This window comes from Podarcis pityusensis, assembly GCF_964106645.2.
Source record: "Podarcis pityusensis genome assembly, chromosome: 15".
Taxonomy (NCBI): Eukaryota; Metazoa; Chordata; class Lepidosauria; order Squamata; family Lacertidae; genus Podarcis; species Podarcis pityusensis.
This window is the reverse complement of record NC_138040.1, coordinates 14,797,675-14,867,140: the sequence shown is the minus strand read 5'-3', so window position 1 is coordinate 14,867,140 and position 69,466 is coordinate 14,797,675. Positions and strand designations below refer to the sequence as shown.

Here is a 69,466-nt window from a genome sequence, read left to right as displayed (position 1 = left end):
TTAAATAAAAATATGGTTTTTCCATAAATGGACGCTGTGCATTATTCCACACATAGTATCCTAGAATTGTCGAGTTGGAAAGGGACCTTAAGGGTCATTTAGTCCAACCCCCTGCAATGCAGGAATCTTAGGTAGAGAATCCATGACAGATGACCACCCAACCTCTGCTTAAAAACCTCCCGTGAAAGGGAGTCTGCTTCCTTCAGAGGTAGTCCTCTAGGGATATCCGATCCTCTCCCATGAATTTCTTTGAGCTGCGTTTAGTTAATGGAGCCTCCATGTGCAGAGATGGTGTACCTCTGCATACAGTGCACTTGGGGACAAAGAGACATCTGCCTTGCCACCGCTGGGAGCAACATGGTGATGGGCCTTTGGCCTCACCCAGCAAAAGCAGCTGTCAAAGCAAGATGGAATTAATTTGTCAAAATAGTCAGAACCTCAGCTGTTGGAGGCATCCGTCCCTCGAGGGGCAGCTTGGCAGTGCTTTTGGCTGCCTCTGCTTCTTAGACGGGCAGGTCCAAACCTGTGTTTCCTCTCCACCTGCTGCTGTTGTGGAAATGAGTTATGGTAGTTCAGCACCAAACAGCTGCTGGAGCAAGCTGGGGGTGGGGACAGGTGAGAGGGTAGAAGAGGCATAAAGTGAGGGGCTTGGTCAGGTGTGGAAGAAGCGTAAAGAGGGGGAGGTGGGGATGACGAACAGCAGAGCAAGTGGGGGAGGCAGACCCTAATATAGTGGTACCTCGGGTTAAGTACTTAATTCGTTCCGGAGGTACGTTCTTAACGTGAAACTGTTCTTAACCTGAAGCACCACTTTAGCTAATGGGGCTTCCTGCCGCCGCCGCACGCTTTCTGTTCTCATCCTGAAGCAAAGTTCTTAACCCGAGGTACTATTTCTGGGTTAGCGGAGTCTGTGACCTGAAGCGTATGTAACCTGAAGCGTATGTAACCTGAGGTACCACTGTATATATATTATTATATGGCAACAGGGACTTAAAACAGTATCTGGGCACCCTGCAATGGGCTGCGCTGGTGACGTCAGCCCTTCATCTTAATTCCCCAGAGGCATCCGTACATATAAATGAACACCCTCAAATCTTAGGCTAATTTGTCTCATGGGCCTATGGCCCCAAGATGTTGGAAGTGCCAAGGAGCACCCTTGTTTCAGTGTTAGAAACTCAGATCAATAATTTAATCGTCAAATGGCACCTTAAACCTTGGTTACGGTTGCCACAACAGAATGTCTGGGTGCCATTTTTTCTCCATTGATCTTTGTTGTTCATTTCATTTCTATACTGCTTTATATTTTGAAGAATGAATTTCAGAGTAATTTACAACACATTAAAACCATGCAGAATAAAACAAATTCAAGTTTCACAGAAAATATTTCAGATCCTTCCCTAAGTGACATTTTACTTACCCCAGCTGCCAAACTGGCACCCAGAGATCTCCCATGTGGTCACAATTAGACCTGTGCCAGACGCAAAAATGTGCCTTGTTAATTTCGAACACTGCCTTGCTCCTCCTGGGGCAAACGGTACCGTTACCTGGGTGCGGCTGTTTCTGAGAACTGTGTCATTTTGACCATGAGAAGAGGCTGCTAGATCACCGGCCAGTGTCCCAACTAGTCCAGCATCCTGTTCTCACAGTGGCCAACCAGATGCCCTTAATGGGAAACCCGCAAGTGAGACCCGTGCAGAAGAACGCTGGCACAGACAAGCCTTATTGCCTCTAGCCACGGAGGGAGAACACAGCCTTTGATAGTCCTCCATGAATGTGTGTTGTTACGGCTGGAGGAGGTTGTATGTAGATTGTCCTGACCGCAATTTCTTTCGCTTTCAGATTTAGCTTCTTCATGGTCTGATTCATTGACGTGGCCCAAGCGATCTGCTTCAGTCGTGTGAGGCACTGTTCTGCAGGAAGATGGTTGGCAAACTCAAGCAGAACCTGCTGCTGGCATGCCTGGTGGTCAGCTCAGTGACAGTCTTCTACCTGGGCCAGCACGCCATGGAGTGCCACCACCAGATGGAGGAGCGCAGGCAGATAGTCCGCCCGGAGCCGGTCAGGGCCACTTTGAGAGCTGGTTTGGGTTCGCCAGAGAACGCCACCTTGGCCTACCACAAAGACATGCCCTTGATCTTCATCGGAGGGGTCCCTCGAAGTGGCACCACCTTGATGCGGGCGATGCTGGACGCTCACCCGGACATCCGCTGCGGGGAAGAGACGCGGGTGATCCCCCGGATCCTGGCCGTCAAGCAGATGTGGGCTCGGTCGAGCAAGGAGAAGATCCGGCTCGATGAGGCCGGCGTCACGGACGAGGTCTTGGATTCGGCTATGAGGGCGTTCTTACTGGAGATCATTGTGAAGCATGGGGAGCCAGCCCCGTACCTGTGCAATAAGGACCCCTTTGCCCTCAAGTCCCTGGCGTACCTCGCCCGGATCTTCCCCAATGCCAAGTTCGTCTTGATGGTGCGGGACGGCCGGGCCTCCGTCCACTCCATGATCTCCAGGAAGGTCACCATCGCTGGCTTTGACCTCAGCAGCTACAGGGACTGCTTGACCAAGTGGAATCGGGCCATAGAGACCATGTATAACCAGTGCCTGGAGGCTGGCTTGGACCGTTGCATGATGGTCCATTACGAGCAGCTTGTCTTGCACCCCGAGAGGTGGCTACAAACACTCCTCAAGTTCCTCCACATCCCGTGGGACCCTGCTGTTTTGCACCACGAAGAAATGATTGGGAAAGCCGGGGGCGTCTCCCTCTCAAAGTGAGTCGGTTCCTCCCTGGGGTGGGGCATCCCTTGAGGGTTTTCCTGAAAATCTTTGTAGGGAGAAAATTATCTTAAGGTGGTGTAGGGGTCCTTTTGGAGCCACTTTTTCTTGGAGGGAATCTTCTGTGGGGCACATAGGGGTAGCAAAATTTTCGCATCTGGCAACCAATGCTGGTTTCAGATAGTACATGGGTAGATGAGTCTAAATAGCTCTGGACACAAATATTCATGCCCCCCTAGCAGTTATGGTGGCTCATTTACCAGACGTAATGTGTTTAGCATTAACTCTGGAAGTGTATAGTTTGGTCAGAATCGAGTGGCATTTTTAGAGTTCTTCAAAAACATGCATACTTCGTGCCTGACTGACCATCCACTGTATTGTGTGTATCGTAGCTATAAAGTCTGCACACCAGGGTGAATCGTTATTGCTAACACTCCTGAAATACTTGCAACCCTACACAGACTATGAATCCCACCAAGCTAGTTCTAACACAGATGCATCCATTTCCCTCATAAACCACTATTAAACTAAACTCTTTCCTAGCACTAACAGAACATAAGATGTATTGAGACTGCGCTCCTTTCGCACAACATCTAATGCATGTGCTCCATTCACACAGCCCTAAAATCTGCCCCTGCTGGGGATAGTTTTAGGGGGCAGGGGGGGCATTCAGCTATTGGGCCTGAACTTCCCCACGCCGCTGCTGCAGATAGTTTGGTTCTACAATATACAATATCTTTATTGTCATTGTCCCATACAGAACAATGAAATTGAAAATATAAGCATTTTAATTTTGCTTACATTTCGTAAGTAAGTACCATTTTACGTTCTGTATAAATCTCCACCCCCGCCCTGCTTTACTTCGGTCATATTTGATTAGGAAAAAGAAACTTAAAATGTGGTTTCCGTAGTAGTCTGAAAGGGCAGGGGAAAGACTTTTGAGATGGGCTTGTCTGAAAGGCTTTTTGAGGTTGGTTCTGGCGTTGAGCACAAATCCCCATGCTCGGTGTATGCTCAGAGGCATGCTGTTCACATGTGTGCCTGGCTGAGTTAATGATATTATACTTGGTTCTGAGTGGTGGGCACTGGGGTTCCAGTAAAGGCTGAAGGAGGAGGTCCCGCGGGCTGGAAATCTGACCTCCCCTGATGATTGTGATTGGCACTCTTGAGACACGCCCCCTAGCAGTGAGGACTTCCAGGCCAAGGTTTGGAACTTCTTTTGGCTTGGGATGCTTCACCACGAAGCTGTCTTTGATACTTCTCTGTCTGCAGCCCTTGTAGGCTGCTAAATCCCACCTTTGAAGAGGTGGAAGGGTCCTCTCTTTGTAGGGTTCCAGCCTGTTTTGGAGCCATGCATGAACAGCACAGTTGGCTCAGTGGCACGGCATCTCCTTTGCATATGGACAGGGCATTCTCATTCTCCTGCCCTGCCACCTGCATGTGATAAAAATAGATCTCTTTGGGTGCCTCTCATCTTAGCTGGGGGCTGGCAGGATTGGGAGGAAAAGGAACTTCTCTTGATCAGCCTTGCAGAGACCCAGATCTCAATCAAGTGGCTTGAGGCGGTACTTAAAAGCAGTTTCCATGGGCTAATCAAGCTCATTAAGACAGTTTGCAAAATATACGTGTGTCTCTTTTGGGGTAGAAGAACAGGGGAAGAGTTAAAAGAGGGAAAAGGGAGCCCAGTTCATTCCTCCCTTCTCTCTCTAATGATTCCATCCATCTCCCATTACGAAACAATATTTACTTTAGCTCAGTGGCCTTTGCTGGCGTGTTCCAGCCTGAGCTGTTTTCTGGCCTCTGGATAACCAGGCCTTCTTGCATTTGTCGCTCTGGGCGACTCCGTAGCCCTCTAGCAATTTCCGGGCGTGTTTTTCCTATCTCCCACGAGCTTGCTTCGAAAGCTGGCGCAAGGGCGTCCAAAAGGAGGCTTTTCACAGGGAAGGGGTTGGCACCAGCGCGGATCAGCACGGGACTCTCTGTGGCTTGGGGGCATCGCCAGCGTGGCTGCTGGCAGGCTGTCTTGCCATAGCTGAGTGCTGAAAAATTCTGGCATTTGCCCTCTCCTTGATGGAAAACATCTGTGTCTGCAGCAGCCTCTGAAGGGGGGGGGGGAGCTGTCATTTCCCCCGGAGAGGATCTGGGCCAAGTTTCCTTTTCATTACTGTAAGCAAAACCCACAAATCTGCAAGAAGGAATGTGCAACGTTTGTGTATGTGTGTGTGTGTGTTGGTTTCTTCACTTGCTTATCTTCTCTTAGGATGTGGCGATGGGGGTGTGTGGTGTCTGGATTTTAGTCTGTTCATCTATTATTATAAGAAGAACTCTTGCTTCCTACATCAGACTGACCAGATGCTACCAGGAAACCTACTAGCCAGAATCATCTCCTGCTCTCGCTCATTCATTCTAGGACGGGGATGGAGAGAGACTCTGCTCCCATCCTCCTTTTTGAGTTTTGCATTTGTTCCCCCACTCAGCCTGGGCTGCTGTGAAAGTGTAGCACCATATTGACAATCCATTAAGGGAGCTCTGTGTCCAAGATCATCAGAATGCCTGGGATTCTATTTTAATCTGCTGTGAAATCCAAAGATTGGCAGTTTCTGTCTGGAGCAGTGCTTTACCTTGGCAGATGCAAGTTCCCAAAGCTGACGTTGGCTGAGTAGTGAGAGGGAGAGTGGTGTCTGTAGGCAGGGCTGGGAGGGAACCCTGTCTAAACCCTGGGGAACCATGCTGCCAGTCCGTGTAGGCACGACTGAGCTGGATGGGTCCAATAAGGCAGTTTCCTGTGTTTGGAAAGGAAGGCAACTCCAACCCCCTCCAAATTCTCCTGCTCCTAGCTGTGGTCTCCCTCTTTGCTGGGTTTATCTCTGGCCTCTTAAGTCATCCATAGAAGAAATTGTGATGTGTGAGCCTTCCCCTGCCCTGGAAAAGTGTGTGTGGTTTAAACTAATTCATGGAGGGAAAAGCTGTGATAAGTGGCTGCTAGCCATGATGTCTATGTTCTGCCTTCGCTGTCAGAGGCTTCTGAATGTCAGCTGCTGGAAACTACAGGAGGAGAAAGGGCTCTTGTGCTCAGGTCATGCTTGTGGGTTTCCCTTTGAGGCACCTGGTTGGCCACTGTGAGAACAGGGTGTGGACCAGATGGACCTGATCCAGCAGCCTCTTCTTATGCACCTTTGGGAAAGCTTCCAAGCCACTGTATTCTCCAGAATATACAGAGCAAATCTATGGGCTCTGGGTTGCTGTGGTTTTTTTTGTAGCTGCCTTGATGTATTTTTCCCCAGCAGGCTTCTCTTAAGTGTGCAAATAAAATCCAGTGTTTTGATCAATACAGTCATACCTCGGGTTACAGCCGCTTTAGGTTGCGTTTTTTTAGGTTGTGGACCACCGAAACCCGGAAGTACAGGAAAGGGTTACTTCCAGGTTTCAGCGGTCGCACATACGCAGAAGCACCGAATCGCAACCCGTGCGTGTGCACACACGGGTTGCAAACGCTGCAGGTCGCAAATGTGCATCCCGCACAGATCATGTTCGCAACCCGAGCGTCCACTGCACCTGGAAATACATTTACGTATTGCATGTATATCCCACCTTTTCTTCCAAGGATCACAGGGTGGTGTACAGGTGTTCTCCCTCTCATTCAACCCTCACAACACCCCTGTGAGGTAGGTTAGGCTGAGAGGCAGTGAGTGGCCCAAGGTCACCCAGCTGAGCATTGTGGCCAAATTTGGGAGGTGGAGGTGGGGTTGAAACCTGGTCTCCTGGGTCCTAGTGCAACACACCAACCACAGCACCATACTGGCTTTAAATGCGATCATTTTTTTTTTAAAAATCCTTTCTTTTGCAGAGTTGAAAGATCTACCGACCAAGTAATCAAGCCAGTGAACGTGGAAGCTTTGTCAAAATGGGTGGGGAAGATCCCCGATGATGTCCTTCATGACATGCCTGTGATCGCTCCGATGCTGGCGAAACTTGGCTATGACCCCTATGCCAACCCCCCTAACTACGGGAAGCCGGATCAGAAAGTTTTGGAAAACACCAGAAGGGTAACAGACAAGGCTTATTGTTACTATAATACTGTTATTTACCTAGAATGATACACTGCACTGTTGGCAAAACTGAAGCATTTGCCCCAAGGAGCATGCAGTTAGCATTTGACGTTTATCTTCATAGTCTTCCACACTCCCCTGCCCCCTCAAAAAAGAGAAAGTGCTTGTGTCAATTTTTATGGTCTTTAAATTCATTAAAGCTTTTCAAGTTTCAAGTGGCTTTTAAACAGGCTTATTTTTTCTGTTTCTTGATTTTTTTTTTAGCTTGATGCTTTGTTTCGCTGCTGATATTTGTTATCTGAGTTGAGCATCTTTGTAATAGTTTTTGTTCCTTTGTTAAGTTGCCACATTCATCCTGTCTGAAAGGTACTTGAGAGAAACACATATTTCCCAAGGAGCTTACAGCAGCCTCCATTTTAGCTCCATAAAAACCCCGTAAAGTCAATATGGTGAGAGGTAGTGACTGGGCCAGAGGGACACGGGTGGCGCGTAGTCCAGAGCCTAGGACTTGCCGATCAAAAGGTCGGCGGTTCGAATCCCCGCGACGGGGTGAGCTCCCGTTGCTCAGTCCCTGCTCCTGCCCACCTAGCAGTTCGAAAGCACGTCAAAGTGCAAGTAGATAAATAGGTACCACTCCGACGGGAAGGTAAACGGCGTTTCTGTGTGCTGCTCTGGTTCACCAGAAGCGGCTTAGTCATGCTGGCCACATGACCCGGAAGCTGTACGCCGGCTCCCTCGGCCAATAAAGCGAGATGAGCACTGCAACCCCAGAGTCGTCCGCTACTGGACCTAACGGTCAGGGGCCCCTTTACCTAGTGACTGGGCCAAGGTCACTCAGTGAACACCGTGGCTTGTGGGGGGCTATGAACCCGCATTTAACCATATCACTGCACCGGCTCTTAATTAAATCAAAACTTGTGTTTAAAAAGGTTTAAAAGCGTGCTTGTTTTCTTTGAAGGTCTACAAAGGAGAATTTCAACTTCCTGACTTTCTCAAAGGAGTGCCACAGGTAAGGCGCCTTGGAAGCATTCGTCTTGCCTGTTGCACCATAAATATTTTTGGCCCTGTCCATCAACTCATTTGGAGGACCTTTCTTCACCTTAATTGAATTTGAGCTAATGGAGAATTTAAAAAGACATGACACATGAGGTTGGGGGGGGGGAGCAACAGGAGGGCAGAGGAAAAAGCAAGCTCGGGTACAAATTCTTTTAAAGGTTTACAGTTCAGATTACCAACCCGCCTTTGGAAATATAACACACAATACTATTCTCCTGTGAAATGAACTCCTTTTTTTAAAACCACTTGGTCAAACTTGAGGTGAGAGCTTTCATTCCATCCTTAAATGAGTCGTGGCCCTTTCTTCTCATTGCAGCTGCGGAAGACTGTAGAAAGGAAGCCCCAGGCCAAGATAAAATGATTGAGGAGCTGATGTGAAAGTATAGTAGTGTGTGGTGTCTGTCTTGTGTTTCCCCAAACACGGACCCCCGCCCCCCATTTTTGGCTGCAGGCACTGGAATTCTTCGCCCCCAGCTCCTTTCATTCATGTGCATGTATGTGTGTGTCTCTGTGTTCCACCTGCTTGGTACACACAGGGAGGTAGTTCCTTTGGTCTCTGCTGTCCCTCTGGGCCTCCCTGCCTTGGCTGGCTGTTTCTAACCTGAAGCTGTAGAGGAGCTGCCCCGTTTGGCTTCATATGCTGCCTTGGCTCTGCTCCGCTCCAAACTTTGTGTGCTCATCACCCCCATAAAATAAAGTGTTGCAGAAGCTGTGTATTTTCATTAGAATTGGCATCTAAGTAAAGTCTCTTTCTCTCTTTTTTTTTAGTTCATCTGTCCCCTATAGTCTCATTCAACAAATCCTGTCTCTTATGGAGCCAAAAATAACTATTATTTACGGCAGCCTTTGGCAAATGGGGGCACTCCAGACGTTGTTGTTGGACTACAACTCCCATCAGCCCCCAGACAGGAACTGTGGCAAAACAGTATGCTGGTCTAGACAGAACTGGCAGAGCCCTTTGTATGCTCTTATTAACAGACCTTTTTTGTTCCCGTCTGCTTTTAAGTAAGATGGTTCATAAGGAGCTCTTGCACTGATTGTTCCCCAGCACCTGCTCTTCTGGGGTAGACTGTCTTCAGTGGGATGTTCCATTTAGTCACCTAAACCCCAAACCACCAATAGACTACTTCCCCCTCATTTCCATGCATTTCTATTGTCCTGTTATTTACCGTATTTTTCGCCCCATAGGACGCACCTAGTTTTTTTGGGGGGGAAATAAAGAAAAAAAAATTTATTTCCCCTCCAGGCACGGGGGAAGCCTGAGCTTCCCCCGACCCCAGCCCCCAGAACAGGCTGCTGCCTGCAAGCCTTGCGAGCCCGGCGCACAAGGCTTGCTGACATCTGCCCGAAGCATGGGGCTGGCTCCGCAGCTCGCCCCGTGCTTCGGGATGCAGGCTGCCGCCCCAAGGCTTGCGCGCCTGGCGGGACCTCCCACCGGGCGCGCGAGGCTTGTGGACATCTGCCCGAAGCACGGGGCGGGCTCCACAGCTCGCCCCGTGCTTCGGGCTGCAGGCTGCCGCCCCAAGCCTTGTGCGCCTGGCGGGACCTCCCGCTGGGCGCGCAAGGCTTGCGGATAGCTTCCTGATAGCTTGCGGTGCGCACCGACGCCTCTCGCTCTCCAGGCTTCAGCGAAAGCCTGCATTCGCCCCATAGGACGCACACACATTTCCCCTTCATTTTTGGAGGGGGAAAAGTGCGTCCTACAGGGCGAAAAATACGGTACATTGCTGGCCGTCACTAAACTTTGCGGCAGTGAGTTTCATAAACTCATTCTGCGTGAAAAGCATAATTGAATTGTTACCGGTCAGTTTTATGGGGTGACGACCCCCTCACTGGTATTTGCCTTTTTCCTTTTCCTGTTTACTAACAAGCATAATTGATTTTAATGGACAGCTGGTATTTACTTGTGAAATTAATGTGCCTTCCATCTCTCTCTCTCTCTCTCTCTCTCTAGGCTGATGTGCTGAAATAGAAGTCCTGGTGGAGTTAATTGTGCTTAATTGGTAATAAAAGGAAACATCCTGTCTTTCAACCTTTGTTTGTTAACACACAGTATATGGCTGGGGTGGGGGAAGGTTTATTCTTGCTTTCTGCTTTGAGCCCACCTTCATTGGGCTGTGTTCTCCACAAGCACTCTTGAGATGAGCATGGTAATAAGTGTAAATGTCTGGTGCGTTGTCTCCAGCGAGGGTGAAAACCTTGCAAGTTGTGCTTGAATGTGATGGGCCCCTCTTGGGAGGAAAGCCGCCTGCTGATCACCATACTCTGAGTAGACCCATTGAAATCCACACTATGCAATTAAAGCACTCTCGTGCCATTTAATGCAATTAAAGCACTATAAACTCATGGCTTTCCACAAAGTATCCTGGGATCTACGGTTCCCAGATTTCTCTTGGAAGAGGAATTGATTGTTAAACCACTCTAGAAACTATATGCAGCATTTAGCATTAGCTGAAAAAAGTAACTCATAGATTATGTGATGCCAAAGGCTCGGAGGACCTTGAAAAATTTTGTTCTGCTTAATGGGATTTTAACAAATACAGACACTCTGAACTCCCTCTCCACAGCACAACTTAAAATTAGGCTTTCCTAACAGTCTTAAGTACTCTACCATCCCAATATTAAGACTTTTATGGATATACTGTGCTGCTTTTGTGGATTTTTGATATATTGATTTTAATTTTTTGTTGTTGTTTAGTCGTGTCCGACTCTTTGTGACCCCATGGACCAGAGCACGCCAGGCACTTCTGATTTTAATTTAGATATATACAAAAAGTATTAGTAGGTTCTGGCTGTCATTGACTCTGGCGCCACCTACTGTTTGGCTCCCTGCCTTCTGCCCTACCAGCCACAATAGGCAGCTGCATCAGTCACTGAGCAGAGGTGCTTGTTCCACGTGTTTGCATGCTGAGCTCCTGTCAATAGCCCAGAGTTGTGTTAACGTATGGAGCTGCCATACACTGAGTCAGGCCATTGGACAATCTAGCCTTGGTATTATCTACATGGACTGGCAGCGTTTCACCAGGGTTTCTGGCAGGAGTCCTTCTCCCTGCCCTACTTGGAGATACCAAGGATTGGAACCTGGGACCTTCTGCATGCAAAAAGGAATGAGTCACTTCCCCAAAGCTGCTGCAGGTTGCCCACCCTTGAGTTGCACTTGCTGAAATCTTTTTTTTCCTCTTTTGACCAGGGACGTCAGCTGCCTTTTTGAGGAAAGCATTGGGGTGGAATCGTCAAGATCCTGCTGAGCTGTTCTGTTTGTTCAGAATTTTTTTTTCATCCTGTGGTTTTTGTTTTGCTTTTTAAAAAGGGGGTATATTTGTGGGAGGGGAAGGGGGTTGTGCACACATGTTAACCCTCTGTGGCTTAGTCCTCGTGCCATTGACTCCATAGCGGCCCCTCTGAAATGCTGGAGCTTTTTTGAGTGAGTGATTCCAGGATCACTGCACCAGAGAGGGTGCACTGCAGCTGGAGATCTCGTCTGTGCAAACCTCTTCAGAACGAGTGGGCAGCGAGCAAAAGTGCTTTCCTGTGCACACATGCCATTTGATATCCACCGTGCTTGTGCAGGAGACATTCTCCGTGAATTCATCCCATGGCCAAATTCTTAAGACTCGTTGCTGGAATTCCAGGACTGTCTTTCTCCATTTACACAGCTCCTCTGAAAGCCATAGGAGCAGAGATTGTTTGGACTGAGACTGGAGATGCCTAGGCTGCCTGTCTTTTCTCTCTTGTTCTTGCACCTTAGTTTTTACCAGAGCGGGTTTTTGTAAAAACAAAACAAAACACAGATTTGGAATGTCAAATATGTGATTTTTTTAGGGGGAAAGGTGTTTCTCTGCTGGTTTGAAGATATTTACCTGTGGCCTGCAAGTGTGTGAGCAGCGGGCTGTGACCACACTGGTGAATGTTGGTTTATCTGCATGCGTATCCACTGGGCTGACAATAGGCGGTCGTTGCTTGATGGGGGTGGAGGAAGGGAGACTTGGACTGCATCCCCCTTGCCCCATCATCCCAAACAGGACATGGACAATGTCAAGGTCAAGTGTACAGAGTATCTGTGAGGCAATTATTCCCATGAATGTCATTAGGGGCAAAGATCATGCCACACCAGGAGTGCCACCACTAAGAATGCCCTGCTATGGCTGCCACCTGCCTCACCTCTAAAGACATTGGCATCCGGAGCAGGGCTTTCTGACACAGATCCTAAAGAAAAGGTGTGTTAAGACCATAAGAAGAGCCTGCTGGATCAGGCCAATGGCCCATCTAGTCCAACATCTTGGCCAACTAGATGCCCCAATGGGAAACCCGCAAGCAGGACTCGAACACAAGCCTGTGGCTTCCAGCAACTGCACCACTGCCTCCGACCATGGAGGCAGAGCATAGCCATTGATCACCCTCTCCCCATGAATTTGCTCAGTATTCTTTTAAAGTCATCTAGGTTGGTGGCCACCACTGCCTCCTTTGTGGTGGAGTTCAATATGTGCTGCATGAGCCAGTGCTTTCTTTGATCTGTCCATAAATTTGCAAGGGAGCAGATGGTCCTTTGGATAACAAGTGTGGCTTGGCATGCCAGATCAAAACTTTAAAATGTTTTCTTTACCTTCAACTCTCAGGGACTGGTGTAGAGTGGACCAAGACCCCGTGGTGGCTGAGCATGGGGAATTGGGAATGGCAGCAAATACGATCTCACTGCTGAAAGCTTCCCATGCCAAATTCCCCCTCTGCCACCCATGTTTACATTTCAGAATTGCTGAGCCCTTGGGCCTCAGTGGTACAGCATCTGCTTTGCACGCTGGAGGTCCTAGGTTCAATCCCCAATGGCAGCATAGAATCATAGAATCCTATTCCAGGTAGGGTTTGAAATCTCCTGAAAGCCCAGGGGAGCCACAGCCAGTCAGCGTAGATAGTGGCTGGACTCTGCTTGGTGGAAGGTCAGATTTCAGTCAGGGTGCAAAGCCCTGCTCACCTCTATAAGCAAAGTAGCCATTTCCCAGGTCAGCCCAAGCTCATCATTCGGGATTCTTAAGAATATGGAATAAGGGTAATCCCACATTCACCACCTCTCAGATGCTATAAAAAATAATAAAAGTGCCTCTTTTCCTGTTTTCCAAATTGACATACTAGAAGGCTTAAGGTCAAGTCTGTAAAGGGTGTCAAAACCCAGAACTATTGGAAGACAAAAAAATTATAAAATGCAATAGACAAGCTGAGGGTAACCTCTGCTGAAGGAAGGAGAAAAAGCTGCTTTGGAAATCCTGAGTTGCAGGAACACCCAACATAACAGAAAACTGGCCAGTATTTTCCTTAACATTTAAAGGCTTATAGCTGGTAGACAAGCTTTTGCCAACCTGGTGCCCTCCAGCTATTTTGGGCTATAATTCTTATCAGCCTCAGTTGTAGTCCAGAACATGTGGAGGACATGAAGCTGGTGATGGCTGTTCTAATTTGTCAAAATATCACTTTTTGGCAATCCCTATTTAAAGTTTCGAAACCAGTTTCATTGAGGTATCGACAGACACTCAAGATTATGAAAGTGTCCTTCACAGGTTACACTTGTTCCTTATCATTCAGCTGTGAATTAAAAGGCCAGGAGAAGAAGACTCTTCTCCCCAAATGCACAGAGTTTACAATTCGACTGATCTAAACATCTTTTCATCTTCTGGTTACTCTTCAGAGCAACCAAGAGACTGGACAGGGCAATATAAAACACAGGTGCAATGCAAGACTCTTTCTCAGACACTGTAGCCATAACCCTGCCATGCCCTCTTCTGTTTGACAGTTCCACAGCTTGAGCTGTAGACTACTCACAACTCCCTCCTGGAATAAGGAAAGCTGTAATTTTACCTTGCAGTGGGTGTCAGGCCCATAAAAAAAGAAGCTGGCAACCTTGTCCCTGCCTTTTTCTCCCCCCAATAATATTTAATGTACAGGTGGACGTTGTTTTAACATTGTTTCAGCCAAAGATTTGTATTCTTAGTGTTCGGCACATTGAGAGCAAAAGCAGTCAAAGTAATGCATACAATATTTACCTTTCCTTAGTAGGTTATTTTCCAGCTAGATAAAAGTCAGAGTTTGTTCTACAGCTACACCTCTTCAGAACAATCAAGATGCATCATTGCAGTGCAAGAAAACATTCCACCCAGGCAAAACCACCTAAAGGGTGCACAGCAGGGTTGGCAAGGGTGTGTGGCTCGACAAGGCAAAACTCGTTCTGGGGGAAACTGCTGAAACAAAAAGGCTGAAGATCTCTCACCCCATTTTTACACAACAATGAAAGGGCCAGTAAGCCACTCATCAGCTACACCTTTTAATGTCAGATAGGGAGAATGATCTTTCAAGAGCCATAAAATATGCTTCTCCTAAATAAGACGTTCATTGTTAGCAAAGCTGTCAATCTTATACTAGGTTTTTCTGAATGTGTTGTGTGGTTATAAACTGCAGCAGGGGAGGGTGCTCTTGTGGTTGAATCCTGCTTTCAGGTTTCCCACTGAGGCACCTGCTTGGCCACAGTAAGAAGAGGATGCTGGACTAGATTGGCAGCTGCCCTAATTCAGGAGGCTGTTACGTTCTTAAATTCTTAACTGGCATATGCCTTGGTAATGCTGCTGCCATTTATAAATAACAGTTTTTAAAAAGCATTGTTGTATGACCCCAGCACCAATAATCATTATCTCTTTATCCAGGGAATGTGAATGAAACAAACCAGATTAATTTTGTGTGCGTGTGTTTAATTCTAGTTTTCTTTCATTTGTTGTTTTTCTTTCATTTTTTCGTTCTTGTGTGTTTTTGAAGTGTATGTTCTTGTTTAAATAAGTAAAAAATGTTTTTTAAAAAATACTGCTGCCATTACCAGTATTTCAGGAGCGCTGTATGTATTGTTTTTGTGCTATTGCAAAACTGACAAAGTTTCAGGAAGCATATGTAATTCTAGTCATGTGTATTTAAAAAAAAAAGTTTTGCTGATTTATTCGAAAGTCATTGGTAATTCTTTTAAGTACACAGTTTAGGGAATTTTCTGATTAAGTGGCCTATAATTTGTTTTCAAAATAAAAAACTGGTTTGTGTGGACTATGCCCATAAATGTGTCCTATAAATGAATATAATTCAGCAGGGGAAGATTTTCCCCATTTGCCGTGGGGAAGAGGATGAAGATTTGGTCGCTTCTCCATCATTATGGAAGGCTGAAGACAAAAGAGGCCTGCATCCCGTTGCTATGGAGACGGGATGAGTCAAGATGGTACCCGCTCAGACAGTAGGCCGAAAGAAGAAAGCGACCCTCTCTGTCTCTATGGCAGCAAGAAAGCCGCAGGCTCACCGCTTCTCGTCGCTATGGGAGACAGAGAGCGTTCCCTCTCCCCGCGTATTTTGGACTGAACCAATAGGATGTGGGGGTTCCTTACGCCCCTTCCATTGCAACGCCTACTTTCCCCCGCTCTGCCTCCTCCCCTCCTAGGTCCCGTTAGTTCGGGAGGTACCCGGATGGAGTGGCACGCATGCGCATAAGCTGACAGGCGCGACGCTGACAGGCACTGAGGAGGTGCTGGTGGGCCTCGCGTGAGGGGGTCGGGGGTGGGGAATAAATATATATACTTAAGGTGGGACGCGCTGAGGAGGAGTGAAGCGCCGTCATTTCCCCACGGAGGGAAAACCAGACAGGTGAGGGCGAAGGCGGGGCTGGAGGGGAGGTTGCTGTGGCAACATGGCCCCTCCCCTTCTTCGAAGAGGGCGGGGACAGAGGGCGAGGTGTGATGGCCACGCCCCCTCTCTTTAAATGAGTCCATCTGGAGGTACATATTAGTAGATCGCCCCTTTTGCGGGTGGGGCATTGTTGCCTGTTATTAAGTGGGGGAGAATCTGCTGGTGACTCCCCCTTTTTGGCGTCCGACCCAGAAAGGAAGCCCATTAACTATGGGTGGGTGGAGAGAGGGCAGAAGAAAGGAGGGCGAAGCATTTGCCACCCCACTCCCCACTGGACCACCTCCTGGGCGCCACTGGCTCAAACTTGGGTCTGCATATGTAACTGGTCTCCAGCTCCCATTAGCCCCAGCCACTAAGGCTGATGGTTAGAGGACTATTTGAGTTGTAGTTAAGCAAATAATCAGCCAGGGTGGCATAGTGATTTTGTGTGGGCTATTGGTGTAGTGGTTAGAGTGTTGGAGCAGGACCCGGGAGGCCAGGGTTCAAACTCCCTCTGCTTGGCCCTGATGCTCCACTGGGTGACCTTAGACAGCCACTGCCTCACAGGGTTGCTGTGGGGATTAAATGACGGAGAGAACCACATACGCTGCATTAAGCTCTTTGGAGAAAAAAGTGGGAAATATTTTTTTTTCTTTCCCACCCCTTTTTAAAAGAAAACAGTATCTAAAAACGACTAAACCACAATAAAGAAATATACTCATTAAAACCAGCATAAAAACAATGCAGAGAAAAATCTAAAACAATCTCCTGGATCCAGATTTGGAAAAGGGTGGTCCATTTTGTGGCCCCTCCCTTTTGTTTGTGTGGCATCTCTCTGCCCTTTATCATCTAAAGCCAGAGAAACAGAGGCTATACATAGCTTGATCTTTTAGATCTGTGAGTGTGGGTTGAGTGTGGCATGTTTCTCTGGGCAGAGGGATTTTTTTCTTTTTAATTTTATTTATTGCATTTATAGCCCATCTTTCCTTCAAGGAGCTCAAAGTGGCAAAGCGGCCTGTCCCCATTTTATTTGTGCAGTGGCCCAGTGAGGTACAATAGGCTGAAAGATAGTGGTTGGCCAAAGTTGCCTAGTAGAGTGTTGTGGCTGTATGGGCATTTGAACTTCGGTTGCTGTAGTCTGATGTCAATCAAGTTGGCAGTTTTCAAATTGTCCCTTGGGTGGGGGAGAGAAGAAGTTTGGGAACCACTGGCCTATATGCATGCAGTTTTGCGGGGCGTATACATTCTGCTGGCTATTCTGCTGGCACAGGCTGCGTGGCTTAATCACAACTTTAGTGGCTCTGATACACAACAAGTCTGTCTAGCACAGTGGCACACTACACCTGTTGCGATACCTAGCTGAAAAACAGCCTGGAGCCGCCTTGCCTCTCATCATCCATATAATTGGTGCACCTGCGTCCAGGACCCTGTGGGCAGGACTGGTGTTGTGATCTGCACTCTGCTCCCCCTGGACAGCAGAGGAGGGAGAAAAGTGGCTCCTTTGGTCCCTTATGGCTGAAGCAAAAAAGAGCCATAAACTAAACCGGCTCTGCTTCACTTTTGTTGAGCCTCCTGAGCAGCCCTTTCTGCTAATCCACTCAGATGGAATGACTGTGGATTCCCATTGTGAGAACTTTACTAACAGTGGCAGGTGGTGCCCATTGGGGCTGATGGGGCGGAAGGCAGGCAGCCCAATAGAAGGTGCAGCCAGAACCAATAACAGGCAGGGCCAACTCATCCTATTTTTGTCCCCATTCTCTTCCTCCCTGCTGGGTTTGACAAGGGCAACACTGAGATTAAGGAAGAAGAGGAGGCTGCCAGCTAGGCCACTTCCTGGGCTGGTTGTAAGTAAGAAGACAGGCAGATCAGGGCTGGATGAGGACAGACAGAGAATGGTGAGGTGCTGCTCCATTTGCCCTAATGGACCAGCCTCCACTGTCTTTATGTAAGAACTTTAAACTGATCTATAGGTGGTGGGCAACAGCAGAGTAGAAGACTTTAAAGACCACTGTGTAAGAAAGTTATACACCGAAAGTTGTTGAGCTTTTCTTTTAGGAGGCCACCGGATCTAAGGTCCAGAACAAAGTGCCACCTTTTGGAAATTTCCCCAGGCGTCAGTTCCACCTTTGTAATGTCAGGGAAAGTCCGGGCGTGTGGCAGCTCTAAGTATGGTGTAGTGCAGGCATAGGCAAACTCGGCCCTCCAGATGTTTTGGGACTACAACTCCCATCACCCCTACCTAACAGGACCAGTGGTCAAGGATGATGGGAGTTGTAGTCCCAAAACATCTGGAGGGCCGAGTTTGCCTATGTCTGGTATAGTGGTTAGAGTGCTGGATTACGATCAGGGATACTAGGCTTCTAATCACCACCAAGTCAGCCATGAAGTTTATTGGGTGACCATTGGAGCAGTCACTATATCTCAGCTTAACCACAGGGTTGTTGTGAAGATAGAATGGAGAGGTGGAAATAGTGTGTGGACCAACCTTGAGCTTTATAGTGATTCTAGCTTAGTGCTGGCAGTTTCAGGCAGTGTAGATTCTCAGCCCTTCTTGGAGATTCCAGAAATTGAAACTGGGATCTTCCGCAAGCTGGTGTTCTATCACTGAGCTACAATCCTTCCTCTTTGAAATTTGCTGTATTTCTGTGCTGTTGAGAGAAATCTACCTATTCCCCTGGCTATTCAGTGTGATCCTTTATTTACTGTGTTTTGACAGACATTCCCTTTGCCCACTCAGAGGCTCATGATCTAAGGGCATAGCTTCTTGTGTTCTTGGGACTGCATTAAACAAAATATGCCAGAATAACAGCTGGAGAAATATTTCAAATTCCTAAGGGTCAGCACTGCAGTTTCAAAGCAGTGCCAGACATATGGGACGTCTTGAAGGTTGGTTTGAATATTTCCCCCCTCCTTAAGCAGAGAATGGAATCAGTGGTAGCTGAGAGATTTGTGTCTGGTGGTCCCTTGCATCATTTAAAAAAATGAAGGGGTTAAGGTCTTTCTAAATCAAGTAAGAACAATTTTATTGCTAAGTTCTTCCATCTGAAGGTTGACATTTGAAATATTCTTTCAGCTGGGCAGCAATTTTCACAGCAACAAGGAAATCTTGCAGGTAGCAGAAAACAACAATGATTTCTGTGGCATTTTGAAGACTTTTAAATTTATTTTATGACAAACTCTTGTGGGAAGCTCTTGCCTTTAAAAATGTGTTAGCTTTTAAGGTGCCACAAGATTTGTTTTCACTGCAACAGGCTAACTCTAACCACCCAACATCAGTTGTAGGAAATGATTTATCCAGCTATGTGGAGAGGTGACAAAATTGCTTGTTGAGGCATTATGAGGAAGTGATCTAATAGTAAGTGATTTGTAAATTGGGAGAACATCTTCCTACGTAATGGAATCAATTAGATGAGACTGTCTTTCAAGCTCAATTTAGAACAGTAGTTTCGATGAAGCTGCACACCAGACCTTTGCAGCTTACCAGTTTGGGGCTCTGAAACAGATGAAATGAGAGGAAATCTCTGCAAATAAATAAATAAATAAATAAAGTGCAGAGAGGTTTATTCTGTTTGGCCATTTGAGGTGGACTGTGAAAGATATCAATAGATTTCATTACGATGAAATCGGATGAATTTATTTGGGACATTGCTGGCCAAAATTGTGCTGGTTTGAGCTCACTGTCCTGCAATGTACTGACTCCTTGAGAGCTGCTGTTTTGATTGCCTTTTTGTGTCCATGTGGTAACTTTGCCCAATTCCCTTGTGTAGGCTCATGCCTTTTTGCCATCTAGAGAGAAAAATAGCCAGTTTGTGTCTCCTCCAGCCTGAAGTGCAGGGGTTGGAAATTCATTCTGTAGTACAAACGGATCCCCTTGCAATCAGTCCAGCTGACTTACCGGTACTTTCATTTCAGACGTTCAGGCAAACCTCCTTATTCCAGTGCCAGTTGCTTGCAGTGCTGACGTTCTGCTCCGTTACATGTCAGGATTTGTCTGGACGACCGAGAAATGAAATGGTTATAAGAAGCAATTTCAGCGATCTCTGCATGCACGTCAGAACCCAGGTTAAGCTAACTTAAAAATTGAGTCCCCATCCCTTTTCTGATTGACCATTAGTATGCCTAACTTGATTCTGAATTTCTATGCTGCTGCCAAAACCTCCTCCCCCCCCAATTCCCCCCGTTTCCCCACTATTAATAATGTTGGTGGAACTCTGTGGATCGGGCAAGGAATGCTTTCCTTTGTCCATTTCAAAAGGGGCTTGGAGGGGCAGTGTGGTGTTGGGGAACCACAGGCTAGTGGGGCGTGGCCAAGCGCACGCTGAACCAGTCAGACAGCACCTTCGGTTGACAGCTGTGTGGATTGCCAAATGGCTGCTCAGCAGCAGGTGTCCCCAGCAGCTAATCAGATTTGAGCAAGTAAAATGACAGCCTGGGCAGCCGAGAGCAGGTTGAGCTGGTTAGGCGGCCAATAAGAGCGGCTGTCTCCTCCAGTGAGGGACTCTCTGGCTGTGAAAGCTGACAGGGAGGTTTCCTGGCGCTGCTGTGCAAATTGGATCCCCTCCCCGCGTGCGCGTGTGCTCCTGACTGGCAGCAGATAGAACAGTCCTGTGTGTTGTGACTCACTCCTGAGAATAGCAATGACACTCGTAAAGGGTTGGCGTGGAGCATCTCTGGGTGCCTGCTGCCCCTCAGTGGCCTTTCTTTATTAAGGAAAGCGCCCCTTCCCCTGCTGTGGTCTCCCATCCCAATGAACATGGCCCTTGTCTCCCTGCCAGCTTTGCCACGGCTGCCCGCCCAGCAGACCTGCTTACAAGAGCCGGAGGGATGGTGGTAGTCACGGGGCAGACCAAAGTGAGCGATGCCATGTCGAGTTCGGATGCGGAGGATGACTCTCAAGAGCCTGCCACGCCGACGGCCACCCAGGCAGAGCACGCCCTGTCCCTCCTGCCTCAGCAGGTGAGTGAGCTGGTGCCTCTTGCATCCTGGTTGCTTCAGTTTTCAGGGGCTGCCGCTGGAATGGTCCTCTCCCTGGAGGCTTCCCCAGAGTGACACTGAGGATCAGCTTCTTTCAGAAACAATACTCTGCTTTCAGTCTGGCTTGTAGTGGTGGGCGCAGGGTCAAGCCCCAGAATCAGTGGTTCCCAAAGTGGGTGGTACCACCCCCTGGGCAGAGTGGTGGGATTACCCAGGGAGGCACTAAGAGGCAAGGAGGTGGCAGGGGGATGCTGGAGGTATAAATGACTATTCAAGTTCAGCAGTTTTGTTGATTGGATTAAACTCAATAGTGTTAATTGGATTTTGAGTAAATGTGCAATTGTTACTGTTTTGAATTTTATTCTGCTTTTATCTGCTGGAGTGGGTTGTGTAAACCACTATTCTGAATAATGTTTTTTATAGGTTTCGGTATGGTTGAGTGTACGGAACCAAGGGGGGGGGTGGCCCAAAAAAGTTTGGAAACCACTGCCCTAAATTGACTTACTTTTTAAAAAATGAATATTACTGATTTCTTGTTTTTGTAACCCATCCTGAGCTTGAAGGGTGGGATAAACTAGAAGCTGTTCACAAATCATGACTTTCAAAACAACTTTGATTTTAAAAAGTATTTAAACCTAGCATTTTTAATACCCTGGCTGCTAAGCTTTTTCCAGCCTCAAGACTGAGAAAACTCAGTGTAAGTTAGCAATATTCAGACTTGTTAGGTTTCCTGGCATTAGCATGTTCTGTACACCCAACTAGGGGGTGACAGGTGGAGTCTGGGCACAAAATGAGCAGTTGAGCGGATATCAGTCCACTGGGTTCATCACATCACTGTCCTGTTTTTGCAGCTGAGGGAAAACAGGAGACTTACAAACTCCTGCTAAGCTATGTTTGCTTGGTGGCTTGCAGTTCTGAGTAGTTGAAAACCCCTACAGTCTGCAGCTCCAGCTGATCTTGGAGATGGATGTGCAGAACTGGGTGCAAGTGCCAGCCCAGAGCGACTGATCGCTTGCCCTCTCTCTGACTCTGCCAGTGCCACCCTTCCTTGTCTCCTCACAGTCTGCCTCCTGCTTCTGCCTTCTACACAAAGTCATCTGCTGCTGAGTCATTTTTGAGCAGTGACATGAGCCTAAGAGGAGCCCTGCAGGATCAGTCCAAAGGTCCACCTAGCCCTGTGCATCCTGCCTTCTGCAGTAGCCGACCAGGTGCCTCCATGAAACCCACCATGTACAGGGCGGCAAGGTGACAGCTCTCTCTCGTGCTGTTGCTCCCCTGCATCTGGTACCCAGTGACATCCTGAGCCTGGGAATGCCATATAGGGGTGGGAGTGAACCTGCACCGGGCTTTGGTGCTTCATGGCTAGACAGCAGCTATGGTCCAAGGTATATTGACCAATCTGAGACTGGTGCACCAACTGGGAATTTCAGACCTGGAGGCATGTGCAATAGGCTGTGTGGTGCTACCCCTTGAAGGGATGCGGGTGGTGCTGTGGTCTAAACCACTGAGCCTTGGGCTTGCCGATCAGAAAGTTGGCTGTTCAAATCCCTGCGACAGGGTGAGCTCTCGTTGCTTGGTCCCAGCTCCTGCCAACCTAGCAGTTTGAAAGCACGTCAACGTGCAAGTAGATAAATAGGTACTGCTCTGGCGGGAAGGTAAACGGCGTTTCCGTGCGCTGCTCTGGTTCAACAGAAGCGGCTTAGTCATGCTGGCCACATGACCCTGAAGCTGTCTGCGAACAAACGCTGGCTCCCTCGGCCAGTAAAGCGAGATGAGCACTGCAATCCCAGAGTCGTCCACGACTGGACTTAATGGTCAGGGGTCCCTTTACCTTTACCCCTTGAAGCATCTCCTAAGACACTTCAGGCAGTTGATGATGTGTCAGTATAAAGAAAAAGTGCAGCGTTTGGGACTCTTTAGTTTAGAGAAAAGGTGAGGAAGAGGTGGCAAAATACAAGTTTATAAAATTATGCATGGCATGGGGAAGGTGGATAGAGAAATTTTTTTCTGCCTCTCTCATAACACTAGAACTCGTGGACATCCAATGAAACTGAAGGGTGGAAGATTAAGAACAGGTAAAAAAAAAGCCATTCTTCACAGAGCACATAGTTAAACTGCCCCCTTGTTTTTGTTTTTTAAAAATTAAAGTTTCAAGCTGTCCCTTTGTTTTTATCTGCCCTGCGTTCATCTTTTTTATTGTTCTTAACTGATTTTACTGTTTTGCTCATGTTATTTTATTTTGTAAATAGATTAGTAATTAGGAAGGAAAGATATACACTCTCTTAAAGAAGTAAAATATAGACCACTTCCCTCTTCTCAAATGTGTCTAGTCCCCTTTTAAAGCCCTCTGAGCTGGTGGCCACTGCCCATATCTTGCAGCAGGGATTTTCACAGCGTGTGACAAAGTCCTCTCTTTTGCCTGCCCTGAATCTCTCACCCTTCAGCTTCCTAAGATTACCCAATCAGGTTCTAGTATTCTGAGAGTCAGCATGGTGTAGTGGTTAACATCTCAGACTAGAACCTTGGAGACCAGGGTTAAAATCCCCACTTGGCCATGAAGCTCTCACAGTGGGTGACTTTAGGGGCAGTCATTACCTCTCTGTTTAACCTACCTCACAGGGTTGTTGTGAGGATAAAATGGAGAGGAGGAAAACTATGTATGGCACCTTGAGTTCCTTGGAGGAAAATTTGGGATACAGATGCAATAAAATAAAAATCAAAAGTATAAAAAGAGGGAGAAATATGTTCATCTACTTTCTCCACACTGGCTTGTTTGTATTCAGTGCAGCCTGAATTAACTTGATCCATCACTGCAAGGAACTGCATACCCCCTAAATCTGTTCTAGGGGGCAGATTTGGGTAGGATGTGGGGCATGGGGAAGATTGGGAAGTTTTATTGGGCAAGCATAAATTTTTCAAGTGATGGGAAATGATACAGCCAACCTACATGCTGAATTTCGACAAAAATTGTTTCTTCCTCCCAGTTCCCTGAAGTGGTGCCACTGAATGTTGGAGGAGCTTATTTCACTACCAGGTTGTCAACACTGCGGCGCCACGAAGACACAATGCTCTCGGCTATGTTCAGTGGCCGACACTACATCCCAACAGATGCGGAGGGGAGATACTTTATTGACCGAGACGGGAAGTTCTTTGGGTATGTCTTCTTTGCCTGTGGCACTCCCTTAGCTACAAAAGCTCCAGGAACAAGGCAGTTCCTCTGTCCCTTGGAGGCAGTGTGAGCTGTATGCCCCTTCTACCTTCGCAGTCATGTTCCCATAGGGGTAAGGGGAACTGCTCTAGGCGGCCAAAGAGCAGCAGCTGGCAAGGTGGCATCTAGACTTCCAAGAAAGGAGATTCCAACTAAACATGAGAAAGAACCTTCTGATGGGAAGAGCTGTTCAACAGTGGAACGGACTCTCTCAGAAGGTGGTGGATTCCTTCATTTGGGGTTTTTAAGCAGAGGTTGGATGACTGTCAGAGATTCTTTCGCTGTGATTCCTTTGCTGCAGTGGGTTGGAGCAGATGACCTTTGGAGTCTGTTCTAACTTTACAAGTCTGTGCTGCTGTTATTCTAAGAACTGGGGGTAATTGTTTTGAAGGACAATGTTGGTGGAGCTGTTTGTGGTCAGAATGTCTGCACTCTGCTGGACCAGGGCTCCCTGACATATTCCTGTGGTTGGAGGTATATATTGTATTACTGGAAGTGGTGGATTACATATTTTTAGGCACCAGGCAAAAACATTTCTCTTCTGACAGGCCTTTGGCTTTTAATTATCTGTGGCCTCTTTATTACTTTATTAAACTTAAACCCCACCTTTTTCTCCAAGGAGTCCAAGGTGATGTATGTGGTTCTCATCCTGCCTCATTTAATCCCCCAGAACAACCGTGTGAAGTAGGTTAGGCTGACAGGCAGTTAATGGCCCAAGGACACAACCAGTGAACTGCATGGCTGAGTGCAGATTTGAACCCTGGTCTCCCGGTCCTAGTCTGACACTCTAAAAAAAAGTACACTACACTGGCTCTCTTGAGTGGGTGGGATGTCTTAATCTTGCCTTTTAAAAATGCAAATTTGCTTTAAGTCTTTTTTATCTGTTTTGTTTAATGCTAGTTTTGATGTAAATGCTATTTAATTCTTTCTGAGAATCAGTTTGAGTTGCTTTTGTAAAAAAGTGACTACCGTAATAAGTTTAATCAATCAATCAATAATACCATATTGGCCCGAATAGAAGCTGCACCCGAATATAAGCTGCACCTTTAAAATTAGAGGGGGGAAAAGAAAAGAAAAAATACCCGAATATAACCTGCCCCATTCCTCGCTGCTCCTGGCTGCATACTGAGTGGGGGAGCCGTGCTGTGTTGCCAACAGCCTTTCCCCTTCCTCGCTCTCTTCCTTCCTAGCCTTGGGGGAGAGGATGGGGGACTATGCGTGGGGTGGGCGCCTCTTTGCCACGCTCCTGGCGCTGTTTGCCTCGTGCTCCTGGCTGCATACCGTAAGGTTGCGAATATAAGCCGTGCTTTAACTTTTCATGGTCGTAATTTGGGGGGAAAGCGAGGCTTATGTTCAGGCTAATACAGTAATAATAATATGAATGGAAACTGCATAAGAGCTTCAGCTCAAGAGATGGTTGGAATGGGGTGGGGCACCCTTCGGATTTTCCGTCTCATGCCCTGTCTTTGAGCGCTGGACAGGGTCAGACGGCAAGTAACAGATCCCCTTTGTTTGTGCTGCATGTGGTCACTAATAGGATTGATTAGTCAAAGTGACTGTGCTGCTTTTGCCTCTGGAAACAGGATATTAAAAGGTTCTTCAGCCCTTGGAATGCTGACCTTCCTGTTTCAGAATAAATGTGTAATATCCTGACCTTGCAAAGTCAGCTACTTAAATTAGTGCTGCCATGCGTCCGGAATTTCCCAGACATAGCTGGGATTCAGTCATCGGAAATGGCATCTGGGTGGAAATAGCTGAAATATCCAGGAAAATCCAGACATATGGGAAGCCATGTCAGAAGTATAGATTTAGCTGAATTCCCTTGAAAATAGCTCAAAGCCTCATGGCGGGGTTTTGTTTTTGTTTTTTGCTAAAAAAACTCAACAACTTTTGTGTCTGGATTTTCATTTTTTGAAATATGGCAACCCTCCAAGTAGACCCCATCTTATTTTGTTCCTATATCCCGACTTTTAAAATAGAAATGGCTGAAAACTCAGAAACACATGTGCAGTGTTATCTTGACAAACATGAAGACAGTATGATTCCCCTTGAGAGAATTTCCCTCTCGGGGCTAGCCCCAAAGGCCTGCAGCATTTGTTCCACCATGTGCATCCCAGAATCCCCTGTGGTATATGGCTGCTTCATTGAAACATGTTGGATCTAAGCATCTGCTTGGGTTGCTTGGGCCAGTTGGAGTTTCTTGGGTGAAGATAATTCTAGCTTTAATAACATTGTATTATCTAGTCTTTAACTTTTCATGGCGTGCCTGGCGTGCTCTGGTCCATGGAGTCACGAAGAGTCGGACACGACTAAACGACTAAACAACAACAACAACAAATTATCTAGTCTAGAGCAAATGCAATATATAGTATTAATAAAAGTTAGAGTATGATAAAGTAAGATAAAAAAATCTGCCCTATATCCTTTGAACCCTTTTGCATATTCCCAGAGGTAAGAGTTCCACAGTTTGGGAAACGCTGATCTAACCAATTAGTCTATTGAAAGCTACAGCCCCAGTTTTGAACACATTGCCTGCAATGTAATGAAAAGGAGATGGGGTGTGTGTTTTGGGAACAGGTAGCCATCAACCAATCTGTATACTCAAGTTTCTTCTGCCTTTTCTTTTTTTAGGGATGTGCTCAATTTCCTACGGTCTGGCGACTTGCCTCCAAGGGAACGCGTGAGGGCAGTTTACAAGGAAGCCCAATATTATTCCATTGGACCCTTGCTAGACCTTCTTGAGGAGCTCCAGCCCCTCAAAGGAGAAAAAGTCCGGCAGGCTTTCCTGGGCTTGATGCCATATTACAAAGGTAAATTGAAGGGGTGGGGGCAGGAAGCTTGTGGGTGTGTCTTGCAGCAGGCCAGAATGCTTTTGAAATGGTACCCTCCCAATGTTTTGAACTGCAACAGAGGCAGATTTAGGGCAGTGCAAGTGGTGTGGTTGCACCAGGTGCCATAAGGGTGTCAAATGGCACAGGGTAGCATATTTCTAAGGTCTGCCCCTGACTGCAACTCCCATCACCTGCAGCCAGCATAGCCATATAATAAAGGTAAAGGGACCCCTTATCATTAGGTCCAGTTGTGGCCGACTCTGGGGTTGTGGCGCTCATCTCGCTTTATTGGCCGAGGGAGCCGGCGTACAGCTTCCGGGTCATGTGGCCAGCATGACTTAGCCGCTTCTGGCGAACCAGAGCAGCGCACGGAAATGCAGTTTACCTTCCCACTGGAGCGGTACCTATTTATCTACTTGCACTCTGACGTGCAGGAGCAGGGACCGAGCAACGGGAGCTCACTCCGTCGTGGGGATTCGAACTGCCGACCTTCTGATCGGCAAGTCCTAGGCTCTGTGGTTTAACCCACAGTGCCACCTGTGTCCCAGCCATGTAATACTTGGTCTGAAAGGAGCTTGGTTGTGCTGGTTGGGGCTGTGGAAGGTTGAAACCTGAAACGTCTGAAGGCACCCGTTTGAGGAACGCGCATCTTCTTAATGTTTGTTTTTTCACACACCTCTCTTCCTTGCTTTTCAGAGCACCTGGAGCGGATTGTGGAGATTGCAAAGCTGCGCGCCATGCAGCGGAAGGCCCGCTTTGCCAAGCTGAAGATCTGCGTCTTCAAGGAGGAGATGCCCATCACGCCCTACGAGTGCCCTCTCTTCAACTCCCTGCGCTTTGAGCGGAGCGAGGGCGAGGCCAAGCTCTTTGAACACCACTGTGAGGTGGACGTGTCCTTTGGGCCCTGGGAGGCCGTGGCGGACGTGTACGACCTCCTCCACTGCATCGTGACGGACCTCTCCAGCAGGGGCATCACGGTGGACCACCAGTGCATTGGGGTCTGCGACAAGCACCTGATCAACCACTACTACTGCAAGCGCCCCATTTACGAGTTCAAGATCACGTGGTGGTGAGCCCAACTGGGCGTGGGAAGAGGTAGCTGGCTGGTTTTGCCGTCTTCTCCATGGCCTTGTTGCCCTGCGTTCCGAGAAACGGTGGCACTGCTGATAGCGTGCTGGAGTCTTATCTTGGCAGGAGAACTTGACCTCCATTCATAGCTATGCAGAAAACTGGGGTCTCTCCTGTGATTCTTGCTTCAAGGAAGAGAAATCCTTCTGGAAGGACACATGCTACTGTGGCTGACACATAGGGTCCCAGTAGAGGTATATGCCAGTTGGTGTGTATTGAGGTTTTTGGAAGGGCTCTAACCCACAATTGAAGCCTTTTTTGGCCCATGCTGGTCTCACTTGCCTGCACTTGCCTAGGGGACACCGCCACACCGTTGCACAATCTTCCTTCCAACTGCACCCCTGGAGACATAGTTAGCTGTTTTATAGCCACCTGGCGATGGAAGTGCACAGGAGCACTTTATTTTTACACCACTTCCACTGGCATGTGACTTTTTGCTGCTGTTCCGACCTTCAGGACAGAAGGACAAAGTACTTTTCAGAGATGCTGAGGTTTCAGAAGTGAATTATCTCTACAAATGTCTGAACTTTCTCTGTGTTAAATCCCTGCTTTATTTATGCATCTGTATTGGTTAATTCTTTTACGTGTTTGTGTTGAAATTTAATTTATTTCCACTCCCCTGACCCCAAAGGGCAGGTGTTGGGTGGTTCTTTTTAACTCCTTGGTGCTTGCTCAGACCGCATAGGTTGCATTCGTAAATGAATTCAAAAATAACGGTTATATATATAAAAAATGTGCCTGTTTATTGCTTTGGGTGCTTTAGCTGTTGACTATACCTGGATGGAAATTTCTCCCGCACTTTGATGAAGTGTCAGTGAGCCAGCCCCAAATCTCATGGCCAGAAGTTACTGTTAGCATGGAAACTTTCTCAGCTTTGGCGATGGCTGGCATGCTTCTTTGGGGATTGGAGCATGCAGGATCATCGCAGCCAAATGTTTTATTGGATTGGCCTGTTATTGGCTAAAATCAAGATGGCTGAATTAAGAGCACATGATTAAACTGCGGAACTTTCCGCCACAGGAGGCAGTGATGACCACCAATTTAGATGGTTTTAAAAGAGGATTGGATAAATTCATGGAGGAAAGGGCTATCGATGGCTGAAAGCCACAGTGATTATGCTCTGCCTCCATGGTCAGAAGCAGTAATGCTTCTGAATACCAGTTCTGGAAGCAACAAGAAGGGAGAGGGCTCTTGTGCTTGGATCCTGCTTGTGTGCTTACCAAAAGAAGCATCTGGTTGGCCACTGTGAGAAAAGGATGCTGCACTAGATGGGCCGTTGGCCTGATCCAGCATGGCTTATGTTCATTCATTTCAGTGAGTCTACTCTGAGTAAAACTTAGTTGAATGCCACCCAGTGGAAATTATTTCCAGGGAGACACGTGATTAGAGTAGTCTGGGGTTCTATGAATTGTTCTCATCCCTCTCCCCCTGCCCTCCCGGTACAAATAAGCTGATGTTCGTTTATGGGGAGATAAAAAAGGATTCTGAGCATACTCCTTTAGTAGATTTGGCAAGCAATTCATTATGACTGTTAAAACATTTCTTTAAGAGTATATTTTACCCAGATGTCTCTATGCATTACGACCTTCAATGCCTTCTGCAAAAATGAGAAATGTAAATGGATTTGCAAGGTGGGAGTTATTTGTTGTCTTCAAACAGTGGATATTGCAATGATAAAACCATTCAAGTATGTTATTTCACCTCTCTCCCCTTTTACAGCCCATATTTTGTATTGAAACGTGTTGTGTCTCAGTAACGTGCAATAAATTATCTCACTATGGTCACTATCTAACTGCGCTCACAATTATCTTTTTTTAAGGCTGCCAAACACTAAAAGCAGGGCTGGGTGGGTATCATAATATGCTCCTCCCTTAAGGAGACCCCCTACCACTTTTATTTTCTGCCAGAATAGCTTCAAAAAACAACAACAAGCTAGTCTCTGTCCTCAGGTTTACAACCCAAAAAAAGCAATGAAAGATGAGGGGAAAGGGGCAGGTAGGGAGGAGGAAAAAAGCACTCTCAGGTATCAGTTCTTGAAGCTGTAGCTCTTAAAATAGTTCTGGCAGCCAGCCAACATGATGTTCTCCAAATGACAGACACTAACTGTCACCATTCCTGGTAACTGGCAATGCTGGTATAATGATAATTATTTACATTTTATATCCCACCATTGCTTCCAAGGAGCTCAAGGTGGAGTATATTGTTCTCCCCACTTCCCATTTTATCTTCACAACAACCTTGTGAGGTAGGTTAGGCTGAGATAGGGCTGAGCAGGGATTTGAACCCCGGTGTCCCATGCCCTAGCCTGACACGAACCACTACACTACTGCTTGATGGGGCTTGGAGTCCAACATATGAAAGGGCACAATGATGCCTACCCCTTGTGCATGCCATAACAGATGAGTGGGATATTAATAGATAATAATAATAGACAGGGTGAGGGGGTACAATTTTTAAAAAAATAATAGACAGCAAAACTACCTTTTAGCTGCTCAGGCGCGTAGGATGGTGAACAGAACAATTTACAGTATCCCCAATTCTCAGCACTCTTATCTTTCTCTCTGTGTGTTTGTAAAAACAGCTCCCAAATATCCCCGCCCCCCCAAAAACCCTGACTTTCATTACTTTAAAAAAAAAAATCTATATCAGGAATGGGGAACTTTCCGCACTCACGCTCTTCCCTCCTTTTTGGGTATGTGTGAGACATTCACCAACAATTGGCTTCGCGAAGAGACAAAAGAGCTCTCGCGCTCATCATGACTGCACACGTGCACACGAGTGGTGCTTCCGCGTATTCAGCCGGGCTATCCACACGGGGACCCGGAAGCGAGCGGCTACCTACATCTCTATAAACTTCCATATCTCTACAGCGTCTATGAAGTTCCTCTCTCCGCCCCGCCCCTCTGTCAGCCTCCGTCACGTGCTTAGAACGATCGGACGCTCGGCGCCGCCCTTCGCTTGCCCTGCTGCGGAAGTGACGCGAGGATTCCGAAGGGCGGGGGAAGGAGGAGAAGGAAGAAGGAGAAACAAGCTGGTGAGGAGACGCAGGAGGCGGCGAAGGGCCCCCCAGGTGAGCCTGGCTGGCTGTGGGGCCGAAGAGGGAGGGGGAAAGGGGTTTCAAAACCCTATGGAGTTTGGGGTTGGGGGGGAAGGAGAGTGAAAGGACCCCGCACCCTCCCCCTCCCATCTCTCCTTCCTTACTGAGTAATCTGGGAGCTTTAATTGCTGTAATTATCGTGTTTGTCACTGAATGGCCCTGCTATTGTTAAGTTATCTATTGCATTGATGTCCCACCTTCTTCCCCTCCGAGGAGCCAAGGTGGGGAACGTGGTTCTTCTCCGTGTAATCCCCACAACGACCCTGTGAGGTAGGCTAGGCTGAGAGACAGGGACTGGCCCAAGGTCACCCAGGGAGCTGCATGGTTTCATGGGGCTTTGAACCCTGATCTCATCCCAACACTTTAACCACTACACCACACTGGCTCAGTTAGGTTCAGTGGTTTCACTGGGTCAGCTTTGGGTAGAGCTTAGAATTGGGTGCAACCCATCGTATTATGTGGCTAAGATCAAAGTGAAAGATATGTTGTGTAAATCATATTTACGACGGCTTTATTTTGCAAGTTAACTATAACTCTGTGCTTATCAGTTAATGCATTATATTTACCTTATTATATCTTTATTACTTATGGATCAACTGTACATTATATTATCAGTGAATGATGGTATCGAATGTTAAAAATAATTTTAGCATTATGGATCTTATCAAATGTTAGCTGCTGTTTCCAGCTGCATGAATGTTTTGAGGTCTCTGCCTTTTTAAACCTATCTTTGATTTTTAAAACCGTTTTTCAACCTATTGTTTTGATTATATGGCTATCATTGCCCTTGAGACTTAAGTGAAAGGTGATCTATAAAGGGATAAATTAATAATAGTAATAGTCATACCTGGCAGTAGATCTGTTGAGTTGCTTCCAGTTAAACTGCACTCAAGAGGAGACCCACCAAAATGAAGGGGCCTAAGAACCTAGGACTTGCCGATCAGAAGGTCGGCGGTTCGAATCTCCATGATGGGGTGAGCTCCCGTTGCTCAGTCCCAGCTCCTGCCAACCTAGCAGTTCGAAAGCACATCAAAGTACAAGTAGATAAATAGGTACCGCTCCGGCGGGAAGGTAAATGGAGTTTCCGTGTGCTGCTCTAGTTCGCAAGAAGCAGCTTAGTCATGCTGACCACATGACCCAGAAGTTGTACGCCAGCTCCCTTGGCCTATAGAGTGAGATGAGCGCCGCAACCCCAGAGTCGTCCGCGACTGGACTTAACAGTCAGGGGTCCCTTTACCTTTACTCTTTGAAGCATCTCCTAAGATACTTCATGTAGTAGATGATGTGTCAGTATGAAGAAAAAGTGCCGTGTTTGGGACTCTTTAGTTTAGAGAAAAGAGTTGGCCACGACTGGACATAATGGTCAGGGGTCCCTTTACCTTTAAGGAAGTCATGGCCATTCATTTTAGTGAGCCTACTCTGAGTAGGACCAACACTGGTTACAATGAAATCAGTGGACTTGAGTAACAATGACTTCAGTGGTTGACTTTTTGAGTTGGACGTCACCCTAAGTGCTGCGTAGTGGGTCACTTCTCTCCTCCCCTGAGGACAAGGTGGTCCTTTATGACCACAAATGGTAGGTTACCTACAATTATATACTTTATTTTGAATATGTAATTGCATTGTATATAAAGACTTAACAACAGTAGATAAAACTGGAATTAAATTTAGTATTACTGTTAAAAAAAAAATCATGGTGAAGAAGCAGTTATAGATGGGCTGGTCTTCCCTGGCTTTGGAGGAAGAGTGCAAAGGTCCCTCTTGCATAAACTGGAAACTTAAAACTAGAACTAGAACTGTTGTGTGATAAAGTATAATTAGTTTTTGAGTTACTTTAATAGTGATTTACAGGCTTATGCAGATTTTTATTTTATTTTTTGCTTGGGAAGTTAGCATGTTCTTCTCCAACTGTTGGTATGGAGGTAATCATGTTTTGTTGTCAACTTATTAACTGTGTGTGTGTGGCTTGTAGTAATTTGTCTTAACTTTTAAAATGAGTCATGGGAGCTGCCCCCCCCACCCAACATAAGCTGGGAGCTTAACATTATTATGATTAGCAGTATTATACGAATTTTATTTATTTTAGCATTATGTTGATATCACTGTTAAATGCAATAATAAACTAGTCAGTGTTGCAGGGTGGTTGTCAGGAGACAAATGGAAGTGTGGGAAAAGAATCATACCGAGGATTGGGGACAAAATCGTAGATCAGGTGGATGCATGTACGCCAAGAATTAAGCAACAGGTATCCTGAGCGTGTGATCAGTCAAGGAATTTTTGTAACCAGTACCATAATTAGGATCCCATGTTCTGACCCACAAAAGATCACTATTCGCTTTTCCCCAAGTGGTGTTTTCTAGCAAAGTAATTTATTCTTGCATTGCAGGGGGTTAGACTAGATGACCCTCAGGATCCCTTTCGACTCTACGATTCTAGGATTCCATGAGCTGTGGGTGGGTGTGTTTTTTTAGTTACTGCTTTTGTTAAAAAATTGGGAGTTAGCACCCTTTGCTGCTATAAATCATTGAGATCTACCAGTAGATCCTAATCGACTTTCTGCCCACCCCTGGCCATACACCACCTTGAGTTCTCTGAGCTGGGATAAACAATATTATTTTTGAAGCATCACAAGGTGTTTAGTAGTACTTATGGCGTACAAGAAGGCAGGTTCCTGCTCCTGAGGGCCTTAGCCTATAAAATGCAGCATTGGAAGAGCTCTCATCATAAGAACTGATGTCTGAGTTTGTTTCTTCCACTAGGCAAATTTAAGCCTAATCTCTAGTGGCAGGGAGTTCCACACCCAAAAACACACCCCAAAAAGAAAAAACGTCCAAGCAGTTTACAACACATTAAATAAAACAATCCAGCATAAAACAAATTCAAGCTGCAAGGACAATATTTCATATCCTTCTCTAAGTGACATTTTGCGTTCCTCATATTCATCATCTACTTAATTTTTATAGCTGCCCCATAGCAGAAGTACTCTAGGAAGCCAGTGTGGTGCAGTGGTTAGTGTCAGACTTAAGACCTGGGAGATCAGGATTCAAATCCCCTCTTAGTCATGATGCTCACTGGGTGACCTTGGGCCAGTCACAGCCTCTTAAACTACCTCACAGGGTTATTGGAGGAATTAACTGAGGAGCGGCGTGAACCATGGACTCCTTGGAGAAAAAGGCAGGATATAAATGCGGTAAGTAAGCTCTTCTGCTTATCTGCTTAAGAGAGCTGGAGGGGCCAACTAGATGGAGATGTCTGTCGCCAACATGGCATCCAGATATCTCCATGTGGTTGCAATTGGGCCAGTGTCAGTCGCAAAACGTGCTGTACGCTTGGTTAATTTCTAACACTTATCCCAAGGGAGGTAGAGGGGGTGGGGAGGCTTCCTATGGGGGTTAACAGAGAATTGAGTGTAAGGAGGTAAACAGACATTTCTGTCCTGTGAGCAGATTTAAAAATCTACCAGTAGACACACTAAACTGAAGTGTATATGGACATATGAAGATGCCTTACTCTTGCTAATAATAATAATAATAATAATTTATTTATACCCCGCCCATCTGGCTGGGCTCATGTCCCCTAGTGCTGTTGACTCTCACTAGCAGCAGCTGTCCAGAGTCTCTTATAAAGAGTCCTCTCCCATCTCTTCAGCCTGGGTAGCTTGGTTGGTTAGATCATGGTGCTGATAACACCAAAGTTGCCGGTTTGATACCTTATGGAACAGCTGCATATTCCTGCATTGCAGGGGGTTGGACTAGATGATTCTAAGGATCCCTTCCACCTCTACAATTCTATGGTTCTCCTAAAGGGCAAATGCTGTAGCTCAGTGGTAGGGTGTCTGCTTTGCACACAGAAAGGCTCAGCTTCCATCCTTGGCCTCTCTGGGTAGCACTGGGAGAAACCTGAGTCTGAAACCCTAGAGAGCTGCTGCCAGTGTAAACAGTTCTGAGTTAAAGGGGCCAACTGATTCAGCCTAAGGCATCCCATAACTGAAGGGACCTTTTGCATACACTGCACAGTGTGCTGTACCAGGAAGAGACGGTGGCTCTTTGCTGATGGTGACCCATCAGCATGGCAATCTGCCCAGTGTTTTTTCTTCGTGTTTCTCTCACGCTTTTGAAGAGCAACGATGCTTGGAGTTCTAAAACTAGAGGAAGACTCCAACTTCCTTTCCTAGGTCCTTGCTGCAGCTTGAATCCCAGTTCTCTTCCTCTGTCCCTGCCTGCTGCCCCTTGCATTTCCCCCGGCCGCTGAGCCTGGTGCTGCCTCTAGCGCAGACGTGGCTCCAGCCAGTTTGTTCCGAAGATTAATCATCTGGAGCTGATTAGTTTATTAGATCGGAAAAGGGCGGGTGCGTTGGGGAAGAAATGTTAGGGGCTTGTCTGGAAGAACAATTTTGATGTTGGTACGTTATTGTGGTTTGGAAAGTGAAACTGCTAAAGAGTTCCTCCCACCCCCTTGAGTGGAGGTGTGCACCCCAGACTTTCTGGTACAAGTTGAATTCCCTACCCTGTGCGCAGAAGATCAGCATTTGGACACCACATGGCTAAATCAAGGACCCAGTTGTGTTTGTGCCCTCTCTCTCACCCCCCCCCCCCTTTCTGTCACTAGCAAGAGATTGGTAACTGTGTTAAAGAGGACTTTCTGGGAACTGATTCCCCCCCTGGGCTCTTGCCCTTCGCTCCCCTCTCCACCCCATTTTTCAGATGTAGCTGCTGAAATGCTGCAAGGCTACTGTTTCCTTTTCTCTTTTTGTAGCAGATTGACACTGCTGCCCCTATAAAAATGAGCTCCTGACCCTACTGCTTTCTAGCTCTGGCTGCTGTTTTGACTTGCAGGCAGCTCAGCCCCTCCCCATGATTCTCTGGTGACCTCACAACTTGACTGCCTTTTCAAAATGCCTGTCAGGGGTTGCAGAACGCCTCCCTCTCCCCCTCTTTCTCAGCACCTTTCTGGATTAAATGGGTCAAGGGCAGCTATCCCACTGTGTGCTGAGTGCGGCTGTGGAGTCGAGTTGCCTCCTAGATCCTGCAGAGGATTCATGGAAAATACTGATGATGAAGTCATCCCCGTCCTTTCTGTTCCCAAGGCTTCTTGCATACCGGTGACATTCCTGAGTGCCTCTGCCTGAGTGCCTCTGCGTGTTTGACTCAGCACGAGCAAACATTTGCTCACTCTTAGATGTATTCCAGGCCTGCAAAGGCAGCTCTCCTCTTTCCCCATCAGCGTTGGGCTGCCAAGTTTGCTTTCAACCTCCTACTTAGAAAAAGGGTGTTTTCATTCACTGGTTGTCAGCTGCTCCTGAGGAACAGCAGAAGGCTTACTTGCATTCTCGTGGCTTAGTTAGGACAGGCTTAATCATTTTCTGTTTGTTCCTTGTTCTGTATGAACCTGTGCAGTTCCCTTATTCTGAGTGAGGTCACTGGGACAGCTAAACCAAGAAGCTTCTCACCGTCTTGGGCAGAAGGATATTTTCCCTGTCTTGGGTTGGGTAGAATGAGAACCCCTTGCTTCAAGGGTGGCCTAGGCTGCACTTCCGGGTTAGCGCGATCGGCTAATGGCGGATTCCCTCCGAGCTCCGGAGGGAATCGGCTCGACAGGGGCTGGGTCTTGCCGTGCCGGCGACACGGGGACCCTCAAAAACCACGGGCATAGGAGCCCGTGGACATGGTGACTCGGCGGGCATCGTTAGCACCCTCCCGACTCGTGAAGGAGCCTTTTTAAAGGCTACGGAACGGGTGCCGGGGAGTGGCGTGGTGCTGTGAGTCTTCTGCTTCCCCTGCCGAGCGAAGCCGCATGCCATTTGTCGGAGAGCGCTGACTTCTTCCTATTAAAATTTGGACTTAAAATCAAGAACAACAACCCGTGAGTAATTGGGAAATTGGATTACAAATAATTTGATTTTGAATTCGGCACGAGCGGGGGAGGTGAAAAAAAGGGAAGTCCGCCCCCCCCTTATTGTAAACAGTTTGAAGCAAAGAGCTGTCAACTAAGGTTGCGAGAAGAATTGGGGTGATTCGATAAAAGATATAAATTCCACAGATTTAAAGGACTAAGCTAATGTGCCGGAGGACAAGAGTTTAATTATTTGGACTAAGTACCACCCTTCTCAAGCCCGGGAGTAACCCGTGAAAAGAGCCTGCAGAGGATTTATAGAAAACTTTTGACAGCTGTCAAATTAGCTGTCAAAGCCGGAAAAATCAAAGCTTAAACTCTAACCGGCTATACTGCTACAAAATATTGAAAGTAAAGAAAGACTGATACAAATAAACCTGACTTTTGGATCGGAAGGGAAAAGAATACTAAGTAACCAGAATCCCTCTAGAGGGGATTCTTGGATATTACAAGAATGGAACTAGGTCGGGAAATACGAGCTGACTTGCGAGAGCTTATTTTTCTCATGGGAAAGCTGCAAGAGAGGATCGAGCAAGGCCATGTTTTGTCTACAAGTCCTACGAAACCGAAGTCAACAGAAAATATACCTACTGAGTTGGAAAGGGACTTGATGCTCAAAACACAGGCAGCTGGACAAGAAAAGAAACCAAAGATTAAGACATCAGCTGAACAGGAGGAGCAGAAAGAAGGGGTGGCTGAAAAGTTACAGAAGATAAAAGAGAGCCGGAGACCTGCCAAGAAGAATTCCAATTCGACTAAGATGAAAACTGGATTATTTGGGACATATAGACTTAAGAAACAGAGTTGGAGCTCCACCTCTAAACAAGTAGGCCTTGCTGGAAGAAATATGGTTAACATGGAGAAGGTACTTCCTCGACCTGGGGTGTTCAATATGAAAGATTTTCGAAGAAGCCGGCTGAAAGGGACTGAGAGAGATTCGAGAGCCTCGGACGTAAGGTCACCAGGCTAAAAAGATGGACTAATTGGACTTTGGTTTGGGATTGAAACCGGGAAGAGAAGGGTGGGGTTTAGAAGTCCAAAGGGGGCCTGATTTTTATTTTGCAGTGTAAAACTATATGCTTTTTATTATTATAAGAATGGGGAATCTGTGGATGGGAATTAGGGACAATCTTAGGGAAGGTTTTTTTTATTTGTTTTTATATCTCTTTTTTCCCCTCTTTTTATGTATGATTAAGGTATATATTCTAAAAATTGCTAAATAATCTAAATTAATGGATAAATAATGAATTAAGGTTTAAAATTATTATAAAGAATCATATTAACAAATTATGGTTAGGTAAACTAATAAATTATGATTAGGACATTAAGGATAAAAACTTGCTTGAATAAACAATTGGAGTTGGAATACAATAAGGGGAGGCGTGGGGAAGTCATGAAAAGAAGTTATTGAAAATGAGACTTAAAAGTGGAATTTTTTTTATGCTGTGTTTTGTGTTTTTTTTTGTGTTTTTGTTTTGTTTTTTGTAACCTTTTGAAACTTTAATAAAGATTATTTTAAAAAAAAACAAACAAGGGTGGCCTAGGCTGAGTAATTCTGCATGATGCTTCCCCTGTTCCAACTTGAAGTGTGCAGATTCTGGGGCTCTTCAGTCTTGTACAGTGGCATTATTTCTTTCTCAATTTTTTTTTTATGTTAAGCAAAAAAACCAACAACAAAACACCCCTAACCTGAAGAAGAATGCTGAGGAACTCAGTGCTTTCTTGCTTGGTGACTGTTTAGTTCAATAAAGGCGTTACTGCTGCTACTCTTGGATTCTCTCTCCTTTTGGATGAACATTCTACCTCCAGTTTTAATCTCTGTATATTTTTCATATTTGCATCTTGTGAAGTGACCACTTCCCTTGCCTACCAGCTCTATGCAGGTTGCTTTTGCATGCAGTTCCTGCCCCAACTGGGCCCTCCTTGCTGACTTGTTTTATTTTGGTCATTTGAAGGAATGACAGGCTGTCCTTGCAGGCCTCCACCCACTGGGCGGGACACAGTTTGCTTGACTAGCCCTTGCATAATCTCTTTGCAGACACACTTTGAGTGAGTTGCACGAAAGCGCCTACCTTGCATGACAAATCTTGACAGTGTCAGTTTTTCCTTCTAGGTCCTGGTGATAACTTCATAGCTATCAGGGTGGCTGATAATGCATTTTCTGTCTGTGCTGTCTTGATAGTTTTCCGCAGTTGGCCTCTTGTTCCTGCAATTATACTGAATTGCTGTGAACTCATATTCTTATCACATGATGCCATGAGGCTGTTTTTCTCATGTTTGGGGTGTGTGCCGCTGGCTGTCAGGAGCAGGTTGGCAATAAATTACATGGCGTTAGTGGAGTTAATTTTTTATTCAAGGAAACAAGGTCAACTCAGGAGGCCGAGCCTAGTGAGCACAGCAACTCGTCCCAGTAAATCTTGCTCCTATAAGGCAGTTGTGCAGACTGAAGGTCCATGGCCTTTCCACAGTTGCCTAAGTCTCCTCCGCCCCTGATTCCATCCCAAGCAGTCTGAAACTTCGTCGCCATGCCTGTCTGCTCCACCCTCTTCATCCCTCTTCTGGCTTTGCTTTGCCGTCTTCTGGTTCTGGGAGACCGGGGGAGAGGTGAGCTGGTCACAGCAGGAGGGGGAGAACCCCTGGCTTTTTCTGCAGCCTGACTCATCTCTGCCAGAATGGTGGAAGAACGATAGTCACAGACCTGTTTTACACACAGACTACACATAGCCCTGTATATAATTGTGTTGCCCACTCTAGGAATTGCCATGATAAGAGGGATGCATGTGTAAAAATTACAGTCCCTGAATGCAAAGCATGGCATAGCCTCAGTCAAACAGCACTCATATTTTGGGTGGGCAGGTTGGTGAAATAGTTGACAACCTCCCATAGTGATTTTGGTGCCAAGACTTTCTCTCTTTCCAGTGCAGATAAGCTGGCCACCAGCCAGGCTGCTATTTAGCTTGGCCTTAGATCTTGTTTTCTGGGACCATTTTATGTTTATAGCTCAAGTTCTGGACTGTCTTGGCCTGTGTGTGTGTGTTTCCTTTTGCTGCTAAATCTTGCAGTGTATTACCTTCTAAGAACATGAGAGGAGCCTGCTGGATCAGGCCAATGGCCCATCTAGTCCAGCATCCTGTTCTCACAGTGGGCAACCATATACCTGTGGGAAATCTGCATTCTCTCTTGCGGTGGCTTCCAGCAGCTGGTATCTGGAAGCATTGCTGCCTCCAACCATGACGGCACAGCTGAGCCATCCCCGCTCGTAGCCATTGATAGCCTTCTCCTCCATGATGAGACTCATGGAACTCATTGCTAATCTATCTAGTTACAACACTCTATGACATCTTTCCCCATCCTGGTGCCCTCCAGATGTTTTGAACTACAGCTCCCATTGGCCCCCAGCAACATGCAGCTGTGCTGGCAGGGACTGATGAGGATTGTAATGCAAAACATCTGGAGGGCTCCACGTTGAGAAAGAAGGATTTCTAGGATTGCATAACAGGAGCTCTGCAACTTGGAAGATGGCTTTGCTCTAGTAGCATTTTATTAATACCTATCTTGAACTCCTGAGGAACTAGGGAGGGGAGGTGCTGTGGCATTTTATTCCTGGCATTGCACATGCCACTTTCCCCAGCTGGTTTCTTTGATTTGTGTAGGACCACCCCCACTTTTACTTATTTGAGTGACATTTAAAAACAACCCCCTTTTCCCTCCCACCACAGCAGGAGCAAGATGAGCCTGAAGTCGGAACGCCGAGGCATCCACGTGGACCAGTCCGAACTGCTCTGCAAGAAAGGATGCGGTTACTATGGCAACCCGGCTTGGCAGGGCTTCTGCTCCAAGTGCTGGAGGGAGGAGTACCAAAAGGCCAGGCAGAAGCAAATCCAGGAGGACTGGGAGCTGGCTGAGAGGTAAGGAGGTGTTGGCGCCAGGGAGAAATGCTTAGCTCCAGCTTTTGTAGCATTGCCACAAATTGCATGTTAATCTGTGGCTTGAATTGCTTTTTTAAACAGCCCTCTACAAAGATAATACTTAGTAACATGTCAGTTCTTTGGTAGGATATCGGATGGGGACAGCTGAAGTGTATGTGTGTGTGACTGAGAGGGGGCGTTTTGGTCATGGCTGGGCTGAAACTGCAATGTGGAGAGTTCCCCAAGCAGTAAGGAACATGGGAAGCCAGCTCATACTGAATCAGGACACTGGTCCCTCTATCTCAGTATTGCCTACACTGACTGGCAGTGGCTCTCCAGGGTTTCAGGCAAGGAGTCTTTTCCAGCCTTTTCTTTTAAAAAGCTTTCCTTGATCAGAGAAAAAAACACCCCCCACAGTGTTTCATAAGGCCCATAGTTGTTGTTCTTCACACACAAGATAATTAAAACACGAAACAGCATATACATTTACAAGAAGACTAAAACAAGTGGATGCTTGTGGTATCCAACTGGGAAAGCTTATTGGAACCAAAAACATCTCCAGCTGTTTCTGTAGAGGGCAAATAGAGGGTGCCTACTTCAACCAAACCGATCAATGGTTTGGAGCACATTGAGGAACAACATTTTTGGCTTTTTAGTTTAGACAGAGGAATGGAGAGGCCGGGACACCATAGAAATTCACAAAATTATGCACAGTGGAAGGAGTTTCTCTCTCTCTCTCTCTCTCTCTCTCCTCTCATCTCATAAAACAAAGACCCAAGAAAACTGAACACTGGATGACAACTGGAAGTGGTTTTTCATACAGCACATGCTCAACCTGTGGAATTTGCTGCTGCAGGATGTAGCAGTACCGCGTTGTCGTACGTTTTGGTTCTTGAACGCTGAAAACCCGGAAGTAAATGCTTCCATTTTCGAACTTTTTTCAGAACCTGAATGTGTGACGCAGCTTCCGCTGAGTGCAAGAAGCTCTTGCAACCAATGGGAAGCCATGCCTCGGTTTTCTAATGTTTCGGAAGCTGAACGGGCTTCCGGAACGGATTTTGTTTGAGAACCGAGGCACCACTGTATATGGTCTAGCAGCTGATTGTCTCTGTTCTTGCATTTCCAGCCCTCCTGGGACAGCTAAGGGGAAATAAGCAGAGATTTATACCAAAATTGGTTGGGCAATTGTCTGGATAGGGTAGAACAAAGCTTTCAGAATTCTTACGCTTGATGTGTGTGTACGTGCGTGTGTTCTCACACATTGACACAGTATAAAGGGATCACATTCTTGTGCTCTGGGTGCAAATGAATAAATGAAATTTCTGCAAGTAGAAAGTTGGCAGACTGTGAAATGAGCGAGATAAAACCATTATGCTTGATCTGCTAATTCTTCTGCTTGCGGGGGTACATTCAGAAATGGTATGCACTTACTGCAGTCTATAGTATTGCTATTCCCAGCCTGCTTCAAGGTGTAGGCCAGAAGCCTGGCTTAAATGTGTGACTTGATTTTATTGTGGAGCCAGAATCTGACCCTGGAGGAGACAGGAGGGGTTCCCAGCGGCTGGTGAAACTCAGCATCAGTGCTTCTTGCTGGAACTTAACTGTGGCTCTGTTTTCTCCACCTGGTTGCAGGCTTCAGCGTGAGGAGGAGGAGGCCTATGCAAGCACTCAGCACCCTCAAGGGGCTCAGTCGCTCACGTTCACCAAGTTTGAGGAGAAGAAAACCAACGAGAAATCACGGAAGGTGACGACGGTGAAGAAATTCTTTGGGGCGTCATCTCGACCGGGAGCTAAGAAGGGTAAGCGGGGAGAGCGGTTAGGGGGGCTTTTAAAAACAGCTGGGTAATGATTTCAAGTTTTTCTGTTTCACTAGCTTTTTGGATTGGTATACAGCAATTATTGTGGCCCTTTCCAGACTCTTAAATCAGTTGGTCTGAGTCATCACCTAACTCGGAAAAATATTATTTTATGATAAGCCAGCAGAGCTCTCAGAGTGCACAACCCACAGCACATACAGCTGCATTACCTTTATCGTAAAGGAAACGCTACAGCTAATGACAGCATTGAGAGCCACATTTGCTCCTTTGCTCTCAGCCGAGATGATTTTTGAGATGGCCTTTCTGCGCAGGGTTGGAAGAAGGGGGCCAGGGCTGGGGGGCGGCGGAAGCCAGAGCTTGCAACCCAAGAGTATCAGTCTGCAGTTTCAAAGGACAGGGGCAGGAAGAGACAGTGTAGGCACTGGGAGATTCCCCTCTCTGCCTGTTTTAACCCCTTCACACACCCTTCTCAGCAAGTCCTATGCCACACTATAAAACTACCTTCAGTTCATCAGGGCCTCCCTTCCTGTCTGTGAACGAGAACTGCCAGATCTTTGGTCTCTCCTCTCCTCCCTCTCCCTTAACTGTGTCACCCTTGGGAGTCCTTGCCTTTTTTGCATTTGTTCCAGCCGCTCAGGAGTCCAGCGTTAAGTCCGGACAGCTTGGGAAGGAGCTCAGTGCTGATAACCTTCTCAGGGACTTGAAGGAGATTTTTACTCCACCCTGGGAACTCTCTTCTCCTGCTGAAGGTAACGCGGCCCAGCCGCACCAAACCCGCCTCTCTGCTCATTTTAGCAGCTTTGCCGAATCCAAAGCTAGGGTTGTGCCAGGAGTAGCTCCCATAGAGCCTCTCATCAATTGATCAAACTGCTTCCTTACCACCTTTCCCGTGTTGGAATTGGAGACACCGCAGTCCTTCAAATTGAGTGTGTTCATCATTTCCCTGCAAGACGACACAAATAGCAGTTCTATTATTTTGGTTGAACTTTCTGCCGGAAGGGCCAAGACCACGACTCAAGTTAAGCAAAGAACTAAAGCAGCAGGTTTTTATTATTTATTGATTTATTGCATTTTTGTCCCACCTTTTCTCCAAGGAGTACAAGGTGGCAAACACGGTTGCCCCCTCTCCTCATTTAATCTCCCGCAACAACCCAGTGAGGGTCGGTTAGGTTGAGAGGCAGTGAGTGGCCCTTGAAGTTGCCCAGTGAGCTTCATGGCTGAGTGAGGATTCGAACCCTAGTCTCCCAGGTCATAGTCCCAACCATAGTCTTAACCATTATGCTACATTGGTATTTCTACCTTTGCTAGCTTGGGCTATGGAGCAGGAAGTTACAGTTCAATACAGTCATACTTCATGTTACGTTCTTTCAGGTTACGTCCCGCGGTGACCCGGAAGTACCGGAAAGGGTTACTTCTGGGTTTCGCTGCTCGCGCATGCGCAGAAGCGCAAAATGATGTCACGCGCATGCACAGAAGTGGTGAATCGCAACCTGCGTGTGTGCAGATGCGCTGCTGCAGGTTGCATTCTTTTCATGTTGCGAATGGGCCTCCGGAACGGATCCCGTTCGCAACCAGAGGTATCACTGTAGAAGGGAGCAATTTTACTATGAGGATGCAAGAACATGGAGGCAGCTGCACTGAGCGAACTGTGGAACCTGCTTCCGCAGGAGGCAGTGATGGCCACTGACATGGATGGTTTTAAAAAAGCATCAGACAAGTTCATGGAGAATAAGAAGGCTATCCTTGTCTGCAAGCTGTGATGGCTTTACTTTGCCTCTGCGGTTGGACGCAGCAATGCTTTGAATACCAGTTGTTCTGGAAACCGCAGGAGGAGAGAAAGAGAGCTGTGGTGCTTGAGTCCTGCTTGCAGGCTTCCCAGAAGAGGCATCTGGGTGGCCACTGTGGGAGCAGGATGCTGGACTAGATGGGCCACTGGCCTGATCCAGCAGGCTCCTCTTGCGTTCTTAGGTGTTTGAGCATCACAAGGCTGTGTACAAAAATACCTGCAGAATAAATAAAATAGCAGCTGGCATCGGGCCAGAGCAGATATATTTCAAGCTGTTGTGATCACCTGGTATCAGGGTCTAGCAAAGGTGGGAGAGAATATGTTTTTAGTGAGATGCAGAAGGGTCTTCTGTTTCTGCACCTGTCTTGATTCAGAAGGGAGGCGATTCCATGAGGATGTCCTCCCGCTGGTCGCAGTCAGGCAGGTCTCTGCAGGCTGCAGCAGAGCCAGGAGGACCTTGTCAGACGACCTCAGCTGCTGTGGAAGGAGCAGGCAGCTGCCCAGGGGCTGGTGGGAATTGTAGTCCAGAACCTCTGGAGAGCACCTGATCAGCAAAGGCTGCTCTACAATTTGCTGGGGGCCTGCAGGGGCTTTTTCTTAGAGAGTTTCTTGCCATTAAGCAGTATGTGAATCTTGTTTAGATAAATAAAATAGGAAGCCAGAAGCTACCCATGTTCCTTTGGGAGGAGGGGAGGGTTATAAATGTAATTAAAACATTCCAGAAGCTAGCTTAGGAGCCTAAAAACTTGGTTCTTTCCTTCAAGAAAATATGGATAAAAATACTTGCTGCATTCCACACGGTTTTAACTTACAAAAGTGTTGAATGTGCATAATGGAGTCTCTTGTGTGCATTGATGTTTCTTTTCTTAGGTTTAAAGCAAAACTAAAAAATTCTCAGGCCTTGAGACTGTTCTGAATTGGAATATTTCCTTCCGGCTCTAAGAAGGGCAGATTTTTAAAAAAGGCTCTGAGAGATAGAAGCTGTTGGATCAAAGCTGCCCCTCCAGGCCATAACAGTGAAAAGGGGAAATTAGGAGTTGTATGTGACAGAAATGAGATTATATTTCTATTTTTTTTTAGGTCAACTATTAGTGTTCTTCTTCCTTTAAAAAAGCAAGTCTTTGAATGTAGAAATAGAACAGGGCTGAAGGTGCCCTTTGTCATAATTATAACCACACACTATGACTCTGCCCCTAGTCTGCAAATTGACTGACCTTACATAATTCTAGTTTTGCTAGTCTTGGGAGGGGCAGGGACTCTGAATTAATTTTATTTTATTTTTCAGTTCAATTCAGTCCAGTTTATATTCGGCTCCTCTTCACTGAGGAGCCATGGGCAGGAAACAGATGTACCATTTGAAACAAAAACAAAGCAAACATTTTAAAACATTCTAAAAACATAATAAAAAACATCTACAATCAGTTTACCGTTCAAAAAATTACTCTGCAGGCCATTAAACACATTTTCCCATCCCATGTTCTCAGGGTTGCTAGGAACAGTCTTCTTCAGTCACCATATGCACCTGGGTCAATAGGAACATTTCTCCTGAATAAGGACGGAGACAATCATGCTTCACTAGGGAAGGTATTCCACAACCAGGGAACCTCCACTGAAAAGGCTCTGCTGTGGGTCAGCACCAGGTGGGCAGCCCCAGTGGCAGCCCCACCAAGAAGGCCTCACTTGCTGGTCATAGGGTCTGAGGTGGTTAGTATTGGGGAAGATGCTCCCCCTCCAGTTGCTTGACCAGTTTTCTTGCTTCTGAGAATTAAGCAGTCTTAACCCACACACTTCCAACCCTAACTTTGTCCCAATAAGGACTAGAAACATGTTTTAAGGAATAAAAAGAGAGCTGTGTGTATCCACAGCCATATCCTGCACTTTTTTTGGCTTTCCGAATCCAAGCTTTTCTATCTGCAGCGGTTTTTGTTTCTGTTTCTTTGCCTTTCCCTAACCTGTTTTTTCAAGGTTTCTGTGGGATCCAATTTTCATAGAAACAGCTTCCTACATGGTTTCTGTTGTGCTTGCACGACACATTTCCCATTCACCATATCTGTCCGGAAGGCCGATGGGAACCCAGGAAGCTGCTAAGGCAGATGTTGGTCCATTTAAGATGGTGCTTCCTACACTGACTGGCAGCAACTCTCCAGTTAGAGTATTCCCAGAGCTACCTGGAGATGTTGGGGGTTGTACCTTGGATGTTTTTGCATGCAAAGCTGATGCTCTCCACCACTGAGCTGTGGCTCTTCCCTGCTGCCACAGAGCTAGATCTGATGTGCTTAAACTACAGGGTGGTACAACTCTGTTTCACAGAAAGCTGCCTTATACAGAGTCGGGCCATTGGATCATCTGGCTCAGTATTGTCTACACTGGCAGGCAGCCTCTCTCCAGAGGTTTCAGACAGGGCAACCAGCTCAACTGGAGATACTGGGGATTGAACCTGGGACCTTCTGCATGCAAAGCAGATGCTCTGCCACTGAGCTGTAGCCCTTCCTTAGGTCCCCCAGCTTTTCCTGAGCACTACCTCTTTGTGTTCTTCTGAACACAGTAGGGCTCTCCTCTTCCTTGCTGCTTTTTGCCAAAATTCTTATGAGCTGCACTGATTGGCTGTTTCAAAAAATTGTACTCCCTCCCTCCCTCCCCACCCAAAAGTTGGATATCGCATTTTTGAAGTCAAAGGCTGGATCAAATTTATTTTATGTTATTTATCACATTTATATCCTACCTTTTTCTGCAGGGAGCCCAAGGTGGCATACATGATTCCGCATTTAATCCCCACAATAACCCTGTGAGCTTCAGAGCCGACTGGGGATTTGAACCCTGGTCCCTCCCAGGTCCAACACGAACCACTACACCACATTGGATTAAGCTAGGGGTTTCTGGCAGAAGCCAGCTAGATGATGCTGGAGTGTCTCGTAGCATGGCATGGTAGCAATGGTGTCCCATATCCTGGACCCCAGCATCCAGCATGAAAGGATCCATCACTTCTAAGATTCCCTGATTAGTCTCTTGCCTCTGGAATTTGCCCTCTGTGATAACCTACCTTCCCGATTTCTCTTCCAAATGTCATTGCCGAGGAAGAACATGTGGTTCAAAACCTGGCCTAAGTGGCCTTAAATGTCTAGTGAGTTAAATCCTTGCTCTCCGTAAAACTGCTAAGATTCCAGAAGTGGATCTGTTCTGAACAGTTACCAGGTTTCGGACAATTTGGGCATCATATCGCATCATATCGCCCGTGATATTTAGACTCCTGACCGTCTTCTCCCTGCCCTCCCCATAACGCTACAACAAGAGCGAGGAACCTGTGGCACCCCAGGTACAAAGGGACTCCATCTCCCTTCAGCCCTGCTCAGCATGGTCAGTGGTCGGGGGCAATGGGAGAGTTGTTGGAGGGCTGTAGGGCCCCACTGCTGCTGGGGTGTTTGGGGAGGATCAGGTCTCTTAACCACAATCAAATCCTTAAAAAAGGCTTAGACAGATTCCTGGAGGAGAGGGCTGTTGATGGCTACTAGCCACGATGGCTATGCTCTGTCTCAACAGTTACAGTGATGCTTCTGAATACTGGTTGCTGGAAACCACAGGAGAGGAGAGGGCTCTTGTGCTCTGGTACTGCGTGTGAGTTCACACAGGCATATGGTTGGCCACTGTGAGAAGAGGATGCTAGACATAAGTGGGCCTGATTCAGCTGGGCTCTTCTTATCTTAACCACAACTCTCATAATCTCTTGACCAAGGGTTGGGGCTGATGGGAGTTGGAGCCTGGCAGTGGCTGGAGGGCTATGACCCCACTCCCTGCCCCTCAAGCGCGGGGGGGGGGGGAGGCTCTGAAGAAGGAACACATATTGCTTCCTGTAGTCCTGGAGAAATTACGGTCCTCTGGCACTTGCTTAGCCAGGAAAGTGGCACAACCGTAGTGCGAGGCTTTAGGCTGATGTGGATGTTCCTCTAGATGACAGTTTTCACTGATGCTTTGCCTGCCTTGGAGCTTCCTGTGTGTTTCTGTGTCTTGCGGTGAGTCTCCACCTTCCTATCCCCCGCCCCACCTGTTCAAGTAAATGGTTTGGGGGTTTGGTGTTTGTGTGAAAGGGGCTCCAAAGGGGCAGGCGTGCTTTTAAGCCTCCGCCGTGTACATTGGGCTGCAGCAAAGTCAACAGTGAAGACGCTTGGTGTGACCAGTTGCACGTCTTCAAGACCCCCATGTAGAAGTCACTTAAAAGATAATGCCAGGCTGTGAGTCCTCTTTGGGTAGAACACTGTTTCCTGGACACTCTCTGTCTTCAGTGTGTGTTTCTGTGTTTGTGTGTGTGTCTTGTGCTCAGTCCCACAGCCCCACTAATTTCCTAATCCATACATTTTCCCTCTCTTGTGCCCCTGCCCCTGAGCTAGATACACAAACCCAAAAAGGGTGTATGTGCTTTTTGTTTGTGTTTAAAAAGCTCAGATAAACTCATTTGTATTGCCATGTGGTTCAGACATCTTAGTGGTGCCTCATCATGGCTTTTTTTTTTTAGGGGGGAGGGGGTGCCTAAAATACGAAAAAGTTGATATTCAATTTTGTTAGGTCTGTACATACTTAATTTCCTTACCCCATCCATTGGAAATGAGGTTAGTCTAAGCAAATATGAAAGGGACACACTCTCTCTCCCTCTTCCCCCTGCCCCCCGGAAATCAGTAGAGAGAGGTGCATTGAAATAAAACTGATAGTGATAATAATAATTGAGACAGGATATGTAAGAGAGAAGATACCATAGCAGGAAAGAAGGAAAAAAGAAAGGGGGAAGAAAGAGATGACGGAAGAAGAGAAGGAAAGAAGGTGGGGGAAAGGGGATGAAAGAAGGGGGGAAAGGGAAGAACATTTGTGTGTGTGTATCTGTCTATCTAAGTGTGTGTGTAAGCATGTATAATGCAGAGGGAAGGCACTCAGAAGTCAGGTAGCTGAAAATAGGTTAAAAGAGGAGAGTTTTTGTGCATGTTTAAAAGAAGTTGCTCCGGTGGGAAGGTCAGCTTACCTGGACCAGCCCTGCCACAGAGCAGTGATAAGCAATTCATTGCCATCTTGCATCACTGCATACTAAGGAGCTCCTGGTGGTTAGATGCAATGGTTGCTGAACAGCCATTATTTAACATTTGTATCCCACCTTTTCTTTTCTCCAAGGAGCTCAAGGTGATATACATGGTTCTGCCTTTCCTTATGTAGCCCCCACAGCAACCCTGTGAAGGGTTATTATTTAATCTATTTATATCCCACACTTTCTCCCAAGCTGGGATTTGAGGCAGCTTCCACCACTTAAAAACATCATTACAAAATGCAAATTAATCATAAAAAACCTTGTTAGTAGTTAAAATATATCAGGTGCATTGCCTGCACCTTAGTTTCCAAAGGCCTCTCTGAACAGCAAGATCTTAGCATGCCGGCAGAAGGGAGCCAGCCTGACCTCTCGGAAGGGGATCCCCCAGTGTGGAATGTGGGAGCAGCCACAGAAAAGGCTCTCTTTCAGGTTGCCAGGGTCGCAGGGAAGGTGCTCACCGAGGACATTAGCACCTGGGCAGATTTGTACAGGGAGATGCGATCTTCCAGGTAGCCTGGGCCCCAGCCCGAAATGGTGAAACGCCTCCTGGTGTCTTCCCCTCCCTCTTGCAAACCGACATCTGTCATCATGTGCCCTGCCTCTGACACATTTGTGCTTTGCTCGCTGTTGTATTTGTGAAACGCAAACTGAGACTGTCCTGTGTTTTGTTCTCTCTCTCTCTCTCTCCCCTTCTCCATCTCTCTTTTCGTTCCATCGCTTTTCGCTCGTCTGCCCTGCTCCATTTGCGTCGCCTTCTCACGCTCCATCCCTCCATTCCGAACAGTCCTGGTTGGCAAACGGAGAGGTGGGTGACTTTCCGCTGCATTTTGGAGTGCACCGTGACAATGTTTGGCTTTGCGCCTTTTTGTGTGTTTGCGGCCTGCGGAACGCTGTCTCGTCTCCTTTTTGATCGGGGCTGGTGGCCGTTTTAAAACACTGTGTTGCTTAATTTATCTTTTGGCAGCCTTTGGAGCCCGCTCTTTGGCTGAAAGGGCTCCCGTAGTGGCTGGCATGCAGTCAATTGCATCAAGACAGTCCCTGCCTACACAGGCTGCCAAACCATAAACAGAAAGTGCGACATACGAGGGTAAAGGAATGGGCAGGGAAGAGGAAAAAAACAAACTCGGGCACCATGGAATCATAGAATGGTAGAGTTGGAAGGTACCGCTGAGGGTCATTTAGTCCAACCCCCTGCAGCACAGTTCTTAGAACGACTAGCTGTCGCAGTTCGGAAGCAGGAGGTGCCTAAAGCAGCTGGATGTTTGGCAAAGCTGATGGAGTGAGCTGCCTGCTTCCCATCCCTCCCACTGAGGCAGTCTGGTGCTAAGGCTGCCCCCAGGCAACATTTGAGGGAGAGGAAACCTTGTCAGTCTGGAAATGCCTGGATGGAGCTTTGTGCTTTCTGCATATTAAGCTTCTACTCAGGTACAGTTCTCCCAAACCATTATTCTATGGCAGGGGGTGCCATGAGGGTGCCAGTACCTCCTCTGGTGCCAGCGAAAGATCACCTCAAAAATCCACAGCGCAGGGGAGACCCTTTGCTCCTCCAGCTCAGTTTCTTTTGCACTGGCTTGGCTTTCCCTACATTGAACATGCCAAAATTGGATACCCACTTCTTCCCTTCCCTTCCGAACAGAGGATAGATGCAATGTTGCTCCTCCCCCCCAAGTGCCCACACCATTTTTTGGCTGCTATTTCTGCTCTTTTAGAGGTGGCAACCATTTTGTGTTCTCCCCCTCCCTTGGCAGCCATCTTATGACAGGCGCACCACGGACTTTCTCAACATTCCAAATGGCCCAGTGATGATTAGTGGCCCCTTTGCAGTTCATAATATAAACCTGGCAGGAGTGAAGTCAAATAATGGGGTGCCCTAAAGGTTGTGCCGTCTTCTCTCCCGCAGATGTCCCAGACGCTAAGGCTCCCAGCCCTTCGATCAGCCGGCAAGTCAGCATCGAAACGGACCGGGTGTCCAAGGAGTTCATTGAGTTTCTCAAGACGTACCATAAATCCGGCCAGGAGATCTACAAGCAGTGCAAACACTTTTTGGAAAACATGCACCACAAGCGGGTGGGTCCCTCTCGCAAGAGCGGAGAGGCCTCGCTTTCCGTCGGAGGCTCTGGGAGTGAGGGTGGGTGGAATTAAAACCAGGGACTTGCTTTTGAGGGAGTGAAATTAATGTATATTAGGTGCTGAGCTGACTTGTCAAAATAGACTATGCCCCTTCAAAAAATGTGAATGTCCTGATTATCTGCTCAAGTAGTATACTTTTGTTATATTTATGGGGAAAGTATGCATACGTACTTCAGTCTTTACTGCAGGAATATTTGAAATTTGGCCCAGATGGAGCTGCCACATCTTAAGATAACCTACTCAGATTTTATGTTGGGTTTTTCTTGGGGATAGTTGGTAAACAAGGGGGGAAAGCTTTGGAAATAGATACAGTGGTGCCTCGCAAGACGAAATTAATCCGTTCCGCGAGTCTCTTCGTCTTGCGGTTTTTTCGTCTTGCGAAGCACGGCTATTAGCGGCTTAGCGGCTATTAGCGGCTTAGCGGCTTTAAGAAAAAGGAAACAAACTCGCAAGAACTCGCAAGACGTTTCGTCCATAGGAAATTCGTCTTGCGGAACGACTCAAAAAACGCAAAACCCTTTCGTCTAGCGAGTTTTTCCTCTTGCGAGGCATTCGTCTTGCGGGGCACCACTGTATTGGGGAAAACCAATGCAGGTGTCACAGCTAAAGACCCTCTGGCAGAACGCCATCCAGCCTCTGTTTTCATTGGAAGGTGGACCACCTTCTGAAGTAGTCTGTTCTACAGTTGAGCAGCTATTGCCGTCAGAAAGTTCTTCCGGATGTTTCGTCGGAATCTTCTTTCTCGTAACTTTGCATTGCCTATTCTCACCTGCATGACTGGTGCTCTTTTCCAGGACCTGAGTATTGAGGAACAGTCCGAATATGCCCAGGACTTCTACCAGAATGTGGCAGATAAGTTGCAGAGCCGCTGGAAAGGTATTTCTCATTTCTGCTCTTAGCTGCCGATAGGTAGTGGGGCTTGGGAGGGAGGCATCCACACACATTACAGCTTTGGTTGCAAGACAGCCACGGCTGTTCTGGGATTGGGAAAGCTTGAACACAGTTGTCCATTCATTGGTAACCTCACAGTTGGATCTCACAGCTACCCCATCTTGCTCACAGCGGCCAACCAGATTTCTGTGGGAAACCCTCAAGCAGCACTCTCCCCTCCTGTGGTTTCCAGCAACTGGTGTTTGGAAGCATTTCCACCTCTGACTGTGGAAGCAGGGCAGAGCCATCATGGCTAGTAGCCCTCCATAGCCTTTTTTGTGATTGCGTGGGCCTCTTTTCTGTGGGAGCATGCAAGAGGGAACTTTAAAACACAGCGTGAGCACCTGACAGTGAGGAGAGTCATGTTCTTTCCCATCCTCCCCACAACAAGAAGGAATTTAGGGCACAAGGGCTTGGTCCTGTGATGCTGTGGAGTTCAGAAAATGGGCCCTCTGACCCTTGGCTCTTGAGCCGGTCTCAAGCTTCTAGTTCAGAAACCACAACAACAGCAATTTATTATCTATACCCCGCCTGGCCACTCCGACCAGCCACTCCGACTACTTCCAACAAATTATAAAACCACAGTAAAACATCAGACATTAAGAACTTCCATATTCAGATGTTTTCTAAATGTCAGTTATCTCGTTGACAACTGATGGAAAAGTGTTCCACAGGGTGAGCACAACTACTGAGAAGGCCCTCTGCCTGATTCCCTATAACCTCGCTTCTTGCAATGAGGGAACCACCAGAAGGCCCTCAGAGCTGGATCCGGATCTCAGTGTCTGGGCTGAACGTGTTTCCTTTCCTTTTCTTTTTTGTATATAATTTTTATTAAATTTTCTGTTTTGCAGTTTAAAACACTCATTTTTACATCCTTAAGATATCAGTGACTTCCCTTCTTCTCTTTCCATGGTTCATTTTACATATCATTAATCCCTGCATATTTTACAAAAACTATACCGTTCAGTATTCCATTAGTGCATCCATCAAAACTTATTTACACTGTTGAATTTATCTTAATGCTGCCAGCGTTTTCAGCTGCACACAATTATTTCCCATATATTCAATAAACATTTGCCAATCTTCTCTAAACATATGTTCTTCTTGTTCTCTTTTTCTGTATGTTAAGTCTGCAAGCTGCACATATTATGTCAACTTAAGTTGCAATTCTTCTTTGGTTGGGACCTCGCTCGTTTTCCAGTAGTAGCATACATAAGGGGCTGAACGAGTTTCCTGGTTCAAGGGAGCCCACTCCTGGTCTGATCTAGCAGGGCAGCTCTTAAAGGAGAGCTCTTGACTAGAAGATGCTCAGGTGTTTTCTCAGGCAGCATTTGGCTAAAAACAGGTGGAACCAGAAGCTTGGTGCAGACTCTGCCTCCGCTTCTTCGAACTGTGTGGGGAAGCCAGGTATTCTTTGATCTCGGGATGTCTTCTTTTCAGTGTCCCCGGAAAAAGCGGAGAAGGCGATGGACCAGATCGAGAAGTACGTCATGACTCGGCTTTACAAATACGTTTTTTGCCCGGAAACCACGGAGGATGAGAAGAAGGACCTTGCTGTCCAAAGGAGGATCAGGTACGGCTCTGGGAAGGCGGGGTGCCCCCTTGGGGAAAGTTGTTCTGCCATCAGCTTGATAAGCCTGTATGTAGTTGCTACGCTTCTGCCTGCTTCAGGGTGGCACCAAGGTGTGTCCTTGCCTCGTTTGTAAACCCCCACTTAAAAAAAAAAAGTTTCAAAATGACATTTTTGGTAAAGTATGCAAACAAATAAAAAATGTAAAAACAAGCAGGAACATAGTCCACTAAGCTAAAACAAAACACTGGGTGGGTTACCACTGACCCTAGCATTACAGGGAAAGCAAGAGATTTTGAATTAATTTTATTACTCATTTATAAACATATTTTTATACCACTGTATATCAATTAAAAATTTATAGCAATAAAAAGAGAAAATCATACCAAAAACTATCATCTTCGTTTTTGAAAAGCAGACATTCGTTACCCATTGTGGAAGACGATGTATTCTTAATTACCTGCATAAGCCTGGTGGAATAGAAAAAAAAATCAGCAGGCATTTAAAAGTTGGCACAGAAGGTGTCTGCTTGACTCTCCAGTGGCAGAGCGTTCCACAGGACTTTTACACAGTCACAGTAAACGAGTAGCCCATTTATAAGCCTTTGTGTGCTATTTGGTCTCAGCCCCTGTAGTTTTCAAGCCAGCAACCAATGTTGCTTGGGAATCTTACCCAGACACATAGATTTTTGAGTGGCAGGTGGAGGAACCTGACCCTGTAGTTGGGTCATGCAAGTTAGAGGCCACTGCGTACTATCAAATGTACATTTTTAGCTGGATTCCTCTTGCATGTCTCATCCCTCCCTCCAATAAATTTTCTGCTACAGTCAACTTTGGTCCACCAGCCTTTAAAACAAAATGGTGCATGGTTTATCCCTAGTGATGAATGTCTAATCGGGCTGCTCCTGATAATGAAAGGAGGATTAATGTCTTGTAATTTGTATTCTGTACACTGTATTAAAAACAGAATAACAATAGCAGCAGCAAAACGATGTTTAGAAAAAAGCAATTTTCTGCTATTCATCCCTGTAATTTACTTAATTGTCAGTTTTTATTTTTACATGGTTTTTACCGCAGGACATCAGGTTCAGAAAGGAGTATTACATGGCTTAGCTACTAATTTTACAAATAAGATTAAATCAATTTCATTTGAAGATTATATATTAGCATACCACGCCCAAGAAATACAGAAATAAGTAGTTGGTGGTTGTATTCAGTTTTTAAAATATTTTTTCTGCTTGTTCTTTTTTTTTTTTTTAAAGTCTTGTTTTAAAATATTTTCAGCTTGTTGAGCATGTTAGTTTGCCAAGAAGGTTAAACTACAGCCGCATTCATGCCATACGTGAGCACTCTCACACCACAGTCATGGCTCCCCCCAAAGAATTCTGGGAACTGTAGTTCACATAAGGGGATTGACCACATCAATCTATAATTCCCAGCACCCTGGACAAACTACAGTTCCTGGGGTTCTCCATATCTGTTAAAGCAATAAGAGAGTGCTTTAAGTGTAGCTGTAACTTTGCTTTCCCAAAATCCATAATCTTAAAAATTGTAGAGTTGGAAGGGACCACGAGGGTCATCTAGTCCAGCCCCCTGCAATGCAGGAATCTTTCGCCCGACATGGGGCTCAAACCCACAACCCTGAGATTAAGAGTCTCATGCTCTACCAACTTGATTTCTTAAGCTCTTTCTCTTTCTCTCCTCCTCTACTTTCAGAGCTTTGCACTGGGTCACTCCTCAGATGCTCTGTGTTCCTGTCAATGAAGAAATCCCTGAAGTCTCCGACGTGGTCGTAAAGGCCATCACAGGTATGCCGAGGGATGCTGGGTCCCAGCTGGCGCAAGGGTGGGTGGAATGCCATGATCTCTTTGAAAAACCATTGCCCAGCCTTAAAATCACTGACACAGAAACATATATGTCTCTCTGCTAAAGCACCATAACAGGCGGCCCTCAAGAGCATGGATGCAGCCCACGGTGTGTGGCTTTGCTTTCCGTGGAAAACAATCCAAGATTGGATCGGGATTGACCGCTCAAGAAACAGGGGCGTCTTTGTGTTTCTTACAAGATTCCCCAAGGTTTGTTGCTCAGGGCCATAAGCTCAGTGGTAGAACACATGCACTACCCACAGAAAGCTCTACTAGGTCCAGGTCCTCAGTATGTCCAGGTAGGGCTACCTAACTCTGGGAGAGCCAGAGGGAAAAGTAGGCTACGTTTCGGGCCACATCTAAGTCAGAAAATTGTACATACATGCACTTGCGTTCTCCAGAGTTAAAGGGCTTATTCCAGCTAGGCAGAAACACCCCAGAAGAATAGGAAGTAGCGGTGGTGAGAGAGCGTGGCCCAGGGAGAGTCCCAAGGACATCAGAAGAGTCTTAAGGGTCAGGCCAAAGGCCCATCTAGTCCAGCCTCCTGTTCTCACAGTGGTCAGCCAGATGCCAAAAAGGGAAACCAGCAAGCAGGACTGTGGCTCCCAGCAACTGGGATTCAGCAGCATTGCTGCCTCCAGATGTGCAGGCAGGACATAGATAGTAGCCATCAATATCTTTCTCCACGTATTTGTCCAGTCTGCTTCTAAAGCCACCCAAATTGGTGGCCACCTTTGCCTCCTGTGGCAGGGAGTTCCGCCGTTTGTCCATCCTGAATTTTCCAACGTTCATCTTCTTTGGGTGCCCACGAGTAGGACGAGAGAGGGAGAAAAACTTTTCTCTACCTGCCTTCCCCATGCCATGCATAGTTTTGTAGAGGGTGCATTTAGCTTGCCTTCTCTCCAAGCCAAAACACCCCAAAGGCTGCAACCTTTGCCTCTTCATCCCTTTGACCTTTCCTGAACCTCTACAATATGAGGGGAGGTGACCGGAACTGCATCCCGCATTCCAAATGCGGTTGTGCCACCGGCTTGTATAGCAGCACAAAACCTTGGAGAGCGGCTGCCGTTCAGTGTCAGCAGCGCTGACCCAGATGGACCAGAGCCTCTGACCTTCCTATTTGCCAGAGCCTCTGTGGGCACGTGGCTGCTGGAGAATGCACCCCTGCCTAACCCTCTGGGCTTCTCCCGTGTCTCGCAGACATCATCGAGATGGATTCCAAGCGTGTCCCCCGGGACAAGCTGGCCTGCATCACCAGCTGCAGCAAACACATCTTCACTGCCATCCGGACCACGAAGGACGAGCCGGCTTCGGCCGATGACTTCCTGCCCACCCTCATCTACATTGTCCTGAAGGGGAACCCTCCTCGCCTCCAGTCCAACATCCAGTATATCACCCGGTTCTGCAACCCCAGCCGACTGATGTCTGGCGAAGATGGTTACTACTTTACAAACCTGGTAGGTACATCAGGGGGTGAGGGGGCAGGAAGCAGGGGCTGGTTCATTGTTACAGCTGCCCATGCACTGGTAACCTCATGACTGGACTACTGCGATGCGCTGTGTGTGGGGCTGCCCTTGGGGTTGGTCCAGAGGCTGCAGCTGGTGCAGATGGAGGCAACTGGTTTGCCGGGGGAGGGGGGCAAATGCCACCAGCACATGACGCCTTGCTTGTGGGATTTGCACTGGCTGTGGATTTGCTGCTGGGCCAAGTCCCTGTATAGCTCAGGGCCTGGTTATTTGAGAGACCACCTTATTATCCCTTGTACACCCAGCTGATTGCAGTCTGTTGGAGAGTCTCCTGCAAGTTTTTCTCTCCCCAGACGTCTTTATTGCAAGTTCAAAAGGTACATAATTATATGTGCACTAAACATGGTGGGACGTAAATAAAAAAGAGAACAAGAGAGACGGCACCTGTGTAGAAGGGAAAATAAAGGGGAGAGGGAAAAAACCCAAAACTGTATACTTTACAAAGTTGTTATTGCACTTCACCAGATCTTAACCTGTTACAGTATTTGTAAGAGTGGATTCCAAATATCATTGAATTTGTCCATGGCAAGTCTGCGTTTATATGCAAGTTGTTCATAGGTTGTGAGTTTGTATAAGTCTTCAATTGTAGAAGGGAGCCACATTTTTATTTTTCCATTGAGATTGATACTAAACACTGATACTGATGAACTGATGAATTGGAGTCTCCTGCAAGTTGAGGTGTCCAGGACTCTGCACATTCTTCCAAATTCACTTGCACCATTGATTTGAATAATGGTGTTAGGGGAGGGCTAGTATCTCTGGTGGGGACACATTGTGTTCCTTCTGGGGTAGTTCACCCACCTTTGGTCCCCACCCTGCACTCAGCTCTCACCTGTGGCTCCTAGAAACTGTCAGCATTGAACAGCGGCCACACCCTGAGAAACAGCTTCAACTGGCCAGCTAAACCAGGTGAGGGTAGTTGATGGATCTCAAACCCTTGGGGAGTTAGGGACTTCCCCTGCATGCAAAGGCAGGTTCTGGATTGAGCGGACGAGACCAGTCATGGGTCCAACGACAATAAGGCAGTTTCTACCTGTGCTGTAGAGGGATGTGAGGGGCAGATGGGGCTCATCAGCCTGGGAAGGCAGCCCATCTAGGAGAAGGAAAACTGATCCTAAACCTCGCTGCCTTGCAGGATATTTTCAGGAGAAGAAAGGGATAAGGTGTAAACCCTACACGAATCCAGGGTGGAGTCTCTAAGGTGGTTGGATGGTGCCTTGTATGCCTCCTTCCGGCAACTCCTGCAGCCATGCTGGTGCCAACATATTGCCCTGCTTTCCTTTGTACTGCAGTGGTGAGGCTGGGGGGGGGGGTCTTGTTCTCTGGGCAGCCCAGGACCCCACTACACACTGCCTAGGCTTGTGCCGGCCCAGGGAGGTCACTTTGGTGCTGCTAACACAGCAGTTAGACTTCACCCCTGAAGGCACACTTCATTGTATCTTGAGACAGACGGATGCCAACAACAACTGTGATATTGCCTGTTTCATTTTCAGTTCCTTTCCTAATGCTCCCTAGCACCAAATTTGCCTTTTTCTTCCACGGCCGCTGCTCAAGAGTAACTTCAATAAGTTGGAATAAAAACAGCGGCTTAGCTGGTTGGGCGTTCTATGTGTGTGTGTGTGTGGATCTTGTGCTTTGTGTAGCGTGGGAATAAACGTGGTGCCTTTCCCCCTGCCTCCAGTGCTGTGCCGTCGCCTTCATAGAGAAGCTGGATGCCCAGTCCCTCAACCTGAGTGAGGAAGACTTCGACCGCTACATGTCCGGCCAAGCGTCCCCGAAAAAGCAGGAGCCGGAGAGCTGGCCGGCCGACGTCTGCGTAGGAGTCCGGCAGATGTACAGGAACCTTGACCTCCTCTCCCAGCTTAATGAGCGGCAGGAGAGGATTGTGAGCGAGGCCAAAAAACTCGAGCGGGACCTCATTGACTGGACTGACGGGATCACCAAGGAGGTCCAGGAGATCGTGGAGAAGTATCCCTTGGAAATCAAGCCCCCCAATCCGGCCTTGGCTGCCATTGACTCTGAAAACGTGGAGAATGACAAACTGCCACCTCCATTGCAGCCCCAGGTTTACGCTGGGTGATGAGCACCTTCTGGGGCTCAGAGACATCCCTCCCTCTCTGTCCCCCACCCCGCTTCCTTCTGCTTGGGGAGTGGGCTAAAGAGGGGCAGGAAAATCAGAGGAATTTAAAACCGGCACATTTTAAAGGTACCGTTTGCTGGCAAGTGTGTCACATGATACTTATTTTAGCCAGAGTTAGCCAGCTACTATGAGGGCTGTGGGTTTTGTGTGTTCCTCGAACCCAATTTAACTTCTTCCTTTTTACACAAATCCGGTATAATTTTTAAGAAACACAGGTGGTTTTTCCTCTGCTCCCCCTGTTCTCCCTTCAAGGTATGCATGTGTGTGTGTGTGTGATATTTGGTTTGTTTCTCTTTTTTTAAGTGAAGTTTTTGCTGGTATTTTTTTCCTGCTTCAAAAATAAAAAATAAGGTGGTTATCAGCACTTTGCAAGGGATGCCAAGTTGTAGGTAAAAAAAACTAGAATGGTACTCTTTTATTCCTTCTTGGGGGCAGGGAGAAGGAAATATGTTGTAAAGTAAATATTTAACAATTGTAAATAGGTCTGCAATATTGGGCTTGTGCTTTCACCTGCATGGCATCTGGTAAGGAATGCTAAATGTTGGTTTTTGTTTCTTTACCGTCAATGAGTTAAATTTACTGCTTACAGGTTTTTCCCCCCCTCCCCAGGAATTGTGGGGAGGTGGAATGGCAGGAAGTTAGAACCTTGTAGTGGGAAACAATTTGCTTTATCTTAACTGTATACCTTGACCAAGGCCATCTCCTCAATATTCACAATTCCTCATCCAGTTACTCTGGTCTCCCCTAATCTGGTGCCTTCCTGATGTTTTGAACTTTGACTCCCATCAGGTGTCCTATGCTGGCTGGGGCTGATGGGAGCTGTATTTCAAAACATCTGGAGAGGGCACGTGGGTGGGTGCAAGCTGAATTTATACAGAGAGAGAGAGAAAGAAAGAAAGAAAGAAAGAGAGAGAGAGATATGAAAATAACCCTTTCTTCCTGTGTTGTCCTTCAGCACAACTGGGTCTCTTCGAAGTCAGAGCAAAATTGGGCGGGACCCACATGTTTATGAGCCAGTTTTCACTGCTCTAAAAGCAAGCAGGATTTGGCCCATCATCAGTGTGGGATTAAACGTGCTCGAAAAATGTGGCCATTCTCCCTTTTAAAAAAATAAAAACAACCTTGAAATGTTTTGTCATTGCAAAGCATTGTTTGTAATTGTGGCAAAATGACACCCTGCGTTAGAGAAAACTGGGCAGCGTGTATATACGTAGCCCTGTAATGTTCACTTCTAGCTGGAATTTCAGCCTGGCTTTAGTGCAATGCGAAGACCAGATATGTACCTGCAGGGTAAAAGAAGGCCAGCCAGGGTACAGACATGGAATGTGTAATGGGTGCAGAAGACCACACCAGCCCTCTTCCCCTTTCCCTGCCTTTCCTCGTATTATTTGACACAATAGCGGGACGAGATTCTGTGGAATCCTCAACCTCCCGAAGTTGCAGGTGTCACTTCTATGGATATACAGTACGAGTGCGTCTTACACGCATTTAACCCGCGCAGTTCCAATCACATGCAGTTGAAGGCCGGCTGGTTGAAATCCTGCACGTTCAACGCAAGCAAGGTGGAGAGCTTAAAACCTCTCTTTGCACCAGCTTTTCAGCTCTCTTCCTGGGGTGTGTTTGTATGCTCAGCAATGCTGACTCTGGAAGGCTAGGGGTGCTCATGCAGGGGTGGTTTGAGCATACGTGTTTTGGGGTATATTCAGAACCCTTGGAACCAACGCCCCCCGTGTAAGATGTGACCGTATTGTGTATATATATCTGTTTTGGGATTTATATCTGTAACGTTCTGTAGCCTTTCCTCAGCGCTGGGTTTAAGTGAAGTCTCTGATCACTCCTTCCTATTCCACTGAATTGGGTCTCTTTCCTTCCTGCCCCTCTTTCCCAGTCTTTCAGTAGCCTGGGTCCACCCACCCTGTCAAATCCTCTTCCCTTTGGCCAGAGAACCGATGACGCTGTTCAGACACAGTGACTTGCCAGCCTGAATTGATGAACTGGCCCGTAACTGATGCTTTTTCTACACGTGTATGGGATTGGCGAAGGGCCGGGAGGTTTGGGTGGCGCACGACCCTATCTTAGAAGCTCTTGCCTGCAAAGAGCAAAGCTGTTTCCCCTGCTATTAAATTCATCCTAAGTATCAGTGACTTCTGGTTCTGTTTTGTTTTTTTAATGCCAAACCTGCAAATATAGGAGCATAGGAAGCTGCCTTATATGCTGAGCCAGTCCATCAAGCTCAGTATTGTCCACACTGACTGGCAGCAATTCTCCAGGGTTTCAGACGGGTCTTTCCTTATCCCTTTAACCTCAAGGTGCCAGGATTTGAGCCTGGGACATTCTGCAGGGAAAGCAGACACAAGACTTTCAATTTCCCAGCCCCTTCAAATGACACAAGGAGAGAAGCTGAGCTTTATAGTGTCAACGGCTTGATGCCGCAGTACAACACGTTTTGGAATCGCCACTTTTTTGCATGTCTTCCCCTGGCCCCCGGGTCTTCCAGTCTTAACCATCATACTTGTAGATGTGCAGATCATTGATGAACTGTGGAGTAGATTTCCAAGTATCTTGTTTTTCGAGCAGCTTCTGGAACCAAGGCCAGACAGGAAGTTGAGAGGAATCTGCAGGGAGGGATCAGGAAGAACGTATGGCTTCTGATGGTTAAACGCCTTGGCTTGCAAGGTAGAACTATATTGATGAAATGAAGAGGAGGCAGGTGGGAAAGAGTCTCCAGAAGTGGGGTTTTATGTAGGAAAGACAGTGAGCTCAGTTAACCCCAAGACAGGATTCTTGGGGTCAGAATTCCTTTAAAAGAAAAAAATTAATCATGGGGTTGGAAGGAAACCCAAGGGTCATCTCGTCCAGGGTGAAAAATGAGGTGATAAGGCTTTCAAAGTTTACTATTGTTTACAACTGATTAGCACAGAGGAAGTCAGAGAAGAAGGAAAAGTATCATAGGATGATAAAATTGTAGAGTTGGAAGGAACCCTGAGGGTCATCTAGTCCAACCCACTGCAGTGCAGGAATCACAGCTAAAGAATCCCTGACAACCTCTTGTTTTAAAACCCCAAATGAAGGAGAGTCCACTTTCCACCCGTGTTGCAGCCCCTCAGATACCCAGGACTGTGAGCTCAGTTGAGTTGCAGTACTCAGAATTCATTCCAGGGCTCAGGACTCATTCTTTCTAAGCCTACGTCTTTTGCACCAGCTGGTGGATATTGGGGTTCTCGTAAAATAAAAAAGTAGATTCCCACAAGTCTGCCAAAAGAGCGTGAGTACAGCTGTTTTGCTGTTCAGGGCCCTTCTCCATTTTTTTGCAATAAGTTCAGACCGAGACTGTGATCCATTTGTGTCCTCGCTTCCTTTGTGTTCCTTTATTCTGTGAGCTCTTCGGAATTTCTCGAAAGGTAAATATTTTTATGGCGTTCACTCCTTAACCCCAGGTACATGGGTGGAACAGACAAAGCTGACCGCAGAGAACTTGTATTTTACCACTTCCGTTCTGAGAGCAGGGGTGCATGCATCTGTGAGTCCCTCCAGCTGTCACTGAGGATATCCCAACTCCTGGCGGCCAGCAGGACTAGTGGTCAGAGATGCTGAGAGTTGAAGTCCTGCAACATCTGGAGGGCTACAGATAATATCCACCTCTGCCTTAAGAAGGGGGCTCCTTTCCCTGCCGTTGTTCCTCTCTTTGTGATGCCCTTAGGTGCTAATTCTGGTTGCCAGGTCCGTACATTCTCTCCTAAACTCTGTATCATAGCTGCTGTTACTGAATTGCTGTTGAATGAAATTAAACCTCTTCCACAACAAGGTTCTCTTGCATTCACTGCCCTTTTGTATAGTAGTCAATGCCTCGTTTCTTAACTGGACATGTTAAACCTGGCACAACTTGTTCCTCTCACCCAGGAAGGTGGTGGAGGCAGTGGGGCAAGTGATCGGGCCAGTGAGCTGTCTCCTCCAGCATCCTGTTCCCCCAGTGGTCAACTGGATGCCTGGGGGAGACCAGCAAGCAGGATTCGAGCACAAAAGCCCTCTCCCCTCCTGTGGTTCCCAACAAACCGATACTGCCTCCAACTATGGAGACTAGTAGCCATTGATACCCCTCTCTTCCCTGAATTTGCCCACTCCTCTTTTAAAGCCATGCAAGCTGATGGCCGTCACTGCCTCCTGCAGCAGTGAGTTCCAGAGTTCAACTATGCCCTGCGTGAAGGACTTTCTTTTGTCTGTCCTGAATCTTCCAACATTCAGCTTCATTGGATGTCCGCGAGCTCTAGTGCTATGACAGAGGAAAGCTGCTCTCTTTCCACTTTCTCTAAGCTGTGCATCATTTTTTAAACTTATGTCATGTCACCTTTTACTTGTCATTTCTCTAAAAGGTCCCAAATGATTCAGCCTTTCTTCATAGGGGTGCATCCCATTGATCATTCTGGATGATCCTTTTCTGAACCTTTTCCCAACTCTACATGGTGGGTTAGCCAGAACCGTACACAATTATTCTAAATATGGTAGCACCATTGATTTGTATAATGGCACAATCAGTTTTATTTTCAATTGTGCAGTCGAACTGTGGAGTATCGTGCAGAAAATAGGAGTCTGTGTCCATCTTCATGAAATCTGCCCCTTCACAATTATGAATGGTGTAAGAAGTGGTTTTCTGGGCCTACGGTTGTGGTTGGACTTGTGTCCCCCTCTTACTCATTTCTCTGTGTGATGAGAGCTCAGGTCCACATCAGCTGGGACCACCCATCACTTGGCATCATTATGGCGCTAGATGATTGGCAGCTGCATGGGCCTGTCTGCCTGCCACAGTTGGCCAAGGCAGTGGGGAAGGTAAAGATCTAGCCCAGTGGGACAAAACGTTTTCCCATCTCTGCTCTTAACTACTGTAGCACAGCATACCCTTTTGCTGACCGGTGTGGTGCAGTGGTTAGAGTGCTGGACCAGGACCTGGGAGACCAGGGTTCAAGTCCCCACTCAGCCATGAAGCTCACTGTGCCAGTCACAGTTTCTCAGCCTAGCCTACGTCAGAGGATTGTTGTGGGGATTAAGTAAGGGAAAGAACCATGTACACCACCTTAAGCTTCTTGGAGAAAAAGGTGGAAATAAATGCTATTATTAATTATTATTATTATTATCCAGAATAGAAGTAATTATCATAGAATCGTAGAGTTGGAAGGGACTCAAGGGTCACCTAGTCCTACCCCCTACGATGCAGGAATAAAACATCCCTGCTATAAAATATTTCAGTACTGCCCAGATGCTGATAAGCTCCCTGCCAGATTTTAGCCCTGTGGATGTTCCTTTTCTCTAACACTAGGTGGCAGTGCAGGGAAAGAAATAGGTTCAAGAGCCAATTTCTCCCCACTTATTCAAACACTCACCAGATCGTACAAATATGTTTCTTTTCCTTCCTCTCTCTTCCCCCTCTCTTTCCCCCCTCAAATGTGCAGAGAAATTCCAAAGCACATACTGGAGCAATACTTCCATTAGGCCAATCAACGGGTCCCAAAATAAAGCAGCACACATGCTTTGGAGCATCCCAGGAATGCTTCATCATGCTAGATAATTAAAAAAGTATCCTGGGTCAAATAGTTGGGAGAGCACGGGCTTCTCAGAGGGATTTCTTCACGCGTTTTCATTAGTTGGTTGCATCAAATAACATTTAAAGCCTACCGACATGCTTGGGATAAGGGTCTTCATGGAAAGCCTTGTTTGCAGAAGGCAGTGGCGCTATTAGTAATAGTTTATGAAAGTCAGAGTAGTGGTTAGAGTGTTAGACTATGACCTGGAAGACCAAGGTTTGAATCCCCACTTGGCTATGAAGTCCCCTGGGTGTCCTTGGGCCAGTCACTTACTCTCAAGGAGGCCTGCATGGTTTCCTTCTCTCTTCAAATACAGTGGTACCTCAGGTTAAATACTTAATTTGTTCTGGAGGTCTGTTCTTAACCTGAAACTGTTCTTAACCTGAAGCACCACTTTAGCTAATGGGGCCTCCTGCTGCCGCTGCATCGCCGGAACCTGATTTCTGTTCTTATCCTGAAGCAAAGTTCTTAACCTGAAGCACTATTTCTGGGTTAGTGGAGTCTGTAACCTGAAGCCCATGTAACCCGAGGTACCACTGTAATCCCCACAACAATCTTGTGAGGTAGGTTAGGCTGAGAGGCAGCGACTGGTCCACTGAGTGGGGGTGGGATTTGAACCCGGGTCTCCCAGGTCCTAGTGCAGCACTCTAACCACTACACCACATTGGGCCTCAACACAAACCCAGAGCAATTTCTCTCCCCATCCCTCCCTGAAGCTGTCCGTTACCGCTGAAACATCTGCAAGCGCACTCCTGCTTATTACATTCTGGTCATTCTTGAGACTGCATTTCTGGCCCGAAGAAATAACCCCGTGCCACGATCTTCGTGGTCATACAGCCTTAAACAATCAGTAACTCTGTTTGCGACCGAACCATCCGGAATGCACTTGCTGGGAAGACCCTGCCTGCGTCCAATGAATGTCAGGTTCTTAGCTGTGTCTTGCAAAGATTCATTGCACCACACAGAGCACAAGAATTTCAGGAAGGCAAACTTATTTCTCCCATTGCAGGTAAGTGGGGTTTTTTTGTTGTTGCTGCCAATATTTTTTAAAATAAGTAGCTTGATTCATGGTGCTTCTCGTCGGGAGCCTTCCCACTGATCCATAATGAAATTCAGACAGGTGGATTTGTACTTAGCTGCAGCTTGAAGCATGTAAAGTTCAGCAGGGGCTGGTATCCAGCGAAGTCATACCCCAGCGTAGACCTCCTGAAAGCACTAGGCTTAAGTCCCTTATTTTCGCTTTGGCTGTTCCCGAGTATGTTTCAGTGCTTCCCAAACTTGGGTCTCCAGCTGTTTTCGGACTACAGTCCCCATCATCCCTGACCACAGGCTTGCTAGCTAGGGATGATGGGAGTTGTAGTCCAAAACCAGCTGGAGACCCAAGTCTGGCAAACACACTTATAGGGCTGTGATGGGAGTGTGGACCATACTGAGCTGGTTGGACCAATTGGTTTGTTTTCATGGGAAGGACCCATAGCTCAGTGGGTAGAGCATGTGCTTTGCATGCAGAAGATCCCAGGTTCCATCCCTTTCCAGGTACAGCAGGGAAAGATCGTTTCTTGAAACCTAGAGAGCCCATGTCTCCTAGTGCAGAGACAATGCTGAACTAGACAGACTCAGGGTCTGATACAGTGCAAAGCAGCTTCCTCTCTTCTTGTTTAAACATTTGAAACCATGAGGACCAGCACCTTGATTTCTCTTTTAAGGGAAGGCACCACAGCTCAGTGGCAGAGCATACATTTTGCATGCAAGAGGTCTCTGGTTCAGTCCCCAATGACATCTCCAAGGAGGCTGGGGGAGACTTCTGCCTGAAACCCCAGAGAGCCCATTGCCTACCAGTGTCAATAATACTGATCTAGATGGAGCACAGCTTTGACTTTCCTGAAGGTAGCTTCCCATGTCTCTAGAGTGGGGGATTTGCATTAAAAATAATAATCATAAAATACACTGTGTGGTTGTTTAAAAGCACTTTGCGAAGAGGAGCAAACAATAAAAGTATCAGTAAAAACATCTCTTTGGAGCATCCCAGGAATGCTTCATCATGCAATTCAAAAGATATCAGCAATAAACTAAGAGCAGATTGAAACACACACCAACATCCTGCATGTCTGGATAGGCCGGTCTAAACAGGTGCTAAAAAGAACAGCGAAGGAGTCTGCCTGGGGTCAAGAGGCAGGGAGTTCCAGAGTGTAGGTGCAGCCACACTAAAAGATGGATTATTTGCACATGCCGAACGGGTATTAGGTGGTACCAACAGGTACATGACTTCTCTGCAACGGGAGAGGTTAATCTTTAGGCTGAAGAACTGGAAATGGGCCCTGCACCCCCCCCCAATTAATCCACTGTCCTCCCACATCACAGCAAGACTTTCTCCTAGCCAAAGGCCTCAAAGGATTCCTGTGTCAGGCGGCCAAGTTCCAGAAAGTGCGGTCCGCGCCAGGAATCTCTTTTTCTCTGCTCTTTCTCTCCCCCCTCGATAATGAAATATTGATGGGAGTTAAATATTCATGGATCGTTTGCGTCGGGAGCTTTTTAATCCGTCTATTAAAGGACGAGAGAGAGGCCTTTGATGATGGGGAAACTTTTTGCCAGGCTTCGAAGATCCCTAAATCCTCCAGGTTAAAGTCGGGTTTTTAAATAGGGCCTTCCGTAATGTCCTTGGCGATTTATTTATTTAATTGAAACGCACGTCTGTGTGTCATATATCTTACTTGTCGCTTGAAACACTTGTTTTGGAGGATTTTGGAGTTTCTTCGCATGAAACTCGGGCTGGTTTGCAGCAAGGTCAAAGAAGCGTGCGTCTGGACATGATGTGGAGCTATGTACTTGCGCACGAAGACCTCTGCACACACCAATTTAATTTATTAGTTATTTATTAAATTTATCGCATTGGAAGCCTCAAGCGACTTACAATGCAAAACAAACAAATACATTAATCCAGAAGCATGAGGACTGGAATCTTACTTTTCAAAGGGAGAAGCATGGCCTGTTGCAAACAGGAGCTTCATTTCCCAATGGCATCTCCAGGTAGGCCTGCAAATGTTCCTTGACTGAAAGAGCAGTGGCATAGCGTGAGTTGCCAGTGCCCGGGGACATGCGGAGGGAGGGAAGGAAGGAAACAGAGTATACATGCACTTTCAACTGCCTAGTGGCATCCGCCCCACCCAGGAGATTGCAGCTGCAGAGATAAGAAAAGAAGAGTCATTCCGTTGTCTGGAGCTGTATTGAAGCAGCGCCGGGTGCTGATATCTTGTGCCCCTAAACATTTTGCGCTGGGGCAACCACCCACGCTATGCCAATCCGTACTGAACTAGACGGACCCTGTGGTCTGACTCTGCATAAGGCAGCTTCCTGTTTAAGCTGCCCCTTTTGTTCAGAACTGGACTGGAACCTCGCTTTGTTTTTCGGTGGAAGGACTGTCGCCGAGTCCTGCGACAACGAAGCCCCTTCATCTCCAGATTTCAGAGGCGCTCTGACACCGCCTCACGCAGCTCTTCTGAAACAGCGGCAGCGTCGGCTGTCGCCGCACTTCAGAGCGAGGCGAACAGAATTTTGGCTCGTTGCTTTTTGAAATACAGCGGGGGCTTGACAATCTCGGCTTTGTAGCCAAGGGAGCCCCCGCCGAGCTGCGGAGGATGCACAGATGTTCCTCGGAGAGGGATGTGGTTCCCCCTCACTTTGCCTGCCCTGCCTTTGCTTCAGGGAACTGCAGCTGCACTGATTACAGAGAAAAAGAGACTCTGCGCACCTTGAAAAGTGGTGACATTAGGCACCTGATTTCTAAGCTTTAAACTTGAAAGTGGTGGCGATGCTCAGAACGTGGCAAAATCTCCCCACCCTCCAATATTTGTCCTTCACATCTACATCACTGATGTGGATAGTGTGTTGTTTTTGCAATAGGTGGAAAGGAATTGGATGTGTGTCACTATTTTGGAAGGGGGGGCAGGCAGGGGGACAGATGAAAGTTTTTCTGATCTATTTCTGAGCCTGTTTTATGCCCCCAAAGGGCCCTACAAAGAATGATAGCAACGACAACAACAAAACCAGCACGATGCCATCAAGTACAGCAGAATTGTTATATATCACACTGGCAATGTGTTAGGATGACAGAACTGTAGAATTGGAAGGACACCAAGGGTCATCCAGTCTAACCCCCTCAGTAAACCATCAGCTAAAGAATCCCTGGCAGATGGTCCTTCCAACCTCTGTGCAAAAAGCTCCCACAAAGGACAGTCTGCCACCTTCCGAGGGAGTCCATTCCACTGTTTGAACAACTCATGCTTTCAGAAAGTTCTTTGTCATTTTTTGTGAGACTCTCCTTTCTTGCCATTCAATCTGTTGGTTGGGTCCTAATCTCTGGAGAAGCAGAAAACAAGCTTGCTTCATCTTCCATGGAGCAGTCTTTCAGATACTTGAAGATGGCTAGCATATTACCTCTCAGTCTTCTTGTCTCTGAACATCCCAAACTCC

General features: G+C 46.9%; 3 protein-coding genes across 10 annotated transcripts in view; all 3 read left to right on the top strand.

The window, feature by feature from the left end:
* The window catches only part of TPST1 (tyrosylprotein sulfotransferase 1), a 13,845-nt gene extending 2,165 nt beyond the window's left edge, over window positions 1-11,680 (top strand). Inside the window, exons 2-7 of one of the 4 annotated variants that reach the window (XM_080984029.1) lie at window positions 1,840-2,765; window positions 6,617-6,815; window positions 7,777-7,827; window positions 8,191-8,254; window positions 9,829-9,877; window positions 11,065-11,680. In XM_080984029.1, coding sequence (XP_080840155.1) covers window positions 1,921-2,765; window positions 6,617-6,815; window positions 7,777-7,827; window positions 8,191-8,235 — 1,140 coding nt within the window. In that variant the 5' untranslated portion in view covers window positions 1,840-1,920 and the 3' untranslated portion in view covers window positions 8,236-8,254; window positions 9,829-9,877; window positions 11,065-11,680. Of the gene's footprint in view, window positions 1-1,839; window positions 2,766-6,616; window positions 6,816-7,776; window positions 7,828-8,190; window positions 8,263-9,828; window positions 9,878-11,064 lie in introns of all 4 variants that reach the window. The other 3 variants (XM_080984030.1, XM_080984031.1, XM_080984032.1) reach the window with 3 other exon arrangements.
* Window positions 11,681-15,396: 3,716 nt separating this feature from the next.
* KCTD7 (potassium channel tetramerization domain containing 7) lies at window positions 15,397-29,487 on the top strand. 2 transcript variants are annotated; one of them, XM_080984043.1, is made up of 6 exons: window positions 15,397-15,533; window positions 19,467-19,616; window positions 20,330-20,510; window positions 23,513-23,682; window positions 26,368-26,546; window positions 27,264-29,487. In XM_080984043.1, the coding sequence occupies exons 3-6, from the start codon at window positions 20,379-20,381 to the stop codon at window positions 27,638-27,640; spliced, it is 858 nt and encodes a 285-aa protein (XP_080840169.1). In that variant the 5' UTR covers window positions 15,397-15,533; window positions 19,467-19,616; window positions 20,330-20,378; the 3' UTR covers window positions 27,641-29,487. The 2 variants fall into 2 exon arrangements, with proteins under 2 accessions (XP_080840169.1, XP_080840170.1); XM_080984044.1 differs by lacking the exon at window positions 19,467-19,616 and having other exon boundaries at window positions 15,413-15,533.
* Window positions 29,488-30,663: 1,176 nt separating this feature from the next.
* Window positions 30,664-63,224, top strand: RABGEF1 (RAB guanine nucleotide exchange factor 1). Of its 4 annotated transcripts, none has more exons than XM_080984020.1 (10): window positions 30,664-30,765; window positions 40,404-40,592; window positions 42,225-42,391; window positions 50,045-50,065; window positions 51,161-51,327; window positions 52,185-52,266; window positions 53,761-53,893; window positions 55,606-55,697; window positions 56,955-57,211; window positions 58,962-63,224. In XM_080984020.1, exons 2-10 carry the CDS (start codon window positions 40,414-40,416, stop codon window positions 59,358-59,360), a joined length of 1,497 nt encoding a protein of 498 aa, XP_080840146.1. In that variant the 5' UTR covers window positions 30,664-30,765; window positions 40,404-40,413; the 3' UTR covers window positions 59,361-63,224. The 4 variants fall into 4 exon arrangements, with proteins under 4 accessions (XP_080840146.1, XP_080840148.1, XP_080840147.1 ...); XM_080984021.1 differs by having other exon boundaries at window positions 30,706-30,729; XM_080984022.1 differs by lacking the exon at window positions 50,045-50,065.
* The last annotated feature ends 6,242 nt before the right edge of the window (window positions 63,225-69,466 follow it).

Bases quoted from the DNA above. Each gene is read 5' to 3' on its own strand.
- KCTD7 (XM_080984043.1), top strand. From the start codon at position 20,379: ATGGTGGTAGTCACGGGGCAGACCAAAGTGAGCGATGCCATGTCGAGT. The intron at 20,511-23,512 runs GTGAGTGAGCTG...TCTTCCTCCCAG, and splicing joins TGTCCCTCCTGCCTCAGCAG to TTCCCTGAAGTGGTGCCACT. The intron at 26,547-27,263 runs GTAAATTGAAGG...CTTGCTTTTCAG, and splicing joins CTTGATGCCATATTACAAAG to AGCACCTGGAGCGGATTGTG.
- RABGEF1 (XM_080984020.1), top strand. From the start codon at position 40,414: ATGAGCCTGAAGTCGGAACGCCGAGGCATCCACGTGGACCAGTCCGAA. The intron at 53,894-55,605 runs GTACGGCTCTGG...CTCTACTTTCAG, and splicing joins GCTGTCCAAAGGAGGATCAG to AGCTTTGCACTGGGTCACTC. The intron at 57,212-58,961 runs GTAGGTACATCA...CCCTGCCTCCAG, and splicing joins GTTACTACTTTACAAACCTG to TGCTGTGCCGTCGCCTTCAT.